This window comes from Furipterus horrens, unplaced genomic scaffold (assembly GCF_987537825.1).
Source record: "Furipterus horrens unplaced genomic scaffold, mFurHor1.1.pri manual_scaffold_2, whole genome shotgun sequence".
Taxonomy (NCBI): Eukaryota; Metazoa; Chordata; class Mammalia; order Chiroptera; family Furipteridae; genus Furipterus; species Furipterus horrens.
The window spans coordinates 180,174,688-180,246,776 of NW_028327172.1; the positions used below are offsets into that span (position 1 = coordinate 180,174,688).

A 72,089-nucleotide genomic window follows, 5' to 3' on the forward strand; every position below is an offset into this window, starting at 1 on the left:
TGCTTCTTCCTAGTGAATGGCAAGTGTGATGCTAACTTCTAAAGCCAATATGAGAAGTTAAAACTATCCTTAAATTTCCCTAGACAGTTTGCTATGCACAACAAAGTACAATATAAAATATAATATACATAGTTAACCTTATACAAACCTATAGAAGGTTATAACAATTCTCCTTATTCCTGCATTGTTAATGTTTTTCTAGTGGCAACTTATTATTCAACTTCTGCCTTTAGAATATTGATGAAACCATTACCACTTAACTTTTTCTGGCCACCTGAACCATATGCTCCATTTCTTTTTAATGGAAAAGAAACATAGTCTTACTAAAGTGTTTGGCAGGATGTGTTGGCTAGTTCGGCCTGGGGTTCTATCATTGTCTCTGATATACTTACATGTGATGTTGATTTCATGGAACCGAGAGGCAGTTTATTATCTTAGAAAAAACACAAGCTTTATTGGCAGAGGACTTGAGTTTGAAGCCCAACTATAACATTGTTTTAGTTCTGCTTTGAAACTTGGGTAATTTGTTTAAATTTTCTGAACTTCTGTTTTCCAATTAGTAAATTGGAGGTAAAAATTTTCATATTGTAAGATCTGAGATATACGTGCATATTCATAATAATGAATATTTATTGAGTACTTACCATATTGCATTTTCTGGAATAATTGTTCTAACACAAGTTAGTTATATTTTCCAGGTTTCTGTGTCTTATTAACATTGGTTTTGATCTGTACATGTCACACATCATGTTCAGTATTTATAGAATTCCTGGATCAAAAAATAAGACAATGTTTTGGTTTATCCTCCTCTCTCTCTCTGTAATGTTTTTCTCTTTTCAGATTTTCCATTTACCATTACACCCACTTTTAACACATTTTTTTTCAGATTTAATGTGTTTTATTGATTAAAATATTACATTTGTGCCAATTTCCCTTCGCTCTGCTCCCCTCCACCCGGTGGCCCCCCTCCCTCCAGTTGTCCCCCCCTTTTAGATTATGTCCATTAGTTGTGCATACAGTTCCTCCCAACCTCTCTCCGTCTATTCCATTCCCTCCTACCATGATCCCCAATTCCTATATCATCTCCCTCCCTCTCCCCACTCCCCCTCCCTGTTGACCTCCCCCCAATATGCTTCCCGTACCCACAGTTCCTTTTCCACTCTCGTTGCCTGTTTAGTTTGCCTTTGTTTCATCTCCCTAGCTTCTGTTTTTTAAACCAGTCCCTTTAACATCTCATATAACAGTGGTTTGGATCTAATGAACTCTTTCAGTTTTATTTTGTCCTGGAAACACTTTCTCTGTCCTTCTATTCTGAATGACAGTTTTGCTGGATAGAGTATTTGTGGTTGTAGGTTTTGGATTTTCATTACTTTGAATATTTCTTGCCAGTCCCTTCTTGCTTGTAGGGTCTCCCTTGAGAAGTCAGCTGATAGTCTAATTGGGACCCCTTTGTACATAATTCTTTTCTTCTCTCTTGCTGCTTTTAAGATTCTCTCTTTATCTTTAATTTTTGACATTTTGATTATAATGTGTCTTGGAGTGGTTCTCCCTGGGTCCAGTCTCTTGGGAACTCTCCTTGCTTCCTGGACCTGCAAGTCTATTCCCTTCCCCAAGTCTGGGAAGTCCTCCTTTATTATATTTTCACTCAATTTTTCAAGTTCTAGTTCATCTTCCTCACTCTCTGGCAAACCAATGATTCTTATGTTGGGCCTTTTATAGCTGTCCCAGAGGTTTCTGATCCTCTCATCGTTGCTTCCCATTTCCTCTCTCTGCATTGGTTGATTGCTTGTTCCTTCTCCATATTCCAGTTTGTTGAAATGAACTCTGGATTTTTTTTCCTCACCATCTGTCTCGTATGTGGTTTTGTTCCTTTCATTATGAATGTTTTTTGCTTCTTTCTTATCTTTTTCCTGCTCTTTTGTGAATTCTGTAAGCCACCTGATAACAATGGCCCAGAACTGAGCTTCTGACAGGTTTCTTATCTGTTCATCTGTCAGGTTCTCCATCTGTTGCCTGGTGAGCTGTGCCACCGGGATTTCTATAGTTGTCTGCCTCATTTTGACAGATGCGTTTTGTTTTCTTGGGCCGGCTGTAGGGGGCAGTGCCTGTGTACGCGTCACAATTCAGCGACCGGCACCTGTCCTATTTCGCAGCCTTGTGGTGCTTTCTTTGGGGGCGGGGGTCCAAGATGGATTCACACAGTTATTCAGCTAGGAGACCGGGATCCGTCCTCCCGCCCCCCTGGGCCTCACTGTTCAAGGCGATGCGGTGGTTGCTTTCCCCAGCGCTGGGGTCGCGCACTGCCAGGGGCTTGACTGCCGCCGGGATTTTTCGCCGCCCCAGGTGCGACCGCAAACAGCGCTGCCCTCTTTAACTCTTACCTGCCCAAATGGCACCGCTGGTTTATAACTTCATATGTTGGGCTTCCGTGTAGTTTTATTTTCTGGAATTTCTAGTTATCCTTTGTTTTGAAGTAGTTGTATTCCTCTCTAGTTGTAGAGGGAGACCTAGCGTGTCCGTCTAAGCCTCCATCTTGGCCAGAAGTCCTTTTAACACATTTTTAACTCTACTCCATCTCTTCTAAGATTGATCACTTATATTAAAAAGATCCTTTTAATTTAATATGTAAATTACTAAAATTTTTAAACTTTGCATTGATGGCAACCTCAGTAACTAGTTAAGGAAAGTGCTATTATCTTCATTTGACAAAAGAGAGTAAATGATTTGCCTGATGTTCCACATTATTTAGTGACAAAGTGAGGCCTAAAACACTAATTAACAATTATTGAGCACTTGCAAGTTGTCTAGCACTTTTCATAAATTAACTAATTTCATGTTCATAAGAACTCTGTGAGCTAAGTACTATTATTATCACCAAATCATAGAAGAGGAAAAGTAGGCACAAAGGGGTTTGAGTAGATTGCCATGGTTACATAACTACGAAGTGATCAGTCTGCAATTTCAACTCAGATATTTGCATGTCTGAATCAGTTTAATATGCTGACTTTTGTTAGAGTATATACAAAAGACATTTCCATTGGTCTATTCAGTAATCTGAGAAGGTCAGCATAACTGAATTATTCTATTATTGTACAACAGAGAAAAGTTTAACTAGGAATGTATAGCAAGCATGCTCATTGAAGACCTTAAATGCCATATTTTGCTTCTATGTGCTCAAAATGTAAATTTATTAAAAAAACCAGAATTTATAAAAGATAAAAAAATGTATAACATGCACAAAACAGGTCTTCAATTCTAGGACTGAACCGAGAAGTAAAAATAAAATAAAATCTCAATTGTATATTTATTAAAAATAGTTTTTCTGTGTCACAGGATAAATTTCAGCTTTTGGAAAAAAAAAACAATTGGAGTAAAGGAAAAAAATAGATGATTTAAATAATTAAATTTAAAGTTGTGAAGTGATCATTTTTGCTTTATACTGAATATTTATATTATAAGAATCTGTTACTGTATAATATATATCAGTCTAGTGCGATTAATTTAGACAGTTATATGCATGGTGGTGGGCAGGAAAAAGTTTTGTTACATTACGGGTTTCTTTTCTAGCTTTGGTTGAAATCTGAAATGTATTAGAAAATACAGTATCACTAGTTTTGTATCTAATTTTTCTAAATTGTTTCCACATTAAAGGAACTCATTTAAAAGTTAAAGTTTGCCATTTTTCAGCTGACACTGTGGTCTCATCGAAAGGCTTGGAAATGAGGTTGCGCGCCTTCTCCCTCTCGTAGGGATATGAGAAACACGAATTCAGCAGCTGGAATGCAGCTGACGAAACTGGTTGTGATCCAGTTGTCATAGTTTTGTAAAAAGACAGCAACAGGTACGGTCACAGAACTAATTATGCTGATTATGAATGTGCTGATTTTAAAAAGTTGACCTTTGCCATGTCTTTGTGTATGATATGTAATCCATGTATTCATGAAAAATGATTCTTTCTGCTATTTAGACATGCATGTAAAAATTTTGCACTTTATATAAAATAACCAAATTAAATTTACTTCTATGCTTACATATACTCTCATCCTATAATCTTCAGTAAATGCTTGTTATTTAAAACCTTTATTTCCAACAACTTGTCCTCTAACTAGAGGGATGATTAGTTGTGGGTCAATGAGACTCTTTTACAAGGAACTGGGTAGTGCTTTGCTTCAATCAAATTCTATTCAGATATCTACTACTTATTATGCTAAAAGAAACACTAGAAGTAGAAGTGATTGCAGAATATCCTTATGTGTGGTGCTTATTGGTTGCAGTTTGGTGGAAATCAGTTGAGGTTAGAAGCCCTGTCTTGATCCTGTTTCTGCATAACAATTTTGCCTTTTATTTAGATGATAAATTGAGAGGGTATGAATGGGGAGCAGTGGGATAATTACAATTACAATCCCATCTACTCATGGGCCCTACCACAAATTAGAAGATGTAAAAATGTTAAAACATTTTCTTTTCCTGTTCTTTAATCTGCTGATGGGCAGCACAGATACACACAACTAACTCTAAGATTGTGAATTCATAATGAAAGTGTAAACTAAACATCTAAATTAGCACAAAGTGAATAAGTAATTCTGATTGGTGAATTATGACAAGTGCCATCAACATAGTTATATCTGAGCTGATTTTTGAAAGATAAAAAACATTTAAAAGAAAGAAGAGGAGAAAGCAAACTAAGGTAATAGCATGGTCAGAGACATAAAGGTGTGGCAACATATACTTGTACAGCAGTAGGTTTTTATTACTAAACAGATACAAAGTTGGTTAGGAAGCGATAATTTGTGGGAGACAAGGTAAAATCTAGGAATAGATTTCATTATAAAGCCTTAAATGCCACTCTATTATGAATATTTAATTTTTGTCTACCCATCACAATTCTTCATTGAACAAAAGCACTTCTGGGCAGAGCAGGTTCAGAGATCATTTTACAGAACTCAGCCAAGGGTCTGTCCTGAAAACAGGTCTTTCATTAAAATGTTCAGGTTTTGAGTAATTTAGGCCCACTGGGTTAACCCTTTTTTTTTTTTCCCCACACATAACTCCAAAAAACAGTAGAGAATCACCAGGGTCCAAAATGCTGAAGTCTATCAGCAAACCAGAGCAAGATGGGTGAAATTTGAAGGAATGTATTATAAGAGGGAAAGGAGGAGGTGGGGACCGGTTGAAAGGAGATTAAGGCATTAGCATAATCAATAAAATACTTAGAAACTAAAATTAAATAATAAAGTTTGAACAAAAAAGAATGTGGACCAGAAACCTCTAGTGAGATTTGGCAGGCTGGCAGGCGGGCGTGGAGAGGAGTGCGGGGCCTCCATTGCTTAGCAGTTAGCTGTGTTTTGCTCTTACGAGCTTACTGGGACTTGATGAAAAGTTAGCTTAATAGGGCTAGAAACCAAAAATAAGTCAGGGGTAAAATTGAAATCACCAGAGAAGAATAATTAAAGGTCTAAGATTTTGCTCCCTCCTATTTTCCCTGGCTCTTGTTCCTTTTCCCTTCCTAGGACTCCTAGTTTCCCAGAGGAGATCAGGATACACTTTTTCTCTGGAAGACAAGGACAGTCAGACCTTGTCTGAGAGTCAGAGGGTGCAGTTTACATAACACATTGATTCTTCTCCAGCACTTGCTTGCCAAATGGGGTAGAATAAGAAGATTTTTATTTTATAGCGTAAAGTGAAGGAAGCTATATTCGTTTCAAATCCAAATCTTCCTAGTGGGTTGATAAACACTAGTTATATGAAGTGAGGAGGAACTATTATTTCCATGGCACCAAAGAAACGGCAGCATGGAGTGGCAGACATTTACTCTGCACCACTTCATGCTTTTACATGGGATGGATTCTTCTTTTCTATCAGACCAAGTCCTGTCCTGCTTTGTCGTATTCCTATTCCATTCAATGTTACCTTCCTGACAAGTAAGCTCCTAGCAGAGCATTTATTCCTGACCTCTTTGGGATTGCACGCCCAGTTTACTAATCATTGATTGCTCTGCAGATGCAATCAATAGGATGATTGTTCTATATCCTATTTTCACGAGTACAAAATTTATCACCTGAGCAGGTACACATTCTGTTTCATGTGAATGAACGTTCCAAGTGGTTGGATAGATATAGTCCTCAGAGGGATTGTAGGTAGGGAATCTAACTGGGTATGTTTGCTTTGGAGTGACTCTCTTCGTTTAAAAGTGTGACTAATAAAGTACCTGACACATAGTTGCGGCTCAGTAAATGTTTATTGTTGTTAATCAAGGCCAATGACTTCTTAAGTAGCTTGTAAAATAAAAGTTCCAATAGAGCAAAATACTTGAATTGTCTTATTGTCCTCAGTGGAGAAACGGACCAGCTGTAACATGAGTATGTAGCACACGAGAACAAAATAAAAATATTATTTTGAGATTTATTTGGGAAATAGCTATTTTCCAAGGCCTTGCAGATTGTAGGCCAGATTTTAGCCTTTGAAATTTTGTGTGACAGCTCTCTGATTTTCAGGGATCAAAACACAGTATTTCAGGACAAGGCTTTGCTAATATATACCAGAGCAACTCTCATTGTTAATAATTTGCAACCTTCCTGGGTGTTGAAGTATATGCAAATCAGTATATCCTCACCAATTTGTAAATAATATGACGACTAACTAAAGAATTTTAAAGTTTTACATTTTATATTAAAAAAGAGAAACTGACAGATAATAGGAAGCATGAATTGAAATTTTGATTTTTTTCTCCAATCCCTGATTTTTCAAAAGGATCCTTTCTTCTGTCAAGCACTTTGGAAATTTTCTCATTAATTTTTCTTGTGGGTAGAGATTCAAAGTGGTCATTCAAACGTCCAACCAATTAAATAACAAATTCAAATGAGACTATGAAATTTTCTTTATCTCTTGCTAGATGTGACAGACCTAGAAAGTTACAGTAATTTTATTTACTTTGTCTGTCCTTTGCTTTATTATCTGAAAGACCTAGATAACAAGACAATCTCTTAATTAGTATAAAGTTATGAATTTTTCATCATAAACTATTTTATGGAGTTGTCATTTATTATAAATGATTATATCCATGATTTTCAATGCACTTATAAAGATTAATCAAAACAAATTTGGAAGTCTTTTTTTCCTCTGTCCATATTTTTTTTTCTTTAAAAACTCTAGTAGAGGAAACAAGTTTACAAATAGATAATTCCTAAGGGAAAGCTTATCCTCATTGTTATATAAATACCCGTTTATATTTTAAAAGAACTATAATTTAATATATGGTGTAAATCATGCCTTTTTGTTGTCTCACTGTTCTAAGTAAGAAATGGATTAGCAATTAACATACGGCAGCTCTCTGATGCCTTAATAAATAGAAAGGAGCTTTTGCTCAAAGCTGTTGGATCTCTTTTACAAATTAATTTACCCTAACATGTGGATGGAGGGTAGCCCCATATGCCAAAGGGAGAAGGGATCTAGCCAGTTCAAAATAAATTCTCAAGTTGGAGAACATGTACAGAAGATAAATACTACTGAGAGGTGAATTTGGGGACAGCTTTACCTTTTCCTCTTAGCCTGGTGACTGATGGAGCACTTCTATACTTCTGTTCTGACCTCATGTATTATAGAATTATCTTCAGATCCACGCCTGTGGAAAGACATCTAAGCTATATTTCCACAAAACAACTTTAATAAATTCTGTGTGATTATATTAAGTTTTTTGGGGGGGTTATTTTGTTTTGGGTTACTCTTGTTTGCACAGGCATACACTATTCCACATATAAAGGTCACATATCATATATTCATTTATGTGGCATTCTGGAAAAGATAAAGCTATAATGAGGAGAACAAATCAGTATTTGCCAAAGGTTGGGGCAAGCTGTGACCACAGAGGGTAGCTCTAAGGATAGTTTTGAAGGGTAATGGAACTGTTCTGATCCATGATTGTTGTGGTGATTACCTGAATCTGTATGTGTGTTACAGTTTCTTGAACTAAACACTGAAAAGGGTTGACTTTCCTGAAGTAAATTTGGAAAAATTTAAAAAATAAGTTTAAAAAGATGATTTGATTTTTAGTACTGTCAATTTTTATTTTTAAGCCTTAAAATAAGTTTAAATGACTTGTAAAAAGAGTTGATACACATTTTCAGCAGTAGGAATTAATCCCTGAATCTTTAAATATCTGCTCATTTTGATGATGACTGAAAATATACTGTGAAATCTTTCTGTAACACAGGCCTTGAGGGATCAGAGCAAAAGGTCATCTTAGAATTTAGATCGTGTTACTTCCTTTACCTTCCAAACTTCTCTAGCAAAATGCAAGATGAACTTGTTCTGTGAGTTCTCAGGATTAAAGCATTATAGTGAAACTGAAGTGTATTTTGCCAACCATTTTTTTATATTTTTGCCACTGTGGAGAGAATAATGTTCTTATATTTTTAAGTTACCATTTGATTAATTTCCCTATTCTTATATATCCAGATTCGTCTTATTTAGTTTCATAGAACTATACTTTATATTGTATATCTCCATATATTAAAATCTGATTCATATATATCATATTAAGATAAAATACATAAAAATGAAAGAAACTTATAAACAATAAAAAATAAAAATAAGGTGAATGGTGATCCAACCTGGGCAGTGAATTTCAAAGTGAGCAGCTTTCAAATTCTAAGTGAATTGGATAATTCAGCACTTCTTTATGCCTGCCTGCAAAATGCACCTAAAACCCATCCCTCTCTTAAATAGTTTTGATAAACAATTAAATATTTATACTAGATTTTATATAATGCTGAAATTAGATGATTGTTTAGTCATAATAGGGAGCTGCAACTGTCTAGATTTTTATTTCTTATTAGATTTAGAACTTTCCTACTTATATTAAAAGGTAATGATTTCCTTCATCAGTGAACATTTATGAATTTTCATGGTGAGATATTCAGTTTGTTGTAATGAAAGAAAAAATTTGGATCTGCTCTATACATATATTTTAATATGTAAGTTTGGAATTTGTTGAGAATTCAGATTAAAACACAAATTTCAGGATTTACTTTGGTTGGAGTAAGATTAGGATTGACAGCCACTATTCTCTTTTTCTTTTATTGATTCTTTTGCTTATTTACTGAAAATCTAGTTTACAATTTTCAGGAATCCAGAGTATTTGGTGATGATGGTTTTTACTGATTTTATGTCTTTTAAGGTTTCTTGTAGAGGTTCAGTGTATTAGTGTTGATGCAGAACTATCTCTAGAATGAAGGCAATAAGTAAAAGGACAGGATTAAATGAGAGGAATTTGTAAGAATGAAATGATTAAAGAGCCAATATTAATTCCCTTTCGGATCTCTTTGTTTCACTCATTGTTCATAGTAAAATTCTTTTAAATTTAAATGTGCTTATATGAAGTGAGCTTTTCATTGTACAATAGATGGTTTTTCAGCATGATATATATTGTGAATTCTTTCCCGCAAGGATCTTCCATACATATAATTTGTCAAATTGCATTTACAGTTAATTGTGTTGAATTGAATTTATATTTCCGTGTTTTTAGAATGTTAAGTGAGTCAGCAGGGCCAGTTGTTAAAAAAAAAAAAAAATTGACCATGTGTGGTAGGCAGAGTTCCTCCTGAGTGTGGGAAGGACTTGTGCAATTGATGGGATGTCATTGTTGTGATTATGTGACCTTATATGGCAAAAGAAATTCTGCAGATATAAATGAGGTTTCTAATCAGTTGACTTTGAACTAATCAAAGAGAGATTTTCCTGAGTGAGCCTGATAAAATCAGTTGAGCACTTAAAAGAAGTTAGAGTCACACAGTAGATTATCCTTCCGTCCTTGAAGGAGCAAACTAGAATATTGTGAACTGCCTAGGAGGTGGGACGATTTGGCAAAGCCTTGAGTGGCCTCTAGTTTAGAGCTTTCTGATCTATAGCTAGCAAGAAAATGTCCCTCTAGCCTCAAGGGATTAAATTGTGCCAAGAACAGCAGTTGAAATGACCCTGTGCCTAAGATGAAATCGCAGTCCTGGCTGCCACCTTTGTGAGACTCTGAGGAGAGGTGCCAGGTAACCTGCAGTACTTAGATTCCTGACCCAAGGAAAATGCAAGACAATAAAGAGGTATGGTTATAAATAGCTAAATTTGTACTAATATGGTATATAGCAATAGAAAGTCATTACATTGTAGGGTTATTTTTAAAAGAGCATACTTAATGAAAACAAACTGTCATGGAATAATACTTATAAAATTAGAATTTGTTAGTATGGTTAAGATATGCTTTTAGAAACATTAAAATTCCTGTGCTTGGGGCATTTTAATTAGGGAAGAGGTGTTCAAATTTTTACAGACTGGTAAAATTCCCAGGAAGACAAATCACTAGGCAAATTTTTCAATGGCTAGGGATAATTATATATGGGTTTAGACATTCCCTCATCATTAAAAATTACAAAGTCTGAATGTAACCAAACAAACTCATGAGGCAGATGCCGGTGCAAAAGGATAGCAGTTTTACTCAGGTACTACATGACCTGGTAGAATGTTGAACTCCTTGTGTCAGAGACCATCTCCTCTTTCTGCCATGGAAAAAATCCAACTGTGTCCTCAGCAAGGCCAAGACAGAAGCTAGTGTCCAGAGTTTCTGCTCCATTTTAAACCCACAGGCATCACTAAGCAGTCTTAGTCCCTGACCAGGTGGCTTAGCTTGTGTCCCACTGCTGTCCATTTTAGGATCCCTCCTGGATCCTGCGTGTGAATCCTACACAGCCATGTGTCATTCACCTAGCGGGGCTACAAGGTTGTGTACTCTGTGGAGATAGCACATGAGCACACTAGCAAGGGCATCACCAGGTGGGCAAGAGAGGGAAAGAGAAGCCCTCTCCTGCAGGCCATGGGCCACATGGCTGCTAAGGCCACATGGCCCACGGAGAGAACAGGTGACTGCATGGTGAGAGTCCAGGTCTAAAGCAGGCGGGATTGTATTAGCTTGGGTGTAGAGGGTACCAGGTGCTTTCACAAAGTGACCAATCAACTTTTCAAACTTTTGTGCTTTTCTGGTAGGTTTACCTCCCAACCAATCCTTTCTTCCCCTGGCCAGACTGACAGGCCTCTTTGGCCCAGCACCTCCACTTCTGCCATTTTGACTTCTATGGAGCGTGTGGCTGCCTTTGCCTGGTCCCACGCACAATCAGGTACCTGAATGAGGAAAAGAAGTTTTTTTCTATCCAGTTATCTTGTTAGCTTTTAATGTGCTCCATATAAGTACTTCCCCCTGCCACCATCTTGGCTAATTGGGAAGACTCCCTGGTGCTTAGATTGATTGTTCTACAGTAACATGAAGAAATTATTAATCACCGTAGTCAGTACACAGATGTTCATTATCTGTCTCTGATGAAGTTAAAATATTTATTCTCAAATAAAATATGATTCATATTTTAAGTGTCAAATAATTAGTATTATATATAAGTTAACTAAATTAATTTCATTAGAAGTGGTTGGCTAAGTTTTAATGCTTAGTTTCATGATATAGCACTTTGTATATTTTTTCCATGTATTGGAAAAAATAGAAATATGCCTTAATATTCTGGTCATGAGCTATTTAAAACTAAATTGTTTGATATAGATGAAACAAATATATAAATATATATGAATCACAAATGCAGGCTTTGAAATCTATTCACTGAGATTTTTTAAAATTTTGTTTTTGTTTTTATTGGAGGATGCATATTTATGTTGTAGTATACCTTTATATTATTGCTTAAAGTAGTCATACTTGAATACTTCTTCAAAATACTTAATTCATGATAAATCTGCCTGTATCTTCTTACCTAAATACAAGCAAGGTGATTTGAAGAATGATATAATCTTGCTTTATAAGCTAATGTTTGCCCTGGCTGGTTTAGCTCAGTGGATTGAGCGTCGGCCTGCGAGCTAAGTGTCGCTGGTTCGATCTTCCAGTCAGGGTACATCAGAGAAGGAAAACTCTGACTCCAAAAAACCTCCGCTGCCTTGCGGCATACCTCTTCAGGGGAAAGGCTAAGGGAGTAAACCCTGACAGAAAATCCGGAGCCGGAGTCCCTAAGGCGGTTTGACGTTGTAGTCAACACCGGCAACTCCTGCGGCGCACCTGAAGCCAAGCTGTATTGACTCCGTCTTTCCCTTGGACCCTTCAGCTGCGAAGAGAGGGGGGGTCTGCTGCGTGGGCAACAGCAGACCCTCCATATCACCCTGCCCAGGCTCTGTAGCTTCAGCGTCATCGCAAGATGTCGATTCAACACGGGAGGAGACAGATACCGTGTCACTCCCGAGTCGGACTGCACAACCATTCTCGGCGGTGCAGATAGACTCTTAAGAAGCTACACCATCGTCTCTCGAGACGGACGGCTGCCGCCGCCGACGACGATAAGCTAATGCTTTTATTTATTAGAGTCACAAGTGTATTTAAACGTGGGTAAATTAGCAAAGTCTCTGTGGTAGACTGTTTTATTGTTCCTAACCATTTTTCTTCCTTCTTTAATGAAGGACTATATATTTCCCTTCTTATCTCTTTGCTGTATGTCTCATTTGGTTAAATACACTTTCTGAGACGTGACCCCACTTGGCTGTGTGACTTGTGGGAGTCAATATAATTGCAGCCAAAGTCCTCTTGTTTCAATTTTACCAGAGCCCTTAAGAACATTATGGGTTGCAGGGAGCTATTTCTTTTTAATCCTTGCCCAATGACATGCTTTTTATAGATTTTAGAGAGAGGGGGGGAGAGAGAGAGTGAATGAGAGAGACATTGGTATGAGAAAGAAACATCAACGAATTGCCTTTTGTCTACAGCCCAACTGGGATCAAACTGCTGGGAGCTATTTTTGATGTCGCGTGAGAACAGCACACCCCAGAGAGGAGCTGTTCCTTCAACCTGATCTGAAAGTGAAAAAAGTCTTGGGGTGCAGAAGTGTAGCCTGACAACCAAAACCGAGTTGTAACTGACCAGCTTCCATGGCCTTAGAAATGTTTTCTTGTTTTATAAGCTTTTAATGTTTGTTTTCAAAGATAACCGAGCAACATATTCTGAAATGTGATTTTCTGTGATATGAAAAAGTGAGCATTTAATTTCTTTAATTAGCACTGACATAGTTTCTACTGCATTTATACTAAAAACCAAAATCTCCACTGATTTACAAAACCCTGTATGATTGGCCCCATACTGATTTTTTTAAACAGTTTCTAGAATTTACAATATATATGTTTTCTCCCTATGTCAGGAATTCTTTTCCTATCCTTCTTTCTACCAACAAGAGCAACATTTTCAAAGAACTTATGGTAATGTATTATTATATGCATGAATAAATGATTAGTGTCCTTTTTCCTACTTCATTTTTTCCCCAAGATAATAAGGATTGTGTTATTTTGTTTACTTTTTATCCACAGTACCTGTCACAATGCTGAAACATAGAAGTCTAATAAATATATATTAAATGAAGCAAAAATATGATATAAATTTGTTTGATATACCATCTTCATTCCGAATAAACCCCGTCAATTTTGTTCTCAGAATTAGAGATATGATGTCTTCATTTTAAAAATTAATTCCAAAGACTCAGAATATAATGTTTCCATAATAAAGGTGCTTTTAAATATTACTAGAATACTTATGAACTCAAAAGTGTAATTATTATGTCTCACACTCTTCTTTAATATTATTTCTCATGGAACAGGAATCCATTTTCACTTTTTATAGCCTAAGACTAGTTAAATGGTTTTCTGTTGCCATAGTAACAGTACTCAATTTTTACAGCGGTGTTCCCCATATTTTAAACAGTATATTATTTCATTAATGAAACTTAAGAATTTTGAAGAAAATAATATTGTCTGTTCTTGTAATTTTATATGCTTTCTGCATATATTTAAATTTGACTTTTAAATTATACTTAATGTAACTCCACTCTCTTTTGTGTTTTGAGCTTTATGTGTTCCAATTTTCAGAGTCAATCTTTATTCTTTTTTAAGTTTATTTTTCTCAGTGTGTGTTTTTAATAAAAAAAAGCATTGCTTTAATCCATCAAATTCAAAGTTTAGCTTTTCAGATCTGAAAAGAAACATAGCTTAGTACAAAGTGGATTCCAGAGGGACCAGGAGACAATTCTATTATGCTAATCAAAGATGAGGGGGACATACAGTTAAAGCAGCAATTTTCAACCTTTCTCATCTCAGGGCACACATGAACTAATTACTGAAATTCTATGGCACACCAAAAATATTTTTTTTTGCCAAGTTGAGAAAAACATAGGTATAATGTTGATTGAGTTACAAAAAATAGTAGTTACTTTTAGTTCTTTTTCTGGGGTTTTGTTCTGTTTTTTCATTTGCATTATATTTCTTTTTCTCCTCATTTTGGCAGCCTCTCTGTGATTGTTTCTGTGTATTAGATAGAGCTGCTTTGACTCTATTTTGGCACAGCTGTTACATTGTATAGGGTGGAGCTTTAGGTAATTGACAGGTTGGACAACCGGCTTCACCTCTTTGTAGCTCTGTATGTGGGGGTCCAGAGAGTGGACAATGCCACTGCCTGGCTGCTCAAGGCTTGCTCAGCACTCACCTCAATTCCAGTCACTTCACCCACTTCTCGTATGTGACCGGTGCCCTTCTAGCTGTTGCCATAGTGAAGGTCCCCAGAGTGGGTGAGTTTGCATACATTATAGAATGGTATGGACACTTTAAATGGACTCTTCTGAGAGATTGGCAGTTTCTTCCACTGTCCCAACTCCCACTGGTTTTTACATCTAGAAATTATGAGGCTTTATTTTCCTAGCACACAAACACTGTACTGTGTGGTGTGATCTGTGGCCAGGATTGCTCCTCAGGTGTCTCTCTCAATTTTTATCCACCACACATGAATGTGAGAGTACATGACATGTACTACCAGATGCAGAGTTCAAAACACTGGTGATAAGGTTGCTCAGAGAACTCACTGAGTACAGCAGAAGCATAAGAGAAAAAATGAAGTCTACGCTAAGTGAAATAAGGAAAAATCCAAAGGGAACCAACCGTGAAGGGAAGGAAGCCAGGGTTCAAATCAATTATTTGGAGCAAAAGGGAGAAATAAACAGTTAACTAGTGCAGAATGAAGAAACAAGAATTCAGAAAACAACAAAAGAAACAACACCAAGAAACATCATAATTAAAATGCCAAAGGTTAAAAATGAAGAAAGAATCTTAAAAGCAGCAAGAGAAAAGCAGAGAGTTACCTACAAAGGGGTGCCTATAAGACTATCAGCTGATTTCTTAAAAGAAACTTTGCAGGCAAGAAGGGACTGGCAAGAAGTATTCAAAATGATGGAAAGCAAAGACCTACAACCAAGATTACTCTATCCAACAAAGCTATCATTTAGAATGGAAGGGCAGAAAAAGTGCTTCCCAGACAAGGTAGAAGCTAAAGGAGTGCATCATTCCCAAGCCCTTATTATGTGAAATGTTAAAGGGACTTAAGAAAAAGAAGATCAAAACAATAAACATTAAAATGACAATGAACTCATGATTATCAACAACTAAATCTAAAAACCAAAAACAAAAATCAAACGAAGAAAATGACTAGAACAGGAACAGAATCAGATATGGAGAAAATTTGGAGGGTTATCAGCTGGGAGGGGGAAGAGGAAGAATGGGAGAAAATGTACAGGGATTAAGAAGCATATTTGGTAGGTGTGAAATAGACAGGGGCATGTTAAGAATAGTGGAGGAAGTGGAGAAGTCAAAGAACTTATATGCATGACCCAAGACATGAACTAAGGTGGGTGATTGCTGGAGGGAAGGGAGGTACCAGGTAGAAGGGGATGAAAAGGGAAAAATGGGGACAACTGTAACAGCAGTGTCAATAAAAGATACTTTATAATAGTAGTTACCTACTTTTGCTCCAAAGTATCTTGTTGAAGAGTCAAATGCAACCTTGTTATGAGATGTAACCAATAAAATGCCACTCTATCATATGACCTATATATTTGTGGTTCAGGACAGGGCATTCACACCCCATGACTATTGTTGTGTTGGCTGTTGTCATTTTTTGGCAGTCTAAGAGAAGAGAGGTCAGTACACCCTGAATAAATAGTCAGGTATTACATGTTTTGAAAATTCTTGTGGCACACCAGTTGAAAATTGTTCAGCTAAGGTGTTGACTATAATGTTGTTTGCTACAGTAAATGTGAAAATGTAATACATTCATAATTATGAACCAAGATGGAAAAATGTGTATTTTTCCTTCTGACTCTTAAGCAGATATAGCTAGTGCTTTTCTTATTTTTAGGAGACATAGGTATAACATGAACAAAGAGAAAATGTTGGGAAGGGGACATAAATATAGTTAGATATGGTTGTGGTAGATCGTTCCACAAGATAGGCTTTAGGGTCTTTTTCACTTGTTATTCAATAGGTATAAAGGTGTTCAATGCTCTACCTTGATAAGAAGTTTGTGATAAACTCATATTTTGTGATTTACAAGTTATGTAGCCGATTTCCTTTGTGTTGGTGTTTCTATTTTGCTTCTGACAGTTATAATTTTTCTCTAAGTTTTGAGTTAATATTTTGGATATTTGTAGGGATGCAGCTATGAAAATTTGGCAAAGAGACCACTCATGAATTGTTTAAATATTTTTTGGGGGGGCACACATTTTTATACTTGAGAATGCTTGTTTGATGATTTAGTACTTTAATTTAAATTGATGTAAAATAACACCTATTTTCTTCCCCATAAACAATAATGTAACTATTACATAGAGTAAGTGAGTTTTTGAGATTTTTTTGGAAATAAACGGATTCAAAAATGTTGGGTTAAGAAATGGAAGAAGAAAACAATGAAACAGGGGAGAAAGTAAGCAAATTGTTTTATTTTCTTGGAGCATTGATGTAATTTTAAATTTTAGAACTGAAGACAAAAAGAAAGAAAGAAGCAGAGAAAGAAAGAAAGGAAGAATGAACGAAAGAAAGAAAGAGAAAAACTTTCGGTTAGTTTAATTTTACAAGGATACAAATTTATCACTTGGATATATAAATATAGATGTTGAAGAAAATAAAAAGTGTATTGTCACGCTGATAGAACTCATACACTATGATAGATGATATCACAGTCATTCTCTATTTTGTGAGGCTATTGTGCTAGGAAATCTTTTGCTCCCTGCAATTATTGCTTTGTGTATTCTAATTAATTTGATGCCCATCAATAAGTAGGTATTATTCACAGACTGAAAAACACATTTCAGTAAAATGTGCATGTAAATGTTAGATTATGAAGTTATTCCTTTTAACCTCATTTTATTGATTTAAATACTGTTGATGATAATAAGGTAACAATAATTTATTTTGTGCATAAATGTAACAGGTACAAGTGAAGGAAACATTCAACTCCAAATTTTCCATCTGTGAAGACAGGAACAGAACAAGTAATTTAATCTTTCGTAACAATCATAAACATGATAAGTATTTTTATGTATTTGAACAAGTATTATTGGAATTTTCCATGTTCTTTCTATTATGTCACATTGCCCATTTAAATATAAAATTAACAAATGTAAATGAAAAAAAAATGGTAGAGAGAATGTTAGTTACCTGTCCTAAGGATATTGTTTTTAGAACTCTAAAAATGGGTCCTTTTAATAGTATTGATAATGTAATAATATTTAGGGGAGGGGGACATTTTTCTTCTCTTCCCTGTTGGTTCTTCTAGTTTGCCTAAAAATTAAATTGACGTGAAGCAGTTTAACAGGAGACAATAAACAAATTTAATTATAAATGTACATATGGAGGGTCCTTTCCTCCCCACAGATATATAACGGTTTATATGGTATTTATTCTTTGGAGCTATATTTGAAACAAAGAGGTCAAAGGTCATCTATTAACTATTTATTTAGAACTAATTTGCACGAAGCATTATTTTAGGTCATGGAATAGGCAAATTACAAAATAGCTCACCCTAACAAACAAGGTTATTGTCATAAATTTTATCCTTCAACAATTGTAGGCAAGTGGAAGGCAGGTTATCCTTATTTTACATAAAGAAACTAGAAAAAAAAATAGTGTTCTTATGAATCAGAATGGAAAAACATACACTTGAAAAGATATATTTGGAATTAAGAGCAGTATATCTGCAATAGAAATATGAAATAATTTGGCCACTATAAACCTCAGAAAATTAGACTGTGTTGTGTTTTAGCATGTAAATCATGTGGCTTGTGGTATATATAATTGTGAATTTGTAGGAAACCAAACACTTTTTAATTTGATGACCTGGATGACTAACTCAGGAGACAAGGGGTGTTGGATAAATAAAATTCAATTTTATTAATGAGGTAGCCTTGTCTAACTGTGGGAAGTTCAGGAGCTTTGGAGATATATATATATATATATATACATATAATTAGCAACATGTATATCTTCAGGGAAATTTACTGAATCTCTCTGAGATTTAGTCTCTTTGGATTATATTTAATGTATATCAGTAATACTTAATATTTAAAGTGTTAGACGCATCAGAGATTTTCAATCATGCCATCTCTCTTCACTGCTTGGTTTGATTTCTGCTATTCCAGAGTTTATGTCAGAATTATTATTTTTCCTCTTTTCTCATTTTTTAATATCAGAAAACATGGTTTCAGTCTTTCTCAAAACCTCTCAATTGTATATTTTTATATATGACTATCATGAAAAATATGAATACGTCTATGCCATCATTGAGCCAGTTTGGTTTCTTTCTTGTACACTGTTCTGGAAAGCATCAATAAAATTCACTTGCTCCACCATGTTAGATGAGAGAAGGGGAGGAGAAATGCTTACTCCATATTTAGTGTTGACTGTGAGGAAAGCAAAAGGCAAAGGTGATATAAAAATGAAAAAGGAGCCACAGCTGGAAATAGAGAGAAAAATGGAGATGGAGATGATGTAGCTAGAGCTGGAGATGGAGAGGGAGATGATGGAATGAATGGAGATGGAGACATAGAGAGAGAGCAAGAGTAAGAGAGACAGAGACAGAGAGAGAGAGAGGAGAGAGGGAGGGAGAGAGATCTCAGCTCCCATTATTGAACAAGAAGCAAGAAATGTGACTGGGAAGCTTCTGAGCCTTAATTGTAGTAGTAATAACAATACATGCCATAGATAAAAACTCCTTATTTAGATAAACTGAGTATGGGATTCATTACTTAAACCAAAACCAAAATCATTCATTGTGATGAAGCTTACTTCAAAATAATTAGCTATTTTCTGTCATATGGTTGGACACAGACCAGTTATATAGGGAGGCTGGAGAGTTTCTGAACATAAGGCCTGATGTTTAACTCTAACAATACATCTGTGATGGAAATCATAAAGATATTTAGGTGAAGGGAAAACAAAATTGCCTTGATTTTTCACATATATTTGTTGTTTATTGTAATTTTATGCTAATATATTTTTCAATAAATATGATAAATTATATCTCTAAGTTGCTAATTAAATTTTTCAATTTGCTTGAATGTTTGATAATCTGATTTAAAAAATTCTATAGTAAAAAGGCTACAGGCAGCTAACTTGAGCTTTCAAAACAGCAACAAATAATCTGCAACCAGGAACATTTGAATTCAGAGAAGAAAACATTTCTGGATTATTGATAGCTAATATTATGACAATTTTCTATAAAGAATATTCAAGTAAGATTAGGAAAACAACTAAACTTACCTGAGCACTAACTTTCTGTCAGACATTGTGGTAACAGGCTGTCTTACTTAGTTTATTATGTTATTCATTGCTTTGAAACCAGTCTCTTGAAATCCATGTAATGGCAGAAAAGAAGTAATCAAAATTATTGGCAGGAGTATTTTAAGAGGGAAGAAAAATGCAAAGATACTGCTGCGTTCTTGGAGTTTCTTAGTACGTTAAAATAATTTACTTAAATGCTTATCTCTATCCCCAAATTTCAGGGGTACTTTTGTTTGGCTGCATAAAGACACAACTATGCCAGGAATAGATTAGAAGCCATTACCCATTTTGGAAATCGTTATACTAGCTATATTTTCTTGATGCTTATGCGTAACTTCCATTAGTGTTAATGAGAGTTGCATTCATGCATGGAGTAGAGAATAGATCCATTATCTCTAAAGGGCAGTTTCCTTTTTAATACATTACTCAAGTTTTATTACATGTTTCCCTTTTGTTTATATTATGGAGACTCGCTTTTTCATTTATAGCAAGGGGTAGGTACATCGTTGTGGAATGGAACACACCTTTGTGAGAGGGTTCTTCGGGTCAGTTTTTAGGCTAAGAGGGTAAACTTGTCATCTTTTAAAGTCTCTGTTCTTATAAAACTGTTACTATTCTGGATTCATGTAGAACCAATTAGTTTAGATTTAAATCAAACAATCATTCCAGGAGTTACTGCGTCAATTGTTGACATTTGCAATTATTTTTAAACTTACAAGAAGTAATTTCCCAAGCAACTTAGTTTGAAAAGAAGGGAAAGAAGGCTATTAGTGAAAACTTAGCTGTTTTTATAATGTTGGGTCAAATTATACAGTCACAAATAAAATGGATGGGATTTTTGAATGTAGGTTAATAGCCTCTAAAAAAAAAAAAAAAAAAAGGAAAGTAATTGGTATGTTTTACAACAATTCTTATAAGAGTGGATTTAAATAATGGCAGGACATAATAATAAAGAAAATGGTCTAGTTATCTGCTATATTCTCCTGCGTCCATATAGATTCCTCTTAGACAGTCCCTGATCATCGGTATGGATGACGAAATGAATGAGCCTTGAATGAGATAATTCTTTACTGATGCAAACAATAAAAAGTTAAGCCTTTTCTGTCTCATGTAGAAGCACCCTATTTCACAGTTGATGAGCAGGAAAGGCATCTAGTAGTAAAAGTGGTGATAGCAAGGGGGCCCACTGACACCTAACACAGAGAGGGACAAGAAGCTTTCTTTTTGATCAAAAAAAAAAAAAAACTGTGCTCTCAAGAGAGTGGGGTAAATCCTGTTACTTTCAGTCTCTCTACATCCTGTAATGACTCTACTTCATTAGCAAGAAGTATGGGGCAGAGTGAGGTAAATATAGCCCCAAGTTTCTGGAAGGAGGACCGAACAGGGGAGCTCTAGGGAACTGGAAAGTACCAGAGAAATAATGAAGTGAAAGGATCTTGAAAAGTCAACCCACATAAATTTGTTATGAACTTTTGAAATCACCCCTGAGATGTGTGTGAATGGGTTTGATCCTAAATAGCATACAAATGCCTTTGAGAATTGAACTAAGAGATTCCCATTAATGCCTCAGGCTGACCAACAAGAGGAGCATACACAGGATAGATCCAGATAGAACTGTAAAGGCTTTCAGAATGGAAGTGACAATGAAATCATAACCCATGGAGTGTTGGTGAGCTCTTTTTCTGGATAAGAGACCATTGTCATATGTGTAATTTACAAGGGTTTTTATGCCTCCTTCTATGTGTTGTCTTTTGACTTTCTTGATAGTATCCCTTAAAGCATGGAAGTTTTAATGATATCCAATTTTTTTTTTTTTTTGGTTTTGTTGTCATACATAAGAAAATTACTGTTTGACCCAAGGTCACAAAGATGTATATTTATCTCTTTTCTAAGAGTTTTATTTTTTATCTTTTCCTTTCTTGTCTTTGATCCATTTGGAGTTAATTTTTGTATATGGTGTAAGATACTCATCCAAATTTATTCTTTTGAATGTGGCCATGCATTGTCCCAGTATTATTTGTTGAAAAAAACTATTTTTTTATATCAAATTGCCTTGTAGAAATCAATTAACCATACCTGTATGAGTTTATTTCTGGACTGTCAACTTTATTTTGTTAATCCATATGTATATACTTATGTTAGTAACACACAGTATTATTTGCTGCAGCTTCGTACTACATTTTGAAATTGAGAAGTGGAAATCCTTCCACTTTGTTCTTTCAGAAGATCCTTCACTTATTCTAGTTTCCTTGCACTTCCTTTAGAATTTTAGGATCAACTTTTCAATTTCTACCAAAAAAAAAAAAAAAAAAAAGCCAGAGGAATTTTGATAGAAGTTGTATTTTCTCTATAGATCAATTTTGTGATCTATTTGTTTTAAAGTCATTTTTCCTAACCTAGTTTATTCCATAAACTGATATACTTTTTAAGTGTATTATAATTTTCATTGCATAGTAATAAAAGGAGACAAGTTATGGGAGGGATACATATAAAATAAATGGTGGTTTATAAGCAGCATGTGAAGAAGCAGTTATGAAAATACTTTTGTATGAATGTTCTAGAGTAGCTTTTACCAAATGCTTGTGGAGCACTATTTTCACTATAAAAATTGTTATCTTTGCCATGAAGCTAAATATCATAAATATAAAGAAATTTCTAATTAAAAATTTTTTCTTATTTTATATTATTATAAATGCCATATAAAATACCATTACATTGATATATCATATTTAAATATCATGATGCTTTCCGACTGTACATTGATTCCATAAATTTTTATTTTATTTTATTTTTTAGTGGCTTGAAAGCTTAAAATTCTGGAACATATTTTTTTAAAGGACCTCTGTATCAGTCAAAATACTGCTAAGAAACAGAAATAGCATTGGATAATTGAAAAAGAGAATGGATTCATTGAAAGGAAACTGAATAGTTCATTAACTAGAACACTGTTATTGTGACCACACTGGTCACATATACTAATTATAGTCTACACCACAGGAAGTTTCCAGAAAGACGCTGGTAATCACATTCTGACAATGTGATCACAATCTGCCACCATATTTTAGTGTTAAAAGCTGGCGCTTATAATGGAAACTTTTTAAAGCTCCAGTTTAGTTTAAAGCTCTCTGTGATCATTCCATTAAATTAGACGAATGTGCCTTGACCACCCACTATGAGCACTTGGCTAGGCTCCGATCATGAGTGCTGCTATGTTTGACTTGGCTTGCAAACAACTTAGCCATGTTAAATGTGTTTCTTGCCTACCAGTGAACAAGTAAGGGCAACTCCGGCTCTGCTGGGTTTTGATACTAAACAGCACATCCCTCGGAGCCCTGCTGCACCTGATGCGTACGCAGAGAACAGGAACACGAGTAATTGCAATCAGGCTTCTGCTAGCTGTGCTTAAGATCAGCGAGTCAGCAGAGTGCTAATCAGCGCACTTCTGCACAAGCTTGTGATGGGAACGTGTCTTTATTCACAGCAAGATGGACAGTTTATGAGAAACAAACAACCCTTGCGTGCCTTTCAATCTGTAGTGCCCCCACTTCAAAAAAAAAAAAAAAATCACAACAAATTAAGAGTGCAAAAGTGGCCTCCTGTGGCGTTAAATGCAAGGAATATCTTCAAGATGTTGCACTTGTAGTTCTTTGTGGCAATCAGACAAACCAGCCAAAGCAGGAAAAACAATCTACTCATCAATTTGTTTATGTATTATGATAAAGGCCTTAGTCAAGAACATTATGTTGATGGCAAACTTACATGTTTAGTGTCAGGTGCAAAGTTTTTGTGGTTCCTGAGACTACCTCTCTATATGTCAAAATAAGAAAGTCTTTGTTGGTAGCATAAACTGTCTGAGTCATGAGAATACCTAATGTCTGAGAGAGAGAGAAAAATGTATTACTTTTAAATAATATACTTATGTAATAGAGTATAAGCTTATTATTCTTGGTAAGTAGTTGCTAACTCTTAGATTAAGTTCATTTTGATATAATACACAAATATTTAAATAGAAAAATTAACTTCTGCCTTTAAAAATGCAGTACTTTTAAGATATCTTAAACTTACAGCAATATTTAATGTGTATTGAAAGTAACTAAGAGTACATTATTTAGAGAAGGTGAATATTTTCTGAGTGCACTTGGAGTAGAAAACATTAGAATATGTTTTCCATTTGTATGTATACAAATGTATGTGAGTGCATGTGCAAGTGTGTATATGTGTGTGAGGTAGTAATGACAAAATGATTTTACTATTTTAGAAAATAAAAGATTAAAGGTTCTTAGTATTGTATTAGTTACCTATTGCTGCCTAAAAAATTACCTCTTAAATTAGCTTATTAAAACTATAAACATTTATTATCTCACAGAGTTCAGAGGGTTAGGGGTCTGGGGGTAGTTTAAAGGTGGACTCTGGCAATGGGTCTCTCGGGAGGATGCAATCAAGGTATCAGCTCGCATTGTATTCATCTGAAGGCTGGAGGATCTACCTCCAAGATGGTTTGTTCACTACAACTTCTGTCTGGAGATTTTAGTTCCTTATTGGCTATTGACAAGATGCTTCACTTTTTCAATATAGATTTTTACATAGGGCTGCACGTGTATCCTCACACATGGCAGCTTGTTTCTCACAGAGTAAGGAATCCAAGAGAGAGTGTAAAACAGGAGGCACTATGTCTTCTCTCAACTGGTCTTGACATTCACACTGTCATAGTCTTAATACCTACTAGATATATGTGACAAGGCCTGTCCAGAAAAAGTCTGGCCATTGTTAATGTAACTGTTTATGTGACATTGATGCACCTTGGCAACCAAGAACAGTGGACTGGAATGCACATGCATGAACAATTATGACTTTACTGCACTAATCAGTGGAGGTGAGCATGTGTACTATGTGTCCATCATATTCAAAATGACTGTGTGAGTAGGGCAATGAATCTGCATCAAATTTTGCATTAAGTTTGAACATTCTTGCACAGAAACTAGTTGGATGATTCAGAAGGCAGCAGCTATGGGCCACTTTTGATTGGCAGATTCATCCCAATGTGCCTGCTCATGCATCACGTTTTGTGCAGAGTGTTTGACAAAATATCGAATCACCCAGTTGACTCAGTCCCCCAATAGCCTGGATTTGAGGTCCTACAACTTCTGGCCTTTCCCAAAATTAAAATAGCCCTTGAAAGAGAAGAGATTTCAGACCATTGATGAAAGTCAGGAAAATACAGTGGGGCAGCTGATGGTGATTGGCATAACTGTATGAGGTCCCAGGATGCCTTCTTTGAAGGGGATGGAGGTGACATTGTCTCATGCACAATGTTTCTTGTATCTTGTATCTTCTTCAATAAATGTCTCTATTTTTCATATTACGTAGTTGGATACATTCTGGACAGACCTTGTTTATCAGCTCTATCCATTGTGGTGGGGGTTATACTAGGCCAAGAATATCAGGAAGATGGTATCTTTTGAGGTCATTTTGAAGGCTGGCTGTCACAATAGGTACAAAGCTTTTAACAGGGTCCTGAGATCCTTTCCCATCTGCACATTACCCATTTTGAAGTAGTCTTAAGATGCTCTATGCTAGTCTACTGAACCAAACTTTTTCTGAAAGAAGAAAAGAAGTAATCAATCCTAAACCAGTCTAGGTTACACAAAGAATTCATTGTGCTGCATTGTCTAAATGAATGACATATAGCTTTGATTCCCTCACATTGTAAAATAACTATCTCTCTGTGAAAACCAAATAATATTGCCAAACATTCATAAGATTGAGAAATATTTTATACAAGATTGTTGGAACTATAAGACATAGTGTCTACTGCTTGGTATACCTTCATTATTTTTTACTTTCTGATTTATATGTATTAAAAAATAAATTTAAACAACAAGAATAACTGTGGTAAGGGCCACTAAGCTATATTTTATTGGTAAAACTTGTAACTGAAAGATGTAACTAGTTAGTTCATTGTCAGAATAGCCTAATAAGTTTATAGTAAGATAAAAACAAACAAAACAAATAAAATTGTGTTGTGATTAAATCTTTATTATATTCAAGAGGGCAATTTTGTTTATCCTCAAATACATATGTTTTATTCCAAATGAGTCAGAGACACAACTATAAACATTACTTTATAAAGTTTTCCCATATAAAAGGTTCTGTTTATAGTTATAAATATTTTAATTTTTTTCATTTTTAACTAGGTTTTAAGACATTTAGAGCCACTGTCACCTATAAAAATGGTCTTAACAAAATATATTATTATATTATCATATAATTTTTATCAGTGTTCTTAGTTTTTGGAGTTAGACATCCGAGATTCAGAGTGTAAGGATTTTAAATAGTAAGCAGCTGATTCAGGACTAGCACTAAAGCGGTTTCTGACTCTGCATTGAGTTTTTACACCTCCATTATGAATATTATTTCTTTGTTTCTATCATACAAACAATTTTAGGCTGAGCCTGAAAAAGTCATGTCATTATTTAGTAAGACATTTTTTATTCAACTTATATTGTCCATGTCTTATTTCTTAACATATTGCACTTTATTTCATGTATCTAATTTACCATTAACATATAATATGTGGTCTTGTATTTACATTGAACAAAAAGTGCACCAAAACATTGGTAAATATAATACGTTATGTGTTGTGAGTACACTGATGACTTCTTCATTCAATGCAGGTTTATTGCAAGAATCCACCATTCAGGATGCCTATAGATTTTAAAAGAATAGCAACTTACCTGCTAGATCTTTCTTTTGTAAAGAGGAGCTAGAGAAAATGTATAATGGCACGTTTCTGGAAAAATTGCAAGACGATCTTACCTTTCTTCCCTCTCTATTCTTATGCTACTAGAAGAAAGATAAATTGGGAATCAAATGCTGTATTTCTTCAGGAAAGAATCTCACAATATAACAACTCTTTAGAGAGAACATAAAAATGGCCTAACAACCTTGAAAGTGTCTTTTAAAGTCTGTTACATTCTGAAGCATTATTTCTAAATGGAAAGTTTTTTTCTTGCTTGATAGCTTTGATTTTCCAATATTGTATATGATTGCTTGCCTTAGTGTGCAAATTCAAATTTTAAAAGGCATTTTATGTTTCTCCAAGAACATTAAGGTTGTGTTTTGTTTTGTGTTTTAACCTTGGTTTCATTTCTAGTCAGAATATTAGCATTTTTAGAACATGACTTTAAGGTGTTAAGACTTTTCAAATTTTTATCTACCCTAATATAATTTCATTGATAAAAGTCCTTCTCTTTAAGAAAATGGAAGTTTAAAGTGGTTTCAAATGTATTATAAGTTACTCCATTTTATGACTTTTTACTAGTTTATTATCTTAAAATTAATTATATGTTTAAGTTTACTATTACAGATATAAAACATTTACCAACAAAAATGAATAAATTTTAAGATACTGTGATTTTGATTTGAGTACTATTCATTTTAGGCTTCTTATCCTGAGATAGAAGTGGACTATTTCTAATATGTTAGCTAAATCTGTCTTGATCAAATGCTTTGAACCTAATTAATTCCAGAAGGATCATTGAACATGGATCATTGAACTATTATTAGTTGAGAATTGTCTGCACTCTCAAATATTGCAATCAAGATGATAATAAAAAGGTGATGCTTTAGAATAAGCAGTGTCTAAATCTGGCTGGAGTTTGTACACATTCCTCTAACTAAAAGTTACCTCCACTGTAGCTATAGAGAGTGAGCAAAAGAGAATGAGATTTCAAATGTGGCGAGGGTCATAGCTGGGAGACAGATCTCATCAAGTCCTGTAGGCCTCTACTCAGAAATTTGGTCTTCAATATGATAACATTGGAAAGCCATTAAGTGTTTTTAATTAGGGGGTAAAATGATCAGAATGATATTTTAAAAGGATTTCTCTATATTTGTAGAAGATGCAGTTAATAGATGGGAGTGTAGTTGAGAAAATTAGACATGAGAAAACTATTACACTATTTCAGGTAGTGCAGGTGGGATGAGCGCGGTGGCTGTGGATATGGAGAGTAGTGAATAGGATCCTCGGGAAGTCAATTGACAGAATGTGGAGATGAATTTGATAAGGAAAGAAAGGGATGCTGAAGATTGCTTCCACAAAAGCTCAAGCCTTGCCTTGCATAGCTGACTTACTGGTTAGATCAGTCATTGAGAAGTGGCTCCTGGAACAGACTGGGCTTCTTCACTTTTCAAGGCAAGAAACCTGAAAGGCTCTACACCAAAGAGGTAAGCATGGTCATTAACATAATTTTGTTTTGACACATTTTCAAAATATACCCATATTATTAGCATAATATACAAAAAATTTATAGGTAGGTTATACTTAGGGAGTTTCCAAATTTACTTTTAAATGGTATTAAGTAGATTATTCCAGGGACACAACGACTTGTTTTTTTTCATCAGGTAACTGCTTGTTTTATCTGAACTGAGGCTTTGTAATCTTCCTAGAAGTGGCAAGCAAATATTATCCATTGCTTTTTATTGTATTTTTAATGCACATAATGAAATTCAGAAAGTTGCTAGACACAATGGTTGCTTGTCAAGTAGTTATTAACAGTATTTCAGAACAAATAAACTGCATTTTAGATAGTGCTTCTTTTACTGATCTTGACAACTGTGGGTGGGTCCTGTCTTTAAAAGGAGCCCATTTCTCTTTGCTCACTATCTACCTTGTCCACCACTCCCTAATAAAAAGAAATAAGCTACATGACCGCACTCAGGAGAGCAACTCCTTAGTCACCTCTTGTTTGAACGTGTTTGTTCTCTTGCCACCCAGAAAGGAGTGGGTGTGAAGTAAGTGAATGGGCAGATGAAGTAAGTGAGGTTATAGAAGAAGTCGTAACTCTCCTTTACTTTTTCCCCCAGAGGAATGCCTTTTCCCTCAGTAACACCTGCCATTAAACATCTGGCAAGCCACTGAAAATGAACAAACTGTGATTTTACCCCAATGCAAAGAATCTTGAGGTCCATTCACAATTGCTAAAGAGAGAGACATTGAAACATTCAGATTATATTATAATTTATTCAATGAGCTCAGTATAGTATTTTTCAGGTTTGCCTTTAATTTTCTCCTTAGAAAGTTAATTTATCCTGTAATTTCAACCAGGCAATCATTTGCATATGCTTCATTTCTATCTAGTGAAAGGCTGAAATAGGTTACTTTCTACCTTATACTTTATGGTCAGTGTTCAAGTAAGTACTTTTTCCAGTGTGAGTCCTAACTCACCACTCATTTTCATTTAGAAACTGTTCATTTCAAAAAGGTCTTTGAAATCTGACATGGTGGCCTCCCCGTCCATCATCCACAAATTTTCTAGTTTAAAATCGATCTTTTCTGAACTTCAAAGCTTTAGTGCCAGCTTCAAGCTCTATATATTTGTTGGATTCTATATTTAAACAATTATTATTTGAAATAAAATGGGACAAATAATTAATGGTTGGCATCCAATCCTCTCTTGGGAAAGAATCTAATTTTTTTTGAGGAAAAAAACAGGTAAATATTTACATGTAGAACTAGAGTATAAAAATGCAGGTTATGATGGGGACTGTTCTAAAATTAGAGGGTAAAAGACTCATTTGTTGCTCCAGAGAAGACAGAAAGAGCAAAAAGAAAATAATAAAACAAACAAACAAACAAACAAATAAATAAATAAATAAGGAATCAATGAGCTGCTGCAAAGTCATGGTCATGAGCCTTGGCATGTAATCTCTACTTGTGATGCTTAGTAACCTCCACCCCAAGAAACACACACACACACACACACAGAGACAAAAAGACACACACAAAGAAGAACAAAAGCAGCAAACACAAGAACCTGAGACACAACCTTGGGTGTAAGTAGCTTTTGGGAAGTGATTTTAGTTGTCCAGTGTGAATAATTAGGAAGATGAGATAAGGTACGTTAACAAGGTAATAGAAGATGCATGTTCAAAACCCTCAGAGTCCCACTTGGAGGCCAGGGTTGACATGGAGGCAGAGGTATCCAATGAAGCTCTTTCCCTGTCAATTTAAGCTTCCTGATAGCTCCTGCCCACTTCATCCAGCTTTCAGAATTGTGCCTCTGGGAATCAGGGCACAGTCCTTGATGTCAGGGACTACAGATCTCATCTAACACTTGCTTGCTCCTCCAAGTAACAAATAAAGTCTACTGAAATCACGATGTGCTTAATATGGGAGGGTATTATGTGAAACTTGGTAAAGATATTGAATTGTTTCTAGGATGCTGCAAGGCAAGAGGTTAAATTTTGAAGGGTGCAACATTGTGGAGGAGGAGAAAACCATGACTAAGTAAGTTACAGTAACTAGCAGAAATTGTTGGGAAGGTTTTAAGTGATGACACGCTAAAAGGTTGATGTTCAGATACAAAGTTGGCTAGATCTCTGAGAGGTAGGAGATCATGACTTGAATCAGTGAATCCTACAGTACCCAAAGCTAGGGGTCCTATGAACCAGATAAAAAATGTAAATGATTGAAGAAGCTTTAAAAATAGGGGGTATCTCAGTATTTTATTTTATTTTATAATAAAGCCATAAATTAATTTTTAAACCTGCCCACATAGTCTCTGTCTCGACTTAGAAGCTACGGGAGCTATAAAGTACTGGAAGTTGCATATTTTTTTAAAAGGGCAGCTGCTACTTAACTCAAGTAGATAAATTCTATTGAAACAGTCTTTGTGAAATTGGGGAATCTTTTCTTATTTTTTCTTCATGTATATCCCTGTTGTCCTCTGATATATTCCCAGTAAACTAGAACAGAGCCTGCCTCATAGTCAGAGATTTGTGAATATTTGATAAATGAAAAGATACATTGGTTACATGTGGGAATGTAGATACAGTGCTTTCAGTTTTTTTTAAATATGCAAGCTGGGAATGAATTTTTACCTAACTGATTTTTAGATGTTGAAAACCAATTAAAAATGTGAGATGATTCTGTTGGTCCCACCCTGACAGACAACTGAAATATACTGAGAAGGACTGACTGTACCATCTGTGCTCCAGGTTTTAGATTTGATTTTCTAAAGGTGTGTGTGTGTGTGTGTGTGTGTGTGTGTGTTTGAGCAAAAATTTGGCATACAGTATAACTAATCTCAAACTTCTAGTAATTGGCCCTAGCTGGTGTGGCTCAGTAGATTGAGTGCCAGCCTGACAACCAAAGGGTCGTCAGTTTGATTCCCAGTCGGGCACATACCTGGGTTATAGGCCAAGTCCCCAGTTGGGGGCATGCAAGAGGCAACCACACATTGATGTTTCTCTCCTTCTCTTTCTCCTTACTTCCACTCTCTCTAAACTAAATAAATAAAATCTTAAAAAAAAAAACTTTTAGTGATTGACAGTCACTAAAGCATATCTATTGGAGTCTCCAGTCACTGATTCCTGCTTCCTAGATATAGAACTTTTTGATTCACAATGATTTTGAGAAGAGTTTATAGCTACATAAATAAGAGATTATATACTGGATGAGGAAAAAGTAGGTTTGCAGGTGTTTATGTGGAAAGTAATATAACAATTAATAAATAATAATACAAGAATAATTAATAATACAAGAAAATTGCATACTTATAACTGTAAATCTACTCTTGCCCCACCATGTATGTAAATGTATATAATAAATATAAGACATATAAAATCATATGTACATAATATTTGGGGAGGGGAAGGGGAGGGTCAGACTCTAATGGTTCCAAAGCTTTCTCCTGTAGCTGCTACATGATTTGATGTCTTTTTATGTCTTGTGATGCTGATGCTTAGAAGCTTTCTTGAAGTCCTCATGTTAATTGTGTAGTTAGCTAGCTATTAATAAAGAGAAGAAAGGAAAGGGAAATTGAATGCTGGGTCTGTTTGCTTCACAAGGAAGCTACAGCTTTTCACACTCCAGGGGACCACAGCATTGTGCTTCAAGAGAATAAATATCCTTCCCTTCCCCTCTGATACCAAATTGCCAGGATAAGTAGGCACATGTGGAATAGAAGTCAAAATGGCACAGGAAGAGGTGTTTGATCATAGAGGCCTGGCAGTATAGCCTGGAGAACAATGGATTGGCAAGGGGATAGACTCACTAAAAATCTCACAAAAGCTTGGGAAGTTGATTGGTTATTTTGAAAAAAACTCCTGGTTAAAACCCAGAAGAAACAATAAGTTCTCTTTCTCTTGATCATGACCCGCACTTGCCCTGTGCACTTCTGTATGTTCTCTCTATAGCCATGTGGCTTTACCAGTCATGGGGCTGATGGCTACATGGACCCCACATGCAGGCTGCAGGAGGGTGCCTGAATACCTAAGCACAGCAATGGATTATAGCCAGGAACATAAACTAAACTAGTTGGATGTTGGACTGGACTAAGCTTTAATAAGGCACAGCATCTCTGGACACTGACTCTATTTCTGGCCCTGATTTCTCATGCCAGAACAGACAAAGATGGGACATTGGAGGGACATCCTTTTGATTTTGCTTCCTGAGTAAATCTCACCATCAGATCTCATCCTCTTTTGTGTGTTCCTGAAAATGCTTTTTCTCGTGATTCCACAAGAACACTACTTAAACCAGCAATACTAATATCCAATGTTCATTTCTTCAGGAATTTTTCTCCCAACTCTAGTTTGCCTTGTTGTCAGTCTTTTCTCAATATCATCACTCTTTTCTCAATAGCTAATGAGCTTGCAACCTTTTGTTTTTAAACAAAAAAATATTTTACTTTGGGGCTTTCAGAATGTCAACAAAACAGCTGCAACTTATTTTTTTTGCAATTATGGAGTGGCATTTAGTTAACAGAACAACAACTATTTTTTAAGCCACATCAGATTGAAGATTTGAAAAAAATCCCACCATCTCCATATGTATTAATTGGTGCTGCACACCAGCAAGAATCTCCTTCAAATTTCCAGGCCAATTTACAGTCCTCATATTGTACCAGGCAAGGTTAGTGGCTATTGAAACGCCATCGGGTTAAGGCTATCTAAAGACACATTCAGTAGTGTGTTAACTATACAAAAAAAGACAGTGCAGCTTAAAAACAAATCTTAAACAGCCTTACATTTCAATTTTTTTTAAAGGTGTGAGTTGTGTACAGGGGGTCAAATGCTTTATAGACAAGAAAAACTTATCTTTCCCATGTTTCTCCTTCAGAGTAGCCACCTCCTTTTCATCTGACTGCTTGTCACCTGCAGCCATGTGACTCCACATCTCTCGCTGCTGCTTTGCAGCATTACCGATGGACATGCCAGGATACTCCCCTTTGATTTGTGGACCATACTCAGAACAGAACAAGAAAGAGGCCAGAAGAAGCCTCTTGGGTGCATCAGGATCCTTGAACTTGATTTTTGTTTCTCCTTTAGAAGGGATATAAGTTTGCATTTCTCTCTCAAAACAGGCTTTGTCCACCATTGCCATGTCTTCCTATTTTCCTTTCTCTTTAGCAGACATGGTCTTCTGGCTCTCTGAGAACTTTTTCGAAAACCCTGAGAAGTTGACTGAAGCATCTAGGTGCTTATTCTTGGGCTCCTCCTGGAAAGTTCACAGGAAGAAAGCATATGATGACATTCTGCCTCTCATTGTCTTAGGATCTCCTCTGCCCATGTTTAATTACTTTTCTTCAGTGAGCACAGAGTCACCCAGCGGCCGTCTGGCTGGCACTTGTCCCGGCACTGTCTCTATGGAGCTCAGTGTACTGCAATGGCTGTGAGAGTGGGATCCAGACCCAGACAAGTTTGCAATCTTTATCACACACTTTTACAGTCTTGTTGAGAAACTATTTATGTATTTATTCAGTAATACTTAAAGTTTCTTATAAACTGGAACCATTTAAAATTTTCTCTTGTATTTTACCTAGTACCTAGTATAGCACTGGCCTTATCAAGTCATCTGTCAGAATTAGTCCTATCCATTTCTGAACAGAGGGAGACTCAGTATTTCAGAAAACAAAAATGTTTTTTCTTCCCACTTGACTTTTTCATCACCTTTGGAAGCATACCCATTTCCTATAGCTTTCACACATGAAATCTTATATTATCCTTTGCTTCTTGAGTTTTTTCCCCCTGTATTGATTTCAGTTCAATTCAGTACCTTCATTCTTCTTAAAGCCTGAATCTGAATAATATAATGCAGGAAATTTCAAATTAATTTTTTTATGAATTATCTTCTAAAGGTTTCCTTTTTTGGTGCAAAATTATAGAATATACTTTCTTAGTTTCAACAAATCCTTAAAATCCTATAGCTTCTCTTTATCAACATCTGAATAAAATTTGCATTTTGTACAATATAATTTCCAGTCTTCTCATCGCTTCTCTTTTTGTGTTTTTCTATTTTTTATTTTTATTTTTTATATTTATTTTACTCTTAGTTTGGTGTCTTTGAACCAAACAGAAAGGCCAGCAAGGGCTTCTGGTTTCTGTATTTATTCCTGTGTCCTAGATTCCAGAATATCAAGTTATTAGTTATCAATGATTAATTATTATTTGGACAGAACACCTGAGTTTACATGGTCATTGCAGTTTTGTCTCTTGGAAATTGGCATGGGAAGTCACTCTATAATCTAAGCTACTTATTAATTTTGCCGTAAGGAACTGTTGTCACTGAAACCATAAATACTCTAAATCCTTTTGATCATCACATTTTTCCCTGTTGCAGAACTACATGGGAAGCCAATTCATAATCAGAAGATTGCTTGGTAAGTGTGGAATTAGAACAAGTAGCTTCTGATGACTCAAATATTAAGAAGGGTGAAGTTAAGATTGCTTCTGAGCAATTCTTTATGCTTGCAAGGTTCCCTAACAGTGTGTTCTGCAATCTGGTTAGGTAGAAGCTATAAAAACTGTCATGTAAAAGCTACAAGCAGCTTCTGTAACAGGTAAAGACTTGAACACCCCTTTGAAGCTGGCTGTTCTCTCACTCTGGGAAAACTTCCTGAATGGTTCTTTCGTTGCACAAATATACAGCATGAATCACTTATGAATTATATCTTATTTTTGGAGAAAAATGTGATGTGAATGTTCACCCAAATAAAAATATTTTGGGCTGTGAAGCAAAGTGCACTCTGTCAATATATGGATTTCTCTCAGCTTGTGCTTAGCAAACCTCTCTCAGCCTCAGTTTCCTCTTCAGTAGAATGGAGACAATAATATTTGTGAAGATTAAACTAATACAAGTAAACCTCTTTGAATCATGTCTCACATCTAGTAAGTAGCTTAATACTAGTGATGATGATATACTAGAATATCAGTGCTTTGAAAAATAAATACTTTATTTTCTTGTCTGAATTGAGACTGTACTCTGCCACTAAATGGATTTTTGTTCTTACTGGAGATACAGGTACTTTGGAAGGAAGATGGCAGAATGAAATTCAAGTTTCATCCTTGCTGCTTGCAGGAGGACCACGTATAAAGTATCGGGTTGCAAGTGCAACATGGGATGAACTGTTGATTCTACACATGATCACTTTGTATGTGATGAATATAGTAATACATACTACTATGCTCTTATGTGTTTGCCTGTGTCTGGAAAGGACTTTTTCTTGAATTGACATCCCCACCCACAACTATCTTGAGTAGAAGATTCTGGGACAGAAAATTAGAAGGCACGCTTATAAATGAAGTGGAAGAGGAATTTTTTTTTTCTCTGACAAAAGGACTCTTTGGATGTCTAGAGGTAAAGGTGGGTTGGCACCCTTTTGTGTGGGGTGGGGTACAAATCAGTCACTATCCCGCATGGGGTCAGGCTAAGGTCTATTATGATTTGGGCAATACTTTTGCTTGTTAAAACTCATTCTCCCTTTTTCCATTGGAATTAAGTATGTATTGGGCAAATGGCTGACCAGCTACACTACATTCCCCAGCATTTTTTTGCAGTTAAGTATTGCCATACACCTGAGTAATCTCTGATGGAATGTGAGTAGAAGTGGTGTGTCCCACTCACAGACCTGGCCCATAAGACTCCTGAGCATTTTGCCGCATTGTTTTTTTTCCTTCTGCCTTACTAACATGACAATAACCAGAGAGATCTAGGAATTTGCCTGTGATGTGAATGGCAGAGTTACCACCAGACTAATGCCTGAATGGCTTCATGGAGAAAAGCCAGAGCTGGCCTGGAACCCCTTTTATGTGAGAAAGACATATTTTTATACCACTGAATTTTTGGGGTTTGTTTCAACCATTTTGCCTACTGTAACCAATCCAGAAATTAATGTGTGGACAGTGGTGTCACAAGCTGAAAAGTTGGAGAAATACATGATATCATGGCAAAACACTGACATTTATTAAAGCTATCTTCAACTACAACTCGGAATGCAGACCACATGCTCATATAGTTTTAGGTGTAGTGGTTGGAAAAGAGCTGGAATATTTATACATTTTGGCAGCTATTCATTGCTTCAAGTAAGGTACTGTATTGCAAGAATTGGCTGGTTTGTGCACAGAGATTGAAGGGGAGAGAGAGAATTCACAGGCTTCTCAGTATTGGAAAAGTTAACTGCTTCTGAAACCCAAACAGGAAATAAGACTTAAAATGGCTTCAAATGCAAAGGACCAATAAGATTTCTAAGTTAAATTAAGGTACTTAATCTCACAGCAAAAATCTGATCTCTTACCACCCAACTGTTTTAGATGTCCTCAGGGTAGCTGTTGTCATTAAGTCTATACACAGGTGTATACACACACACACACACTCTCTCTCTCTCTCTCTCTCTCTGTCTCTCTCTCCAGGGTAGTTAAAAAAAGAGCAGACTAAATAATTATGTCTAAGAAATTATTTTGAGTGTGAATACCGGTACTTGGAAGGGACAGGAAATAAATAATGCAAGAACTTAGCTTTTGAGGGAATTGTACTGCCAAAGAAACCATAAGCCTCACCGGAGAAAGGTTTTGACCCTGACCTGTAAGAAGGGTATACACTCAGTGCTCGTTACAGGTGTGGCATGGATGATGGCAGTGAAGGAGGAACTGCGCAGGGGGTATATCCAGGGGACAATGAAGCTTCTCCCAGAAATCCAAACCACGACAGTCTGGGGATCCCCTCTATTCCTACGGCAGGGTCTCACACAATGCCCACCCAGCAGGAGTGACTCATTTCAAAGAATTATGATTGCTGTATTTTTTCCAGTCTTCTCTTAAAATATATATATATATATATATATATACATATATATATATATATATATATATATTTATTTTTTGGAGCAGTTTTAGGTTTACATAAAAATTGCGTGGAAAGTACAGAGAGTTTCCATGTAACCCTTCACCCCAACTCCAAAACACACAGTTTCCCCTATTATTTTCCCTATTAATCTCTTCCCTTAGTGTGGTACATTTTTATAATTGATGAGCCAACATAGATACATTATTAATTAGAGTTCATATTTTACATAAGGGTTTGCTCTTTGTGTTGTACATTCTATGGGTTCCGACATATGATACAGAATAGTTTTACTGCAGTAAGAATTCCATGTGCTCCACTTATTCATCTCTCCCTGCCTCCTCAAACCTTTCTTCACATGCCCTCCTGCCCTGCCAAGCCCCTGGTAACCACTAAATTACCATATTTTTCTCACTATAAGATGCACCTGACCATAAACCTGACCTAGGTTTAGAGGGGGAAAACAGGAAGAAAAATATTCTGAACCAAATGGTGTGCTAAAATATTTGATAAAATATAACAGAATAATATTTCAACCATAAAAAATGAACATCAGTCAACAGCAGTATTAAGAACCATCATCACTGTCATTAACAAATTAGAAGAGGCTTTAAGGTTCAAGTACTCTTCTAGTTTTCTGGGAACCCCAAGAACTCATCATCACTAGTGTCAGAATTTATGAAGCTCAGTTGCTCACAATCACTGATATCACTTTCTTCACTATCTTCATAGTGACCAGATGCCCTGAGATTCAGCAATAAAGTGGGACAGTTAAGTGTCCCCAGGGGTTTCATGTGGGCCTACTGCTTCCTCTTCTAACAGCTGTCGCCACTGCTGACAGGTCAGGTAATACACATCGTGGTCTGTGATGCACTATTCACTCAGTAAGACACACAGACACCCCCCACCCCCTGCCCCGTTCGGGGAAAAAAGTGCGTCTTATGGAGAAAAAAATATGGTATTTTATTGTAATAAAAGTTTTGCCTTTTCTAGAAGGTCGTATATGTGTAGTCATACAGCGGATAGCCTTTTCAGATAAGCTTCTTTTTCACTTAGTGATATGCACTTGAGGTTTCTTCATGTCTTTCTTAAAAATCACTGAATAATGTTCCATTGTGTAAATATACCACAGTTTGTTTTCTATTCACCTACTGCTGGACATCTTGGTTACTTCCAGGTTTTGGCAATTATAAATTATCCACGTGTAGGTTTTATGTAGATATAAGTTTTCAACTCATTTACTGGCTCAAAAGACTATGTTTACTTTTTTTAAGAAACTGCCAAACTGGCTTCCAAAATGGCTTTACTACTTGGCATTCCTATTAGTAATGAAAGAGTGTTTCTGTTTCTCTACACATTCTTCTTCTTTTTAACAGGAATTTTTATTGTGGTTATCCTGCTCCATCAATGTACACTCACTGGGGCTCAATCAGAATGCCTTCCTTTTGGTGGGTATTCTGTACTGTGGGGGAAAATCTAGCCCTGTTGGAGAAAGTTCACATTCCAGAGATTCTGGACTTTGAACTGGATGCAGCAACTGGGTAAGACTTTGAATTGTCCCCCTGGGACAGGAATGAGTCTATTTTATCTAGGTCCAGAGGTACAGATACTTGATGATCAGAGACTAGACTGTGGAGATGGCTATCTGTCCCTTAGAACCTACTTCTCCTTTCTCCCATTGTAATCAAAGGGCTGGACAAATGACTAGTTAGCTACACAGTGTTTTCTAAGTTTCCCTGCACTTAGCTTTAGTCATGAGACTATGCTCTTCCAATTCTTTCCCTATTCCTCTATTTGAATAGAAGGAACATGTACCAGTTCTGAGGTTGGCCATAAAAACTTCCAGACATATCTCTCATATTCTCTCTCTCTCTTGTTTTTCATGGAATGGTGGTAATCAAAGGCGAGTAGATGAACCCTGAAAACCCTGTTATAAACAACCAAGTCCTATCAGTTTTGGTCCCTGAATAACAGCATCAAGGAGACCTACCTAACTTGCTGGCCAAAATACTTCCCTCTAGACTGTTAGGTGAATAAGTAATGAACTTCTGCTATATGTGAAATAAGCTTCATTCTATTTGTAACACTAACTTGGTTCTAAATTTATTTGTTTTAATTAATACAAATGCATAATGTAAAGTACATTATTATTATTTTTGTCCTAGGCACTCATAATGCTGCCGGGTTCTTTTTTTCTTTCTTTCTTTCTTTTAAATAATGATGTTGGACAGGGAGGTCACAGTCACATTCTCAATTGATTATTTTCTCAGTGTCATTGATAGTCTGAGTCACAATGCAATCTTGAAGTAAAGAAATTTACATCTGGTAGTTTCTTTACTACTTCTATCTGCCTATATTTAAATGTCAGATTTTGTTAACTTAGGCAAATTTCTTTAACTTTTAAAACTTCAGTTTACTTATTTAAATAAAAGAGATAATATTACCCATTTCATAAGTGTGTTTTGGAAATTAATTGAACTAAATCTTGTGAATCATTATTATATCATTTTGCACTTAGGTGCTCAGGCAACATTAGCTATTAGCTAGCTCCAAACTCTGTAAAGTTAGCTTTTATACCCACATTTAATGGAAGGGCTGGAATTTAAAATAAAATAAACAAAAAAATGTCTTGCTATGCTCATAGCCCCTGGGTAAAATAATTTTTGACTTTTGTCAAAGTGAGAAAATGAGGAAGTATAAAAGACACGGGTTTTGTTTGACTTCCTGGGGGAATAGCCGATTTCCCCAAAACAGTAAAATAATAGCACCTCCAACTGGGCAGAGAATGTGTAAAGATAATTGCTGAACCTCTCCATCCAGGAAAATCCAGCAGTTAGGGCAGATGCCAGAGACAGCACATGGGGGTAACACAATGAATTGAGAATGTATACAAAGAGTTCAGCAACTGGCAACCGGCAAGAAAACCACAGTGAGCATGTGTTGCATGGAAGTTATTGGCAGATCCAGTTCAGAAATCTAGCAGCAGCTGAAGCAGTGAAGACAGTAAATAATTTAAATTGGCAACAAACAATTTTACTGAACACATACACATAACGAGAACAATACAACAAAGAGTGTGAAGAGGATTGAGGATGGGAGTGATCAGATTCTTAGAAAGGTCACACAGCCAAAATGTCAGGATTACCTAGACTTTGCATCTTGTCAGGGGTCTCTGCAAACCTCCTACATGATACCAAGAAAGAAAATAGAAGAACAGAGAAGCTAAGAACAATAAGCCAAGTCTTACTTTCAAAAAGAGAACAGTTAAAAAAAAAAAAACATTGGAGGGAAAAGATTTTCCAAGATCCTAAGTAAGGAGGAATTGATGATCGTATACAAAATTTAAAAATTTTATATGTTTTGCATTTTAAATTTATTTACAGCATGTTTGAGATATCCTCAATTAAATTTATCTTCTTTAGAATTCCCAGTTTACACTTCTCAGAGACTTATTCTATGTGTGCAAAACAATGCAGAATTTGGATGCTAATAAGTATTTGGCTATTATAATGCCCATCTAGTGATTGATTATATTGAATTTAATCCATTATATTCTACCCTAAAAAGAAAAAAAGGGGGCGGGGGATAAGATTAAACAAAGTTGAGTTTAAATTCTTTTCTGGTACTTTGCCAATAAGAGATGGCAGAAAATGAATCAAATTTAAGTGCAGGAAAAAAAAAATGCAGTAGGAGAATGACTGGAAGAAGAAAGGATGGAATATTCTTCTTAAAATGTTACCTTTCTCTAAGGAATGTAGCCTTTTAGAGATCAAAGATAGTCTTTCATCTTCTGCTTGTTTTACAGCAGGATAGTCTAATGAACGTTATTTTTGTTTTAGCCAGTTTATCTTTCCTACCGCTTCTGACACGAAGTTTCAGGCTGGGCAGGTGGGATGCTCACTCTGTGTCGCATCGACCACCCTCCTCACTCATGAGCCTACCTTCCGCACTCAGACCATTTTTAGTCGTTGTGTCATGGTTTTCCTTTTTCTCTCCTTCTGCCAAGACCTTGCTCATTTTTTAGAGCCCAGATTAAATCCTCTGACCTCAATGAACTCATGTAGCATATAATTCTTTGAACCGCATAATTTAACACTTTATTTTATGGTTCTTAAATCATTTCATGTATGTAAATCATATTCTGCCAATAAGATAATGAATTCTTTGAGTGAAGGGCACAGGTCTTCTTCTTTCAGGAACATGGTAGATATTCAATAAATATTTATTTATTGATTGTTTAATATGCTTCCTAATGCATGTAAGTTACTCTTTGGAACTAATTATACAGTGGAAGACTCTTACTAAAAAAAAGGAGGATGCAAAAGGAATTTGAGCGCAGAACTGGATAAAAACAGGGCTTACATTAATGGTAGCAAATGACATGATTAACACCTTTTATGGCAGCCTTGCAGCTTGAATTTGATAAAGTAATTTCTTCAAAGAACCAAAAGCTAAATTGAATGATTGAATTTAACTCCATAGTGTAAGGCTGTGTTAGTAGATTTTTAAAAAGATGACATTTGAGAGTAATTTAAGTGTGATACATCAACCTGCCATTGAGCTAATGAACTTCAAGTAGGAAAAAAAAAAAGAAATTGCTGAAGAGTTTGGTACAGATGACTCCTTCAAGTGTCCTTGGGGAGGTAAGATACATATGTAATTGAACGAAAGTCTATCTTGACTGACCCTGATGACAACAATGTTCAACTCACATTACAGATCACCTGTAGTTGTTAATGGACTATTTTTTAATTGCTTTAAAATTATTCATGGTTACTATAAGGGAGCATAGTGTTTCTTATTTATCTATACCTCCTTAATAAAGTGAGTTTTTAATGCATTTTTTTATTTGACACAGTTTATAATAAACTTCAGTTGTTCTAGTTTAAATTAAATCGGAGGGGGGAAAAAAGCACATTTGGTTGTCTTTTATTTGCCTAATCTTTCTGTCTTTATGAATGCCTTGAGATTGTGAGATCAAATTAGTTCAACCATAAAATGTGGGAATAAATGGGTAATTGGTGACTGTAATCTAATAAAAAGGAAAATAAAACAGAGAAAAACCTTTTCCTATGAGTTCTAGGAGGTTTTCATCCAAGTTCACAGCTCAATTAAAATATGATTTTCTGTTTTTCTGAGGGGAATCACAAATGTTTAGAGACTGTTAGACAAATAATATAAAACTCATAAAATAAATACATTTTTTGAAAAATGGTGAAAATGTAGTAACTGAATAATATTAAAACATACAGTAATATTAATAAAAACACAAAACCCATAGCTAGAATATTTAAATTAATGCTTGACCAAATGGGGTCTTAGCATTTATTATCAGAACTACTGGATGTTTGAAATACATATTCCTAGATCACATCCCAGATCTAGTGAATTAGAATTTCTAAAATTGAATCACAAAAATCTCTATTGTAAAATATAATCCCTGATGCAAGAATTATAAAACTATTAAAATCCACTTGCCTTCTTAATTCTTAACTTTCAAAAATATATCCAGAAAGAGAAACATCTCATTATGGATAGTGTTAACTGCTGACTGAAATGTCGAAGGAGGGAAAACTCTCACTTTTTAATTATAGATCTTTTCATTGCTTTCTTCCAAAGATATGGCATCCTTCAATAATAAAGAAAATACATGTAATTTTATGGTTTCTGATACTATGAATTGCATATTGTCTGTGAGTTTTCCCCTGCCCCCTGCTTTTGTTTAAGAGAACATATGGGGAAATTGTGGTGTTTCAAATCCAGGACTGTCTTAGTTAGCTCAGGTTTCCATACATAACAAAATACATTGGAGTAGGTGGCATAAACACCAAAAATTAATTTTCTCCAAGTTCTGGAAGATAGAAGTCCCAGATCAAGGTCTGGTAGGGTCAGCTTCTGATGAGAACTCCTTTTCTGATTTAGAGATAGACACTTCATCCACACATGTTCTTTCCTCTGTGTGCATGCAGAGAAAGAACTTACTCCTTTCTCTTCTTACAAGAACACTGATCATCCATCCTTATGACTGCACTTAACCTCAGATACTTTTTCACTTCAAATGCAGTCATTCTGGGGGGTAAGTCTTCAACATATGAATTATGGAGGGGACACGCACATTCCATAACATCACTGAATAAGCTAATAAATTTGAGTGAGCTATGGAGGGGAGAAATGAAGGTTAGGATCTTTGTTAACACCCTTGAAGAATCTAAATATAGAGACCAAGTGCCAAAGTTTAAGAGGTGGAAATAAAGTAATAGAAATAAAATAGAGCTGAGATTAAGAATTGGGAGGAATAGGATTTAAATGACACGTATCCAGAAAGATACTCCAGCTAACTTCAGATTTTATTGTTAAGGTCTCAGGAGTTGGAGATAGTCCTAAATTTGTTAACCTATTTAATGATTTAACTTTCTAAATCACAAAATAAAAATAATATTTAATTCATTTGCATTTTAAAAAGAACTGTGCTGCTTAGTTTGGTATAATTCTGTGAATTTATCATTGAAAGTCCAAATTGTTGATTATAAAAATTTCTGAATATAAAGCAGTCTGTTAACATGGTAAATAAAAACAATATAACTTAAATACATGATGTAAAATTTGGAATCATCTTGATATATTCAGGGAGATAAATTAAATGGCTAAACAGTTCATCTTGAAAAAAAATCTCTAGTGAAAAAAAATATAGAGAAGATGGATACTTTGAATTTTCTAATTTTTACTTTTTCTATCACTTTCTCTCTTCCCCTGGTTGTGAGTTTGTATGCTAAGAAATATCTTCTTGTGCTAGAACAAGGAAAGGTTTTGTTATATATGTGGGCTGGTGGCGGTTTATGCCTTTCCCATCCCTGCTCAGCTGTGTTCTTCCCTGCTCTTTGTGTAAAGATGTATCTCTGCTTAGTACCTGAACTCATGCTGATGAATGCCAGGAACACATTTGTTATTTTGACCCCACCAATGTGGTAGCGTCTAGAAATATTTTGATGTTTTTTATTCAGAATTTTGTATGTCTAAATAAATTTCTTGGCTATACTTGCTTTCTCAGTCTATGTCTTCCATAGGAGTCTAATCAGTTGACTCAATTCTGCCTTCATATACTGGTGAGTACTAATTTTCTCCCAGAGTTAGTTTTGCCTTGAACAGCTTACCTAAGAAGAACTCACACTTGTATTAGTTTTTGGTACTACCATAGCATAAGAAGGTATATCTTGTTCCTCATATAGTCATCATCCATTTGTTATCTTTTGAATGGCTAGATAGCCTGATACCAGAACCCTGTTATAGACCTTGATTTCAAGTCTTGCCTGCTTCTTTGAACCTTTGCTCTGTGTTCCCATTTGCCTAGTTGGAGTCCCTTAGTTTTTGGTGGTCATTGATATAAACCATGGCCTCCTTGGGCACTGTTCTTTGTACAGATCTTTGTCTAAGGAAATGTGAGGTTTCTTATTTCCAGTTCTCTTTCTCTTTTATTGTCTTTGTTTCCTACCCTTGTTCACTAGGAATGCTTCTTGCTCATCATGGTTGCCTTGAGGAGAAGCTCACTCAACCTGTAGTTAAAATAAATGTTGAATTACATTTTCCAGAGGTACCGTGCATGATAAAAGGCATCTAGTTCCATAGGAAGGATATATATGTTTTTGACTCAAACAGATTGGTAGAAGTCCACAGGACTTAGCAACCTCACATTATTTGTGGAATGAGATGCTTAATGATATAAATTCAGGGGGTAATAAAAGTTGCCTTGGGGAATGATGGACCTAGTGTTGGTGACTATTTTTATTTTTGAGAGCATGATGCAAACACGTATTTACTCCCTTCCTTAGCAGTTTTTGCTGTTTTATTTGATATAAGTTCTCTTAAGAATGAGATTTTTTGAAAAAATAAAATAAAATAAAAATGAGAGGTTTTATGCTCCAGCTCATTCTCCACTATGCATTTCTTAATGCATACCTGGAGTATAAGAAAGCAAGTCATAAATACAATTTGTATGAGTCTTTCATCAGACTCCATTAGGATTATTGCAATGCTATTCTTCTTGGATACAAACCTAGCAACAGCATTTCTACTTTATGTCTGCCTACTTTTTAATCTGGCAATCTGATGCTTTTACTAAATGATTTCAAATGAGTGACATAGTCTTACACTTTCACATTGAAACAATGCTACTGGTAGCACGCCTTCTGTGTGAAATCAGTTATATTCTCATGTGCTTGCTATGCACTTTTGCATGTAGCTTCCTGTTATGACAATGTAAGAGTCTATGTGAACTCCATTCCTCATTTTCCTTTCTTCCTTTTTATGAACTTGTTTTATTTGTTGATTCTTGGGTAGCTTGAGCTGTTGTATAAACTATGGTCCCCCAGCCTTTATCACAAGGAACCATTTTTAAGTTAGCTTCTCTGAACATAACCATCTTTTTCTTACCTAACTGGTGGGTTAGCTGCTGGTCTATCTCCTTTTCCTTAGGCTTATTTTATAAAGTATTCCAGCACAAAACATGCAGAAATATTGTTATTTAGATTCTTTACATGTCAGTTCTTTTTATATTGAAAAGTGCATTGACTTTTTATCAAATGGAAAAAAGAGAGTTTTAGGCAACTGCCCCAAGGCCAAATCACCACAAAAGAAAAACTCAGATTAAAAAAAAAAATTATTCTGATTTCATGTCCAATTCTCTTTCACTAATATTGTGAATTCATAGATGAGTATTTTCTCTTTGACTCTTTTATGAGTGGGAAAGTAAAAACATGAATGTATAAGCACTCATTGACTTTTGAGGTAGTCATTTTATGTAGCTGCTGGACTCACTGAAGGATGACAACAAAACCTCAACTGTAATCCATAACTGTCTTCAATTCTATCATGGCTCTTCTTAGCTGAGGTCTTGATCTAATTAAATTGTCATCACCCTGTTAAAGTATGGTTAGAGGGCATTTTATAAAGTTTAGTTGAAGAAGAGGAAAAAATGAGGAATTAATTATCTGACATAACAGTATCAGAGATTTCTCTGTTGACACATAATTTGTAGGTTAAACAATTTCTAGGAAAGATCAAGAGACATTGGCATCCCACTGGAGGAAAATCTTTACACATAAATCTGAGCTTAAAATACAAATAATAATTTAAATATCCTACTTTTTACTCAAATTTTTATGGAGTGAAAAATTATTGGAAAAATTTAAAACCTATAACCTATTTATTTATAATCGTATTTGATTTGACGTTAAGTATAGATATAAGGATTCAGTTAACACTAGAATTTCAGAGGACTTGTTTTGTTGAATACCTATTTATTTATTTTTATTAACTCTGTGCAAAGTGAAATCAAACTAGAGATATATAGTTTTGATTAAACCGAAATTTTCATAGAACTAAGTTATGGACTGGACTTAGTTATGGATAGATTTTTTAGCCTTTTAACTGTTAAGGTGTGGTATCTTGCAATCGATATAACATTACAATAGTCCCTCCCTATATTGCAGTTCACTTATCACAGCCTCACTGTATCACGGGATTTTAAAAAATATTATATTTAATTATTTATCGCGGATTTTTTGCTATATCGAGGGATTTTGCCGTACTGTATACGTATGTTGTTAAAGTTACATAGATTTAAGAGTGTAGAATATGTTTGAGAACATAAGTAGTGTTTATAAAACTGGAAAAGGTTAGTAAGGGAGTGGGAAAAGTTAATAAGGGACTGGGAATGGTTTATAAGTATGAGAAGGGTTTATAAAGCCTTAATATATATATATATAAATACTAAAATAAATGTAAGGTTCCTACTTCATGGATTTTCATCTACCACAGGGGGGTCTAGAACGTAATACCCATGCTAAGTGAGGGAATACTGTATTATTAAGTGATTATTATTATATATAAGTGATTATTATTGAAATTGGTTTCAACTTCATATTGAAAAGTTTGAAAACTATTTTAATCTTCCTATTCTTTAGACTTGGTATTGAATTTGTTGTTAGATTATTTTTTAATCACTTTCACCTGAATCATAGCAATGCCTTTCTAACTGATCTCCCTGCTACCAGTCCCTCTTCTTCAAACCTATCTTTCATACTGTTGTCAGATTAAGCATGCTAACATATCACTTTCTTCATGTCACTCAATTAAAATGATCAATAATATATAATGAGTTTAGGTATCTATAAAAAACCAGGTGGCAGTATTGAAAAATTGGTTGTGAAGTTCAGGAGAGAGAGCTGCCAAAAAGATAATTAGGGATTATAGATAGTTAGAAGAGAAGAAAAAGTCAATATCACAGAGTGTGTGTAAGAATAGGAACTAGCAAATTAAATCATGAAAATATAGCTCTAGACCTATGGCTTGCAGAATTATCGCCATGCCTTTGGATAAGAAATATATTTTTTATCTTGGCCAGATATATACAAACACACAATAACTCATCTATACACACACATGTACACACACACATTCATCTGAAACAAATATGTTACCAAAATTTTTATTATAATCAATGTGATACATGATGTTTTCAAGTAAATTCTATTTTATTTTACTAAAACAACAACAACAACAACAAAAATGTGTGTTGTTGATCTATAATTGAGTTCACTGGTAAGTGTTGACCTATAGTGTGAAAAATACTTCTACAGAGAAAAGCAGCTGCAAGCATAGCATCATTAAGACCTGGGATAAAAGAGTTTCAAGGAGTGATTAATCAATGGAGTCAAAGAAGCAGAGAGATAAAGATACTAGTCAAAGGACCTTAGATGGATTTAATAGTCATAAAGTGGAATTAAGGGGTGCCTATTGCAGTGTTGATTCCAGGGATTAAAGGGGGATGAAACCAGACTGCTAAGGGCTAAGAAATGGTCAAAAGAGGGAGGTTGGGACTTCTGGCCAAGATGGAGGCATAGACAGACATGCTGTGTCTCCCTCCACAACTAAGAAGGAATACAACTACCTCAAAACTAGAAAAAAACAGAAGTTCCAGAAAACCAAACTGCATGGAAGTTCAGCAAACAAAGATATAAAGAAGAAATACTCATCCAGAAGGTAGGAGGGGCAGAGCCAGGGCAGAAAGGATGCAGTGTGGTGGTGGCAGCATTGGCAGGTCAGCAGAAAGTGCAATAACACATTTTAAAAAATCAGGAGGGACACCTGGGGAGCATTCCCAGCTCCTCATCAGACCTCGCAGCTCATGGTCCCAGCACCAGGGAAAATCAAGCCTCATTGCTTCTGACTGTGCAAACCAGTGGGGGCTGTGGTGAAGGCAGAAACCACTGGTCTCAGCAGAGTCTGCTTGTTTAAAGGGCCCCCACTGTCCTAGAACATCCACAAACCCACCCACTCTGGAAACGATGGCCAGGGCAGCAGCTAGAGGGGCGCCAGTCCAGTGCGGAAATGGAAGAGGTGCCTGGAAAAGGGGCGAGTGCTGGGCGGGTGGCATTGTTCCCTCTTGGACTCCTCCCCCACACACAGCGTCACATTGTGGTAAAACAGGTCACCCTGTAAGGCTCTGCCCCTTACAACATAACAGGAGTGACAGCTCTACTTTGGACATGGAGGCAAACAAACACAGGAGCCTGTCAGAATGAGGAGACAGAGGAGTATGGCCCAGAAGGGGAAACAGATCAAGGTTCTAGTGGGAGAACTAATGATGAGGAAATAGACAACCTAACAGATGAGGAAATAGACAACCTAACAGATGCAGAATTCAAAATACTGGTGATAAATATGCTCACAGGTTTGACAGATATGCTTGAGTATGGCAAACTCATAAGAGAAGAAGTGAAGGCTATGCTAAGTGAAATGAAGGAAAATCCACACAAAACAAATGGTGAAGGGAAGGAAACCAGGGTTCAAATCAATGATTTGTAACATAAGGAAGAAAATAACAGTCAACCAGTGCAGAATGAGGAAGCAAGAATTGAAAAAAATGAGGAAAACTTACCAAATTTTGCGAAGGAGATGAACATACAGGTCCAGGAAGCACAGTGGGTCCTGGGCGATCTGAACCCAGAGGGAAGCACACCAGGACACATCATGACTGAGATGCCAAAGGTGAAAGATAAAGATAGAGTCCTGGGGGCAGCAAGAGAGAGGCAGAGAGTTGCCTACAGGGGAGTGCCTATGGGACTATCAGCCGATTTCTCAGAGGACACTTTGCAGGCAGGAAGGGACTGGCAAGCAATATTCAATGTGATGAAAGGCAACCTGCAACCAGGAGTGCTCTATCCAGCAAAGCTATCATTTGGAATTGAAGGGTAGATGAAGTGCTTCCCAGACAAGGTGAAGCTAAAGGAGTTCATCATTACCAAGCCTTTATTATATGAAATGTCAAAGGGACTTACTTAAGAAAAAGAAGATCAAAACTATGAACACTAAAATGATGACAAACTCACAACTATCAACAACTGAATCTAAAAAATAAAAACAAAACCCAACTAAGCAAACCAGAATAGGAACAGAATCATAGGTATGGACATCATTTGGAGAGTTATCAGCTAGGAGGGGGGAGGAGAAGAAATGGGGAAATGGTGCAGGGATTAAGAAGCATAATCGGTTGGTACAAAATAGATAGGAGGATGTTAAGAATAATAGGAAAGAGTGAAGCTCAGGACCCATGGACATGAATTAAGGGGGGTGGGATTACTGGAGGCAAGGGGGGTACTGGGCAGAGGGGAGCAAAGGGGAAAAATTGGAATTACTGTAACAACATAATCAGTAAAATATACTTACAAAAAGGAGGGGTTTTATCTCTAAAAGAAATCTTAAAAAGGCATGTGAATATAATTTAACTACACTATACAAATAAGAAAGTGGGTTCACAGAGGATAAGATATTTACCCACTTGCACAAGAAGTAGTAACAGAAGAATCACTCAAACCTAGCCAGATCATACTATGAAACCCAAGATTTTCTATCATATTCAAGAGGGGATGCTGATGAAGCCCATGGCAGGATTGATAGTTTGTCTCTTTCTTGTTCTCCATTAAGCTTATGTGTTCATCTATCTACATCCGTCCTTTGAGCATCTATTGAAGACTATTTGTTGTACTCATTAGAAACTGTTAAAATACTACTTTGTATTATAATTATTTTACATTTCTTACCTGCCTCACTAAGTTTTAAGTTGCATTTCAACAGAAATAATGTTCTATTCTTTTGACTTTGCTGGTGATTTTTGTCAGGGATTACATATGGTGTGTTATTCTATCGCTCAAAGCATTTAGCATAATTCTTTATACTTAGAAAATATTCAATAAACATTTATTTTAAAAAAACCTAGATTATGCTTAGTCTTTGACAATATTGTCATTTTGGAAATTAACATGAATTAGTTATTTCATAATTAGGGTTATTGGCCACATGCTGTATGACTATAAATAACATTAAACTATTCACTGCTCTTTATATTTTTCAAGGACTTTACAAACATGTAGTCTCTTTGAAATTTTTTTCAAAGAAACATACTTTATATTTTCTGTTTTCTTTCTGAATATACCTCAAACTCAACTTAGTTAAGGAGAGCAGTGATTTTTCTTTTTAATGAGTCATCTGTATGTCCTCTTTGGAAAAATATATATTCCTGTCCTCTGGTAATTTCTTAATTTGATTGTTTGAGGTTTTTGGGTGCTGAGTTGTATAAGTTCTTTATAAATTTTAGATATTAACCCTTTCTCAGATGTATCACTGGCAAATATGTTCTCCCACTCAGTGGGTTGTTTTTCATTTGATTGACAGTTTCTTTTTCTGTACAATACCTCAGGAAAAAACAAACAAACAAACAAACAAACAAACTCTTGTTAAACCACTGGGTGGGGATAAGAGAACCCAAACTTGAGGCGTGTAAGATTCAGTGGGATAAAAGTCCACACACTAATTTGCCACAGTTTTGATTGAAGGGGAACATGACTAGATTGTGAAGTTTCAGTTGAGGAAAAGATTTTTTAAAATTTCTCTTGAAAATTTTTAATTTTATTTGGGTTGTGTTTTGGTAGCATACAATTTCAGTCTTCAGAAAAAAAGTTACACAAAATGTTTTAGTGAGAACATAAGACAAGTACATTTTACTTGGGTCTATGATGTATAAAAAGGGGACATACAAGAGAAATGGCAAAATCTTCTTCTACTGAATTGTTCTAATAGGAGTAAATGGAAATGACCATGAAGACCACCAAAAGGAAAGACTGGCTCTTAGAATCAGATTTTAAGAAGCAGGGAGATCCCAGTTGATATCTAACTTATAGTCAATGAAAGAACTATTTCTAAATGAATATTGTATGTGTTTCCTCTAAAGTTATACATATTTATTATCTTACAGTTCTGCAGCTCAGAAGTCTCCTTGGGCTAAAACCAAGGGTCTCTTTCTGGAGACTCTAGGGAACAGTTTCTTTTCTTGCCCTTTCCAGCTTCTAGAGGTTAACTACATTCCTTGGCTGGTGGCCCCCTTCCAACATCTTCAAAGCCAACATAAATAGATAGAGTCTCTTCTATATCTCAAGTTTCAGATCCTATTTCCATAGCCTTGTCTCCTTCTTTGACTAAAGTTGGGAATAGGTCTCAGGTTTTAAGAACTCATTTGATTAAAATGGGCCCACTTGGATCCTCCTGGATGATCTCTCCTCTCAAAGTCCTTAACCTTAGTCACCTCTGCAAAGTCTCTTTTGCCATGTAAGGCAACATATGCACAAGCTTCAGGAATTAAGACTGGGACATATTGGGGTTGGGGGCAATATTCTGCCTACCACATATACAAAAACTGAAATAATAGAGATTATGCATATTATGTTCAATATTACTGATTAAGGAGAACCTTGGTATTTATTTTAATAACACTTCAAATCTTTAAATATGAAAACAATGAACTATTATTCTGTCAGTGATAATACCATGACAGCAAACCTGTTAAAGTATATTTTCCAAACTATCAGGTGATGTGGCACTTCCCACTCTAGGAGCTAAATTGTTGTGTGTGTATACCTCCACTGTAGAGAAACAATGGAAACTATTCAGGGAGGGGCCCTTCTTGTTTACAGAGCTGAGGCTGAGTTGTTTTCAGATTAAGGAATTAAAATATTTTGAACTGTTTCCCATAGCGATACTTCTACAAACGGTGATTAGGAGCTGTAATGCTATTAATATTGCACTTTGAATGAGTTCTAGGTAAAATATACTCATATTGGCTTGCTTGCCTAAAGGCATAATATTAGTTTTCCCAGGAGAAAATCTACAGTTTCTTCATAGCTGCACTGTACAAAAACACAAGCTTCTTGTCAGTTAATAACAACCTGTGTTTACAATCCCTGTTTGTGCATGTAAAGATATACATGCACATAGGAAGAGGCAGTGTTGAATAATGGGAATAGCCCTTGACTGAGAGATAGTACCCTGAATTCAAACTCTGTTATTGAATAGCCATGGAGGAAACTGGATGGCCTGGCTCTTCAGTTGGAAGATTTCATTAATCTATTTTATTTATTTAACAGCAGAAATCAAGGGCAACTCTTGCCTCTATTCTGTAGTGAAAGCCCTAGGCTTCATGAAGAGTGGCTGTTGCAAATCTTTCAGTTTTCAGAATAATTGTTGGGTGCAGCATCTCAAGAGATCACTTATTTTTATCTTCTTAGACTTAGAACAAAAACAAAAAACAAAAACAATAATACACTACCATCTTCATAACATGATCTATTGGTACCAGGACTTCTAAACAATCTAACGGTAAGTAGGAGAAGTCAAATATATATATATTCTTAAACTGGAACTTGGACCCTTGATTGCATTGGAAAACATAGCTATTAAGACTAGAATTGAGTGTTGAACACGACAAAGCTGTTTTTATTCTACCAGAGGGGGACATTGGCAATAAGCAAGTAAACAATAAAAGATAACCCTAGATAGTGGCAAGTTCCATTTAGCCAATTATAGCATTTGGAATGGACTGGAGGCTATATCAGAGTGGTCAGGAAGGAGTTCTTTAAGGTAGTTGTACTTGAACTTCTCTCTGAATCATGTGAGGGAAGCAGCCATATGAAGATCTGGGAAAGAATATTCTTAACACATTAAGTGCAAAGGACCTGAAACAGGACAACATCGATGTCTTGGCAAGACAGGGACAAGAATAGTGTGGCTGAAACTGACCTGGAGTCTGCACAATCCTTCCCCATGTGGGAAGGCCACCCTCCCCTCCACACCCCCACTGTTATTAGGGATTTCTGGACCCAAGGGTAGGTAGGACGACGACCATGTCCAGCTTGAAGCAGCTAGAGGAGCTTGAGACCTTCGCCCATTGTCCTTTACAAGATTACAAAGGGTCTTAATATCTGAGAGGGAGGGATAGTTATTTTTTACGAACCATGGGTATGGACTTGGGGGGGGATGCTGGGGGAGGGAGATACTGGGTGGAGGGGAGTAAAGGGGAAAAAAATTGGAACTACTGTAACAACATAATCAATAAAATATACTTTAAAAAAAAAAAAAAAAAAAAAAAAAAGAATAGTGTGGCTGAAGGGTCCTGAATTAGGAGAAGTATTATGCAAGATGAATTGAAAAGGTAGGATAGCATGTGGAGACCTTTTTTTGTTTATTTCTTTTTTAATAGGAAGCCTGAAAACTCTTATCACAGAAGTGATAGGATCTTACTTATTTCTTAGAAAGATTACTCTGGTGGCTGTATGTAAGATGGACAAAACAAGGCAAAAGTTGAAGCAAAGAGACCAGAGAAAGAGGCTTTTGCAAAAAGTCACACAAAAGTGGCTCTGGTGAGGGTACTAGCTGCTGAGATGCCCAGATGTTGTTAATGTGAAACGTATTTTTGAGTAGAGTTTGTAAGATTTTGTGCCTTTGCTTCCTTATCTTTTCCATTCTACCTCCCTCCTTCCTTCCACATTCACTAAATGGCAGGGCACTGGTACTGGGGATCCTAATATAGTTATGATACATTTCCTGACCTTAGACCAATGGAGACAGTGGTGGGAAGAAGCCTAGAGTGGAGTAAGAGCGCGAGAGCAGACCTGTAAATGAGGATGTGTGCCGTGTACTAAATGTAACACGGTGATATTTAACAGGAGAGCGATAACCCCACTGGGACAGAGTCAGGGAAGAGGGGTCTGAAAACCCTTCATAGAAAAGAGAGTGTATGAGTAGGTGTTTGTTTGCTAGGCAAACAAAGATGGAAAGAGCACTCCTGGCAGAAGAAGCAGTGTGTGCAAAGGCAAGGCAGCATGAAACATCCTGGCATTTTTGAGAAACTGCAAGTTATGCAGGTTTGAATGGTTTGAGATTGAAAAGAGTAGGTGGATGAGTGGGTGGAAGGAAATGGGAAGCTGGATGAGAAATGTAGCTGAAAAGATAGACTGGCACTTGGACATTGAATATCTGCTGTGCTCTGATAAGGAGTTTGGGCTTTGAGAATCTTTAGGAAGCTCTTGATCTTTTTTTTTTTTTTTTTAAAGAAATGTCATAATATTAGTAGCTCAGAGAATGGCTTAGAAAAAAAGCAAAACAAGAGATAAGTAGGAGATTTTTTAAAAATTAGTAACCTGAATTGTTTCAAAAGCAATTATTAAATTAGTTAATAATTTATCATGATTTAAAAAATTTTATTTATTTTCTTCATTCACATATTCATATAGATTCAATTAAATTCAAAGAAACATATTTTGTGTACATGTGTAGTATCTATTTATGGAAAAAGTCCAATTTTTAGAAAGTATTTGTAGCTTAAGTCCCATGTTGGAACATACCAGCCAGGTGGTCTCTCAAATCCCTCAACATTCTGTTGGCTTAGAATTGAAATCAACACATAGCTCTTTCTCCCTTCACTGATGTTAGAGAGAGGTCCAGTTAAGATAGCATCTATGCTGATATTATAAACTACAACTATAATAAATTAGTTCTCAGTGAGTCAAATGCACTTTGAAGTTGCAGCAACCAACACCTGCTGCAGGGTTTAGGTATAAGTCATTTGGACACCACATAGAGATAGGTGTATTGTCTAATGGTGCTATCACTGAAAAGTACAAGGAAAATTGATTCAAGGTAAGTGTGTCTTTTGGAAGTTCAACAGCATAATAATGTTACTGCAATTACTCTTTTTATATATGTATACATTTTTTTAGTTTGCAAGGTAACTTTACAAGTATTTCGTAGATCCCATATGAAGCAACACATCTACAAAGTAGTCATTTTCTCTCATCTCTGTTTCCATGACACCAGATTTACACTTTGGTGAATATCAGTTCATAAGACAAGATCAATGAAATCAACAAGTTGGCCCTAGAATGGCCAATTTGTGATCACTGAAACCACAGTGTTTATAATTCTCATATGCTGGATGAGGCATGGGTGGAGAGTGGAACACAGCAGACTATCTGAGTGCCTGCTTTGCTCTTAATTCAGTTGGGACAGTTTCAGAAATGGTAGGAGAAAGTGTTGACGGAATTCTGAGTTGCACAATTCTAAACCAAAATGCACAGCTCTAGATAATTCAGAAGCAAGTGCAGCTGGAAAGCAGGTCAATCAAGTCAGGATCAGCTCTATTGGGATAAACGATCTCTCTGGAGTATAGAAGGTAGCTTCTTCCTCAAGTGTGGTTGAGGCAGTCACCAAAGTAGGATCAATTTCACTTGTGTACAGGATGGAAAGGGCTGTTAGTTTAACATTATCATGTTCCATCTTTCTTCTATACAAAGAAGCTGGTTCTTCTTTGAGACCCTGAACAAATGCCATTATTTCCACATTCCAATCTAACAAGGAGAAATAATTTCTCTTTTCTCATGACAGTCAGGCACTCTCTAAATGTTAATTGAACTGATGTTATCTAGAAAAATATAAACAGACATATCTGTTCAGATATCTTTAATGTTATATTTATAGGTGTATAGGACTTAAATCTGAATGAATAGGAACTCACCAATTTGTACTATGTTAAACTGTTTTTTTCTGGTTCCATTTCAGTTCACTTTCTTTTTTTAAAAATTTTCCCTTTTTCCTCAACACTGTTGCCAGACGGTGATTATATTCAGATGTATAATTGAAGACTTTTATTTCCATTTGCATTCTCTGGTCAATTCTGAGATGCATGTCTGCTTTGCCGTGATTAGTGTGGAGAAGAAGCAGCTGTGAACAGGGAAGTGCCGGCAATGAGAAATCTGCTTTTTTTTTTTTTTTTCGCTGTTGGTAGAAATTGTCTAAATAACAGGTGTCTATCCTCATAAGTGTGAGAACATGTTATTTTTATCACTACGAGGGCCAGATCCAGCCTCTAGGTACTCATCTGAACTCAAAGAAAAGTCAGCTGTACTCAGAATCCCTGGAAGTAGATTTGTCCTACATGATTCTGTGTTTTGCCCTTCAATTGCTTCCATATGTAAAAATTACACTCCTTAAACATTTCTACCAACCTTTGCCATAAATCTCATGAATATAAACATACCCTTGGCTTTGACATAATACAAAACTTCCCTTCAAGATGGAAACAGACTATTGGCATTTAACACCTACAATTATAAGTAGCAGATGAGGTAATTTCAGTCATGAAAAACCCAAACCCTCAGTCACTGTTCTCCCACCCAGCCTTGAAAATGCTGGGTGTTCAGTTGAAACATTTTCACATTCTGAAGATGTATTTGAAGCATTTTTATGTGAGTGGAAACAGCATTAGCAACATGCAAGATACTAAAGCCCTCTCTTATTATTTTAATATAAAGTGACTAATTGTGTGGAATGGGAAATCCTGGCACATGAATGCACAGGATAACACAGCACCATGCCCCATGTAGGGCTCTGCTCTGCACACTCAGAGTTCAGATGGCATAGCAAATTACTTTCTTTCCAATCATTTAGGTCATCAGAATCCACTTGCAGTGAGTATGTAGCCTTTTAATTTTTCAGTGCAGCTTCTCTCCCTAAAACAGCATGAACCAAGCAAACTATGCCTATAAGAAAAACAATGTGCTAATTGCTATAGCACCTTCAGCATGTTTTGCTGAGCCATGACAGGAAAGCAGAAAAGAATACGACCACTAGGCACCACTGGGTAAATGTGGAGATGGATTTTAAATGCGATATAATGATAATTCCCAACTTACTGAAGATAAAATGGATAGATGTATATTTTATAATCTCTGGTAGCTAATTCCAGGAGAAATTATGTTTTTCATTTATATTTTAAATTTCTTTCTGCCAATAGTACATTTTGTTCATCTGTGTGTAACCACCTTTTATTCTTAGTAGTGCTGGGCTCATGGTAGGCATTCAATAAATGTTTTACTTGATTTGAAAGCATTATCTAAAAATTAGTTCCCTAGTTAATTATATGCCTCCTATTTTTAGCATTACTGAGAGCACAAATAACATCTTTTGTGTTATCTGTAAGGTTTATCAAAGTGCTTTGCACATAGTAGGTGCCTAACATATTTTTGAATAGAATTTTATTGTATAAAAATTAAAGGATTTTTTGTTTTCAGTAAGTTTAGTTAAATAAATGACTTTAATATGCATCTAATTTTTAAAACTCTTTTACTCCCTGGCTACTGTGGTTCAGTGGATTGAGCAACGGCCTGCGAGCCAAGTGTCACTGGTTCGATTCCCAGGCAGGGCACATGACTAGGTTGCATGTCAGGTCCCCAGTTGGGGGTTCTAGTGAGAGGCAACCACACAGTGATGTTTCTCTCCTTCTCTTTCTCCTTTCCCCTCTCTCTAAAAATAAACAAACAAACAGATAAATAAATAATTAAAAAATAAAAGAAGATAAAACAAAAACAAAAAATATTTTTTTATTTATTTCACGGATATAAATTTCATTGCTTTACTGGGATTTAGTTAAACTTGATTGCTCCTCTTTCCCACCAAATACAAAACAAATCCTGTTTGTTCTATCACCAGAATGGAGCTTGAATGTTTTATTGCTCTTCACCCCATATCCATTCCTACTACCTGAGTCTGAGCTTACCTTGAAACTATCCCTGATAACTGCAACAGCTTCCCCACTGCTCCCTATTACTACACTCCCAGAAGGTTACTTCACTCTCCACCTTAACACACTCCACTAACTTCCGCTTTAACTCGGAATCAAATCTGAGTTCTTTACCAAGACCTAAAAGCCCTACATCATTTGGCATATTTTTGTTTCACCCTGTTTGCCTTTTTCTTGCTTTCTCAGTCAGTTTACCAGGAACATATCAGCTTACATTTAATTCTTCAAATCTTCTAAGTCAGGGGGCCCCATACCCTGAACCTGTGGACTGGTACCAGTAGCTGCTTGTGAGGAACCTGCAGCAAGTGAAGCTCACCTGGGCTCCACCTAATGTTGCCCTGCCCCCCCCCCCCCCCCCCCATTCACAGTGTCATCTGAGTTCTGCGTCCTGTCTGGCACCTCCCCCACTTCCAAGAAACCAGTTCCTGGTGCCAAAAGGGTTGGGGCCTGCTGTTCTAAGCTTATTTCTATTTTAAGGACCTGGAATTTGCTCCACTTTGTGGCTGGAATGCTCCTCCTCCCGGTGCTTCCATTGCTAGATCCTCGGTGAAATTCAGGTTTCCACTCAAAGGTCATCTCCTCAAAGTGGCCTTGCTGCTCTCCTCTTGGAAGTGTCATCGTGTCATCCACACACTGTCCTATCGCTCCGTTTCATTTTCTTCAGAGCACCCATCCTCATATGATATTATTTTATTTGTTAATTTTTCTTTCCTCATCAAGTAGAATTTAGATTATGTGAAAAGGGTCCTGGCTGGTGTGGCTCAGTGGATTTAGCACTGGCCTGCAAACTGTACCAAAGGGTCACCTGCTGGGTTTCCAGTCAGGGCGTGTGCCTGGGTGGTGGGTAGGTCCCCAGTTGGGGGCATGTGAGAGGCAACCACACATTGCTGTTTTTCTTCCTCTCTTTCTTCTTCCTTTCTCCTCTGTCTAAAAATAAATAAACAAAATCTTAAAAAAAACAATTTCATGAAAATGAAGACTTTGTTGATGTTGTTTTTACTGGTATATGAGTCCTATCTGGAAAAAGTCCGATGATTGTTAATATAATGAGGACAGTTTGCCCAACACCAATGTAACCTGACAGCCAAGGAGAGTGGACTGAAATGCACGTGTATAAACAATGATGACTTCCCTCCATCAGTCAGTGGGGGCTGTACATGCCATTGACGGAGCACGTGTACCATGCGGCTGTAGTGTTCAAACTGAGTGAGTAGAGCAACGAATCTACATCAGATTTTGCTTTAAGCTTGAATATTCTTCCACGGAAACTACTTGGATGATTCAGAAGACCGCAGCTACGGGCACCTGGTGACTGGCAGCTTCATTGCAACGATGTGCCCGCTCAGGCATTACATCTCCTGTCGAGTTTTTTCATGAAACATCAAATCATCCAGGCAACTCAGTCACCCTCCAACTCATATTTGGTGCCCTGCAACTTCTGACTTTTCCCCAAACTAAAATCACCTTTGAAAGGGAAGAGATTTCAGACCATCAATGAGATGCAGGAAAATACTACAGGGCAGCTGATAGCGATTAGAACTGTGTGATCTGCCAAGGTGCCTACTTTGAAGGGGACTGAGGCACCATTGCCCTATGTGTGATGTTTCTTGTATCTTATATCTTCTTCAATAAATGTCTCCTTCGAAGTGTGTGGCTGGATACTTTCTGGACAGACCTTGTATAAACGTTAAACAAAAATATGGGGAATGAAAGAATAAATATGCACATTTAGAGGGAAGATTTGACTAACTAATAAGAAAATGTAATGAAAACACACTATTTCTGGTGGTTAGCTTTAAATGAAACTCCCCTCTATACTTAGAAAGAATTCTCGGTTGTTTTCTTTTGATGTGTTGGGAACTATACTACTGACTAAACCTTCCAAAATATAGTTTTGAATACTTTTATATATTCTGAGATATACAGAAAAGTTTTGAGAGACTTGGTTTTGAGTTTCTATATCTAAAGACCTATTTTGCAGACTAGAAAAAAAAAAAAAAGATCAACTGCTCTCTCATTTGGTTTAATGTTTTAAAATAGTTTAGTGAATGACCCAATTTAAAACTGAAGGATACATGAATAACGATATAGATTATATATAGTCACTCATATAGTTATATATATTTACTTTCATATATAGGGTGGGATGAAAGTTGGTTTACAATTGTTCATATGAAAATAATACAGTAATTAGTAAATAACAACACAAGAATAAACTCTATGTTTGGCATACTCACAACTGTAAGTCTACTTTTGCCTCACCCTGTATATATTTATAAATATACATTTTAAATATATGCATATATTTAAATATTTAAATTAGTCTTATTATCCTGAAGAACTGGTCAGAAACACATTAAAATTCAGCACGAATAAGTATAAAGCAATATGTTTTAGGATTAAGTGAATTATATTATCTTTTTACCTATTTAGTAGCCTAAAGCTGTAATATTTTATAGAAGATTTATGTATTATGGGTTTAACTATTTTTTTTATAGAACAAGAAAATATAAAGCCTTTCTAACTGCATCTCCCCATCCCAGTATATCTCTATACAGTGTGATATACTGTCTGAAATTGCAGCATTGCAGCGGGATTGAATTGGGTTTAAGTCTTAGTATTCTAAGTTCTCCATTGAAAACACAACTTCTTTCTCTTTCTGAAGTAGTTAATCAGAGTTCTGGGATCCTAACCTCAAATTTTGAGGAAAGTTAAGAGAGACTCAAGAGAGCCGAATGGTATTTACTGCAGTGTGGGATGGTGCCAGGGTGGCAGGCCACATGTGACAGTACTGAGTGCTAACTACCTGCAGGGGCAAGCATTGCTGGGGATAAGCTGGGTCTGGAAAAGATTGGTAGGCAGCTGCTGAAGCTCAATTCACTTACCTTGCAATTGTGCCTTAGGCAGGCCCTGTCATCACACTTCTTTTGATGTTAAGCCCAGATCTGTAGGGATTGATTAATGCTGAGCACCTTATGGTTCTTACATTTTATGATCCTACTCATGTATCCCACTATCATTTTCCCTTTCTTAACTACACTCCCACACTGGTGACCCATTGTCATCTTATCTACTATGATTCCGAATCCTTTTTCTCCACACTCATACATCTGGTCCTATTTCACCTTATAATTGGGCAGCCCTTTTATCTGAAGCAGCAGAGTTTCTTTTCTTTTATATATTCTTTTAAATGAGAAGACCTCAATATATGATTCTGTCAGTATAAATTCTGCTTATAATACATGGAACTGCCAACCTGAATGAAACATACATCCATATAAGAAGTTAAAGATTAGAGTTTGAAACTGGGCAGTAATATGTTCCACTGGATTTTGAGTGCTGGGGATTGGCATCAGGAACAAATCGGATTACAGAAAAAACAATGGGCGCAGAAATAAACAGTGAGAAGCAGCAGGCAGCCCTTGTAAGGCATATGATAAGAGAAACCCAAGCAGGTGGCAGGTGAAGAAAAGGCAGGAGATCCTGTTCACTTTCATCCATTCCCATTAAAAAACCAAAACCAAATATAATAAATAAATAACAATAAAGAAAAAAGAGGAGAGAGATAAAATGTAAAACCTTACTTCAAAAAAGAAAGAGTGAACTTGAGATGTAAAAGTAAACCCCTTCCTGGCCGTATTAATTCAATTCTACTAACTTCACATTATTTATTTCTGCCAAATTAATCTTTCTACATCACAACTATGTATCTCACTTGTTTAAAGTGCTCTTGTGTGCATACACGAAAGTACACACACACACACACACACACACACACAAATCCCTAGCATTCCATTAAGTAAGTTCCTTCCTATTGGATGGTACTGGTCTTATTGGCAAAACTCCCTACTTGTTCTTCTTAGATTGTTATCAGACTGTAAACTTTAAATGTAGAAAATCTTTAATATTCATATTTTTATTGCCAGTGCAAAGTTCAGTGTCTGTCCCCCAGTAGAAGAAACGTGCTTGACCCTTTATTGCTTCTAAGCTTTTGATCACTCAGTCCTCTGTTTGGAATCTTTTGTATTCTTTATCTGTAGAAACCATAATTATATCAATATTTTCAGACCCATTTTAGTTATTTTTTTAAAAAATATGTTTTATTGATTATACTGTTACAGTTGTCCCAATTTTCTTTCTCTCTGCTCCCCTCTACCTGGTGGCCCCCCTCCCTCCAGTTGTCCCCCCCTTTTAGTCCATGTCCATTGGCTGTGCATATAGTTCTTTTCAACCTCTTCCTGTCTATTCCATTCCCTCCTACTATGCTTCTTAATTCCTGTACTATCTCCCTCCCTCTCCCCCTTCCCTTTCCCTGCTGACCTCCCCACAATATGTTCCCCATACCTATAGTTCTTTTTCCAATCTTGTTGCCTATTTAGTTTGCCTTTGTTTCAATTACCTAGCTTCTGTTGTTGGTTCTTGTGATGCAGTTTTCATTTTAATGTTCATAGTTTTGATCCTCCTTTCTCTATAATAGTGGTTTGGATCTAATGAAACTTTCAGTGTTATTTTGTCCTGGAAGCACTTTCTCTGCCCTTCTATTCTGAATGACAGTTTCTCTGGATAGAGTATTTGTGGCTGTAGGTTTTGGATTTTCATTACTTTGAATATTCCTTGCCAGTCCCTTCTTGCTTGCAGGGTCTCCCTTGAGAAGTCAGCTGATAGTCTAATTGGGACCCCTTTGTACATGATTCTTTTCTTCTCTCTTGCTGCTTTTAAGATTCTTTATCTTTAATTTTTGACATTTTGATTATAATGTGTCTTGGAGTGTTTCTCCCTGGGTCCAGTTTTTCTGGAACTCTCTGTGCTTCCTGGATCTGTAAGTCTATTTCCTTCCCCAAGTTTGGGAAGTTCTGCTTCATTACTTTTTTACTTAATTTTTCAATTTCTAGTTCTTCTTCTTCTCCCTCTGGCAATCCTATAATTCATATGTTCGATCTGTTATAGCTGTCCCAGAGGTTTCTGATCCTCTTCTCACTTTCCTTGCTTTCTGTTTCCTTTTTCCACACTGGTTGACTGTTCCTTCCCTATGCTCTGGTTTGTTGATTTGATCTCTGGTTTTTACTTCCTCACCACTTGTCTCGTATGTGTTTTCATTCTTTTCAGTATGAGTGGCTTTCAATCCTTTCTTGTCTTGTTCCAAATCTTTTGTTAATTCTGTAAGCCACCTAATGACTATAGCTCTGAATTGAGCCTCTGAAAGGTTTCTTATTTTTTTTGTCTGTCAGATTCTTCATCTGCTGCCTGGTGAGCTGCATCACCGGAATTTCTATAGTTGTCTGCCTCATTTTGACAGATTTGTGTTTTGCTTTGCTTCTTGGGCAGGCTATAGGGGGCAGAGCTCATGTACTTGTCACAACCTGGCTACCGGCGGCAATCCGCTATCTTTTTTGCTGCGCTGTGGTGCTTTGTTGTCACTACCTGGCGACCGGTGGCGATCTGCAACCTATTTCGCAGCGCTGTGGCCTTTTGTGTGGAGGCGGGGTTCCAAGATGGGTTCTTGCCATTATTCTCTGCTGGGAGACCGGGATCCATCCTCCCGCCCTCATGCGGGGGCTGCCTTTCCCAGCGTTGGGGTCACGACCTGCCAGGTCTCGACTGTGGCTGCGATTGCTCTACCTGCCGCTGTCCCCTCTGCTACCACAAACAGCACCTCCTGATTTCGCTCTTCCTACCTGTCCAATGAGCACTGCTGGTTTATAACATCGTACGTTGGGCTTCCGTGTAGTTTTATTTTCTGGAATTTCTAGTTATCTTTTGTTTTGAAGTAGTTGTATTCCTTTCTAGTTGTAGAGGGAGACTGAGCATGTCAGTCTAAGCCTCCATCTTGGCCAGAAGTTGACATTTTAGTTAGTTTTTAATAATTCTGTCCAAATAACGATTTGTTTTCTCTAATCATTTTTCTATCAGTTAAAAACATGTTTTTATTGCCTGCATATGCATTCTATCTTATGTTACAGTTATCTGTATTATTGTCTTTGTGCCTAGGAGACTGTAAATTTTTGAAATCAAAAGTCTGTTTCTTTCTTTTGACATCAAATATATATATATGTTTTTTGTATAGCCAAATATGCTCAGTATTTCTTATAACAAACCAATGAGTCAACCAATACAGAAACGGGGAAAAAAGTTTCTCAGTTTGAATAAATTATTGTGTTCTGAAACCAGTCTGGTATTTTTTTAGAAAAATAGATTTGTTTATCTATTAACTAGTAATTCGGGCTTCTAAGGAGATAAATATTTTTGAGACCTCTACTATTTATTTGTACAGAATTAGGAATGTAAGATGATTTTCCTCTCTTCCAAAATAAAAGACTGTTATTCATTTCTTAGTGTCTTTCTAGGATAAAAAAATTGTTCCTGTTAAAGATAAAACAATGTAAATTGGTCAGTCTTGAATTAAGATAAGAAGTTAACTAAAACGAGACACTAGAGAAATTCTACTCAGGTTCGTCGACAGCCGTCCGTCTCGAGAGACGATGGTGTAGCTTCTTAAGAGTCTATCTGGGACTTCCGGCCAAGATGGAGGCTTAGACGGACACGCTAGGTCTCCCTCTACAACTATAGTGGAATACAACTACTTCAAAACAAAGGATAACTAGAAATTCCAGAAAATAAAGCTACACGGAAGCCCAACATATGAAGTTATAAACCAGCGGTGCCATTTGGGCAGGTAAGAGTTAAAGAAGGCAAAGCTGCTTGCGGAGCGGCGGGGCGGGGCGGCGAAAAATCCTGGAGGCATTTAAGCCCCGGGCGTGCGCGACTCCAATCAAGCCCCTGGCCTGCGCGACTCCTGCGCGACTCCTGCGCGACTCCGGCGCTGGGAAGCAGCCGCAGCATCGCCTTGAACAGTGAGGCCCAGGGGGGCGGGAGGACGGATCCCGGTCTCCTAGCTGAATAACTGTGTGAATCCATCTTGGACCCCCGCCCCCACAGAAAGCACCACAGGGCTGCGAAATAGGTCGCGCGCCTGCCGGTCGCTGATTTGTGACGCATACGCAGGCACTGCCCCCTGCTCCCGACAGCCAGCCCAGGAAAACAAAACGCATCTGTCAAAATGAGGCAGGCAACTTTAGAAATACCGGTAACACAACTCACCAGACAGCAGATAGAGAACCTGACAGATGAACAGATAAGAAACCTGTCAGAGGCTCAGTTCTGGGCCATTGTTATCAGGTGGCTTACAGAATTCACAAAAGAGCAGGAAAAAGATATGAAAGAAGCGAAAAACTTTCATAACGAAAGGAACAAAACCACATATGAGACAGATGGTGAGGAATCCAGAGTCCATTTCAACAAACTGGAATATGGAGAAGAAACTAGCAGTCAACCAATGCAGCGAGAGGAAATGGCAAGCAACAATGAGAGGATCAGAAACCTCTGGGACAGCTATAAAAGGCCCAACATAAGAATCATTGGTTTACCAGAGAATGAGGAAGATGAACTAGAACTTGAAAAATTGAGTGAAAATATAATAAAGGAGAACTTCCCAGACTTGGGGAAGGGAATAGACTCGCAGGTCCAAGAAGCAAGGAGAGTTCCCAAGAGACTGGACCCAGGGAGAACCACTCCAAGACACATTATAATCAAAATGTCAAAAATTAAAGATAAAGAGAGAATCTTAAAAGCAGCAAGAGAGAAGAAAAGAATTATGTACAAAGGGGTCCCAATTAGACTATCAGCTGACTTCTCAAGGGAAACCCTACAGACAAGAAGGAACTGGCAAGAAATATTCAAAGTAATGAAAATCCAAAACCTACAACCACGAATACTCTATCCAGCGAAATTGTCATTCAGAATAGAAGGACAGAGAAAGTGTTTCCAGGACAAAATAAAACTGAAAGAGTTCATTAGATCCAAACCACTGTTATATGAGAAGTTAAAGGGACTGGTTTAAAAAACAGAAGCTAGGGAGATGAAACAAAGGCAAACGAAACAGGCAACGAGAGTGGAAAAGGAACTGTGGGTAAGGGAAATATAGTGGGGGGAGGTCAACAGGGAGGGGGAGTGGGGAGAGGGAGGGAGATGATATAGGAATTGGAGATCATGGTAGGAGGGAATGGAATAGACGGAGAGAGGTTGGGAGGAACTGTAAGCACAACTAATGGACATAATCTAAAAGGGGGGGACAACTGGAGGGAGGGGGCCACCGGGTGGAGGGGAGCAGAGGGAAGGGAAAGTGGCACAAATGTAATATTTTAATCAATAAAACACATTAAATCTTAAAAAAAAAAAAAAAAAAAAAAAAAAGAGTCTATCTGCACCGCCGAGAATGGCTGTGCAGTCCGACTCGGGAGTGACACGGTATCTGTCTCCTCCCGTGTTGAATCGACATCTTGCGATGATGCTGGAGTGTCCTCTCCAGTGAAGCTGAAGCTACAGAGCCTGGGCAGGGTGATATGGAGGGTCTGCTGTTGCCCATGCAGCAGACCCCCCCTCTCTTCGCAGCTGAAGGATCCAAGGGAAAGACGGAGTCAATACAGCTTGGTTTCAGGTGCGCCGCAGGAGTTGCCGGTGTTGACTACAACGTCAAACCGCCTTAGGGACTCCGGCTCCGGATTTTCTGTTGGGGTTTACTCCCTTAGCCTTTCCCCTGAAGAGGTATGCCGCAAGGCAGCGGAGGTTTTTTGGAGTCAGAGTTTTCCTTCTCTGATGTGCCCTGACTGGAAGATCAAACCAGCGACACTTAGCTCGCAGGCCGACGCTCAATCCACTGAGCCAAACCAGCCAGGGGCTACTCAGGTTAATACATATGAAAATATACATTACACTGTTTTATAATGCTGTATAATTTGGTAAGCTGATATAGAACTTCTAATTTAACATAAAACAAAAACAATGTAGTATTTGCTATTATTAATCATGAAACTTTAAAAACATTAACTCCTAAGACTCCAAGTAATGGACTTAATGACACCATGGGAGGACCAACACGGATATTGTCAGAAAATAGTATGCAACTACCATGCAAAGACAGAGCACCACTCTGGAACACTGATAGAATTGTTCTTTAAGGTATACAGAACCAATGTGTGGCTCCCACCATCTTGTCAAGACAAGATAGTAGTCCTCCTCAGGGTGTGTTTCTGTTTTCCTTCATGCTAGTGTTTCTCTGTGCCAGTTTCCCAACATTGCTCAGTCTGTGAAACAGCTGTGACCTGGCCACAACTAGCAGAGAGATGGGGTTTGGATAAAGGAAAACTGAGAACAAAAAGAGATGACAACTAGCAGCTACAAAGGTCTGCAAGAACACACATATGCATACATCTGGCATCCTCCCTTCTCCCTTCTCATTCACCGCTTCCATTGTCTACATTCTGCCCTCCACCTTCTTGGTTAAAAGGGGGGAAAAAAAGAGAAAGAGTATAAGGCAATCCAGAATGTCAAGATGTCCTAGTATAGTTCATGATGATATTAGTCCTCTAACTAATAAAAAACTAATCAATCTTCTAATTTAAAACAAAACAAAAACATATTAGTACTTGTTCTTATTAATGAAGAAACTGTAAAAACATTAACTTCTAAGTACTTCAAGTAATGGACCTGGAAAATAAAATTTACCAAAGAAAAAGAAAAAGAAAGATCCAAAAGGAAAATAAAATCCAACAAAGAGCAAGTGAAAAAACAAAACAAAATAATTAAACAAAAATATCAAACTAAGATTGGTATTCCAGAAAGTTTTATTCTTAATATCCTGATTTAGGGTGTTACTTATTAATATTTTCTGTGAATTTTCTATTTTATGCCTGGATATCTTTCTTTCTTTCTTGAAAATAAAGGCTTATAAATAAATGAATGTTATCTTGCAAAGCACCTTTGAATTCTTTAAAAAGGCAAAATGGAACGTGAGCTTAATGTGTAACTACATTGTGAGTGAACACATTTTAAAAGTTCTTTGCATCTAAATATTATCTCAAAGTATGTTAGGTAATAATTGAAGAGGCAGTGAGTATTGTGTTTGCCTTTATGCTTTTCAAACCGTACTAATTTTATTTATCTCACAGTAATTTCGTTGTATGAAGTTTCTGGATATACTCGATATGTCAGAGAAAGGTTATAACAGAATCTTTATCTGCTTTCGCATCCAGCATTGGATTTATTAAACTATTGATGATAAAATCATTGTTTTCATTATATTTATGAATTGGTGGGCCCTTCAAAATGCAAATATTTGTGTGCTCCTCTTTGACCACATAGGACTGTTTAATATGTACTTTCTATTGGCTAAAAGTTTCAAGCCATAGAGTATATATGACTAGATACTTCTTATTTTCCATGCCAATTCTTACTCTTTCTTTTACAAAGTCTCTTTTCAAAAGCTTCAGGAAGAGTAAGTGACTTGCTCCTGGTAATATATTTGATTTGTTTTCAGATCCAGTCTATAATCTATGTGTCTATTGACTTCAAATACAAGGCTCTTCTACTACATCATTTTGCCACCTACTTTGTAAAAGAGGATATATACTATTTTATAGTAATAGGTTCAAAATATTAAAGATTTCTCCAGGAAAATTTCAGGTTCTTAAAATTAAACTTTGCCAGTAAAATCTCAAGCTCTTTCTTTGTTGTCAATATTTATTTTCTTGGAATGAGCTATATTTTCTTGAAAGCTATCTGGAAATTATGTTCTGTTTGAACTATGTAAAATAGTACCTAAGTTATGCACTTTCAGCTTGCAAAAAACCATGACAGTATTAGGGAGCTGAAGATGTTGGGGCAAGTCGGGCATACAGGTGAATGGTGAGATAGCGCACAGAGAATAGGCCCTTTTAAACTATTTTTCCTGAGAAAACTCACAGAGATCAGAGCCATAGTGGTCTACTGTTGACCATCACCTTCAAGGACAGCAAAAGAGATCTTCCGTTGCCAGCAGCCTGACTTGAGAGCTCATATCTATAAACATCATGATTATGAGACAACCAGTCTCTTTCATGGCATGCTTGATGCAGCAATAACATCAACAAATGGCAAAAACCCTGATTTTCAGCCCTATTCCATCCCTACCGTGAGGAGAGCACCAGACCCTCTCTAGATGTAATCAGGGAGGGCATCTGCCAATATTTTTGTTACAGATTTTCTGGGCTAGTGAGTGGACTAGTTCCCTGGGAGGCCACCTCCACATCCTACTGGGATTAATTGGTTTAAGTGCTCAGCTGGAGCCTGTTTCCATGGGGCTCTGGGAGACCTGCCTGAAGAAAAACAGGCAGTGTAATCCTTACCTCTCATGCAAATAAGAAAAACAGGAGATAATGCCTGGATATACTAAACTATGTCACATTAAAGTGTAGCCTGTTTAGGTAGAGCAGAAAGTTTGGAGATGGAAGGACAAGTCTAAGGTCATCTTCAACTTTAGTGTTGATGACTCAGGCAAATATCGTCGTCATCGTCGGCAGCCATCCGTCTCGAGAGACGATGGTGTAGCTTCTTAAGAGTCTATCTGCACCGCCGAGAATGGTTGTGCAGTCCGACTCGGGAGTGACACGGTATCTGTCTCCTCCCGTGTTGAATCGACATCTTGCGATGACGCTGAAGCTACAGAGCCTGGGCAGGGTAATATGGAGGGTCTGCTGTTGCCCATGCAGTAGACCCCCCCTCTCTTCGCAGCTGAAGGGTCCAAGGGAAAGACGGAGTCAATACAGCTTGGCTTCAGGTGCGCCGCAGGAGTTGCCGGTGTTGACTACAACGTCAAACCGCCTTAGGGACTCCGGCTCCGGATTTTCTGTCGGGGTTTACTCCCTTAGCCTTTCCCCTGAAGAGGTATGCCGCAAGGCAGCGGAGGTTTTTTGGAGTCAGAGTTTTCCTTCTCTGATGTACCCTGACTGGAAGATCGAACCAGCGACACTTAGCTCGCAGGCCGACGCTCAATCCACTGAGCTAAACCAGCCAGGGCAATCAGGCAAATATATGATTCAGATAATTTGTGTGTTTGGAATATACAGTTTCTCAGAGAGAAAATAATGTTTTTAAAGGTCATTCTGATAACCATTCCATATAGTTAAATCATTTTTATCAAGATTGTACAAACAAGAATTAAAGGTGATTCTTAGACTAATAATTATCTTATCTGTAAAAAGGCTTATTTCTATATGAGTTCATTACAATGTCTTAGAGAATATGTTTTGAGGTATTTAAAACAACCGTCCCTTCAAAATTACCCAAATCTACTCCTAGCCACAAGTTAATCAATTTTAGCTTATACATAGCTGGAGACATTAAGTACTTAGACTACTCAAGTCTCCACAGTCAACCATGTCTTTTAGTGGCTGCTGATTATGACACCAGGTCCTGGTAAAAACCATCCATTTTAGCAATTGTCATGATTGATGTAAATTACATCAGCCTAACAGTGGTTGATATCAGCCGTTCTGCTGACTGAAATAATGGATTGACTGTGCCACAATTCATATATTTCATATGAAAAGACAAGACTTTAAGTGATGTGAACAGACGAGGGGCTGAGATTTCAGGCTAAGGTAAATTTGAAGCAATCATGATGAAAAATTTCAACTTACAAATGAATACTTTTTTCTGTTCTGTTGTCACATTTCAGTTGGGATATAGTACTGTGTATTATGTATATATAATGTGTTTAATTTGAAATTGTATTTTTGGTACTTTTTTGTTTTGTTTTATTTTGTTTTTGTTTTTTTTGTACTATTTTACAGCATCAGAATGCTGGAATTCTGGGATTTTGGCAAGAATGACTTAAATAAAATTTTAATATTAGATAGACATTTACAATAAATGTGTCAAAGTAAACTTTTAAGTTTCATAACAATAAGTGCCTTTTGTTTTACAATCTAGAATTATAAAATCAATCCCAATGAATCCAGTGGCAGAAAGAAATTATAGTTGGAAGTTTTGTCTTTCAGTATATTAATCTCCTTTAGAAGAATGTAAGGCTACTATAAAGAAGCATATCATAGAACAGAATAAATCTTAATGATTTCTAGTGTGATCATTGGGCATCAAGTTATATTATAAATTAAAATCACATTTAATAGACTAATGGATAGACCAGATTGATGTATTGTTTCATTTAGTTCAAATTAAAACTGCTTTTTGAATGAATGTTGGAGTAAAAATAAGTTTTAATTATTAAGAATAGTGTAAGATTTTGAGTCTATATCATTTAACATTTCTTTCCTGATAGAAATTGTCATGTGTGTTGGAAGAGATGTAAATAGGAAAAAATATGAAAATATTGTTTGTTGCTTTTGGTTAAGTGTTATCATCTATTGAGATGTTATAAAATTGTCAACCTTTAGAATTAGAAACTTCCATGACAAAATACTTTAATGAGACCAAGTCCATGGATTTTTTTAAGTGCTTAGCTTATTGGTATTATAATAGCATTTCTGCACATATATCAGGAAACAGGAAGTTGCTGCCAAGGAAAGGTTAAAAGCAAATAGTTTTGTAGTTTGATATTCTTAGAAGAACAAATGGACATGCCATGTTATAGTCTTCTCTTTATAACATTATTCTATTGGCTTTATTAGTAACCATATGGCCTTTATAAGTGCTAAGCATGTTAATCATTTTATGATTCTTTCTACAACAAAGGTTTACTGACTCTCCTATAGCTGAAGAAAAGACACTTAAGCTAGACAAACAACAGTGTTTTCCTTAAAATGAGACTGACTTGTTTTATTCCAGAGGCTATTAAAAACACACACACACACACACACACACACAAAAACCATTTTCATGGGGGATAAAAAGCTTCTGAACTCAAATAACTTTGAGAAACATTGAGTTCAATAGAGTTTTTAGTTTATTCTTGCATGATTTCTTTGAGTTTTTACTATGCTAGTGTAAACTATGAATCATCACCACAAAATATCTGCTGACTCTGGTGTTCTGAAAAACTCCACTTTAGTATATATTTTTGAAGTTCAGGAGGTAAAGGGACTTCAGTGGATTTTCTTATATTTTTAATGAATGACATACTAATTAAAGTTTGTATTGGATGCTTTTGATATGCCATACAAAATGTTAAATGCTAGTGTATTAGTTTTCTGTTGCTTTCATAACAAATTACAACAAATTTGGAGGTTTAAAGCAACACAAATTTATTATCATACAGGTCTATAGGCCAGAAGCCTGACTTTGGGCTCTCTACACTAAAATTAAGTTGTTGGCAGGTTTGCTTTACTTGCTGAAAGCTCTTCAGGAAGATGTTCCATTGTTCTTTCCAGTTGTTGGAAAAACTCAGTCCTTGCAGTTGTAGGACTGAGATTGTCATTTTCTTGCTGGCTGGCTGTCTTTTGAGGCCTGTTCTCAGCTTCTAGGGTCCTCCCACTTTCCTGTTTTTTAGTATCTCCTCCT

At 36.4% G+C, this 72,089-nt stretch overlaps 1 pseudogene; it reads right to left on the reverse strand.

The window, feature by feature from the left end:
- Positions 1-32,598: 32,598 nt before the first annotated feature.
- Positions 32,599-58,376, reverse strand: LOC150020080 (high mobility group protein B1-like 1 pseudogene; annotated as a pseudogene).
- Positions 58,377-72,089: the final 13,713 nt, after the last annotated feature.